Source organism: Antechinus flavipes, chromosome 5, assembly GCF_016432865.1.
Source record: "Antechinus flavipes isolate AdamAnt ecotype Samford, QLD, Australia chromosome 5, AdamAnt_v2, whole genome shotgun sequence".
Taxonomy (NCBI): Eukaryota; Metazoa; Chordata; class Mammalia; order Dasyuromorphia; family Dasyuridae; genus Antechinus; species Antechinus flavipes.
Window position 1 is genome coordinate 92,203,650 of NC_067402.1, and position 72,089 is coordinate 92,275,738.

At 39.6% G+C, this 72,089-nt stretch overlaps 2 protein-coding genes and 1 non-coding gene across 4 annotated transcripts in view; 2 read left to right on the forward strand and 1 right to left on the reverse strand.

Annotated features, from left to right (window-relative positions):
- The window catches only part of ZNF467 (zinc finger protein 467), a 10,808-nt gene extending 4,422 nt beyond the window's left edge, over positions 1–6,386 (forward strand). The window contains exons 2-4 of one of the 2 annotated variants that reach the window (XM_051963575.1): positions 8–112; positions 708–821; positions 4,170–6,386. In XM_051963575.1, the coding sequence (XP_051819535.1) occupies positions 8–112; positions 708–821; positions 4,170–5,719 (1,769 nt within the window). In that variant the 3' untranslated portion in view covers positions 5,720–6,386. Of the gene's footprint in view, positions 1–7; positions 113–707; positions 822–4,166 lie in introns of both variants that reach the window. The other variant, XM_051963574.1, reaches the window with a different exon arrangement.
- Positions 6,387–26,065: 19,679 nt separating this feature from the next.
- On the forward strand, positions 26,066–26,137 carry TRNAC-GCA (transfer RNA cysteine (anticodon GCA)). The gene has a single exon. It is a non-coding gene; the product is annotated as a tRNA-Cys (tRNA).
- Positions 26,138–39,681: 13,544 nt separating this feature from the next.
- Positions 39,682–48,703, reverse strand: LOC127538564 (zinc finger protein OZF-like). The gene is made up of 4 exons (XM_051962372.1): positions 48,680–48,703; positions 46,149–46,281; positions 45,525–45,635; positions 39,682–44,100 (listed from the first exon to the last, which is right to left on the reverse strand). Exons 1-4 carry the CDS (start codon positions 48,701–48,703, stop codon positions 42,947–42,949), a joined length of 1,422 nt encoding a protein of 473 aa, XP_051818332.1. The 3' UTR covers positions 39,682–42,946.
- Between the last annotated feature and the right edge of the window lie 23,386 nt (positions 48,704–72,089).

A 72,089-nucleotide genomic window follows, 5' to 3' on the forward strand; every position in this document is an offset into this window, starting at 1 on the left:
GTGACAGGTCAGCCAGAGATGGCCCCACAAATTGAATCAGGGGACAGGCCCCATGATGGCCAGGAACAGACAGCCCCTCCAGGGGGAGAAGGGCCCCCAGGTGCATACTCAGGTAAGAATAGCCAGGACGATAGGGCAGAGGGTGTGGGAATGAAGAATGGGTCAGGGAACACGGATTCTGCCCGGTGGTTTGCCTTAGAACTGGTTCCCCAGGGATTCTTGGCAGTCCCACAGCCCTCCCTTACCTGGCCTCCACTTAATCCCTAATGAACCCCCTACTCTCACTTCTTGAAACCAGTGGTTTAGTCGCCTAGATCTGGTCAGACAGATCGGGCTAAGGTTTATTGTATAGCATCCTATTAAAAGTCATGGCTGGACTGGAACTCGGGATGCAGTGGGAAGGGCACTGGATTGGATGGAGTTCAGAAGAACTGGATTTGAGGCCTGCCTTTCCAACCTCCCAGTCACTTGGCCTTTCTGGGCATCAGACAAATTTCCTCATCAATAAAATGATGGTGCTGGACCAGAACTTTAAGACCCCCTCCAGTTCTAGTCTATGAATCTATGCTCTTTCTCCTCCATGTTCCCCCTGCTACGAGATTGGGGGTGGGGAGGGGGGCAAAAGCTCCTACCCTAGTTCCATGCTTTGGTCACTGCAGAGCCACACCATTAATCTCTTTAATAAAATCAGACCTGTCTTCTTCCAGGGACCCTGATTCCCAAACCTGAAGATGTTTTCCAAAATGAACAAGGGGAAGAACAAAGCACTGCAGAACTAGGAGGTGGACTCCAAAAAACAGAGCCTGAGGGCTCCTGCCCAGGTGAGCTGAGACCCTGTCCCTTCTTTTTGGTAACTCAGAGCTCAATGAACCCTCCTCCCTCTACACATATTTAAATCTCTCTCTAAGAAAAATCACTGAAATTCCACTGCCTTAGAAAATAGTAAATAAAGGGCATTGCCTCTAAAGAAAAAAAGTAAGTAAACCCTGATGTTCCCCTAGGATACCCTCAGATCTTCCCTCACAGTGAAAATCTTCCTCTTTTCCTCTCTCAGTGCTTCATTCGATGCCCTACTCTCCAAGAGCTTACAATCTAGTTGGGTGGAAAGAGATGACAGCATGAATGCCAGATGCCAAAGAAAATAAATATGACAGGAATTCCAGGGGATATTACTTTATTTTGATGCCACTGAGCTTGTTTTTCGGTACTATTTTTCATTACACACTTGTTGAATATTTATTGCTAAGGCTCTCCACTCAGTGTGATCTCATGACCCTTATTTCACTGTTCCCAGATGAGATCCCTACACACACACACACACACACACACACACACACAGTCTGTCAGCAGCTATCATTGGTCCCTAAGTCTCATTCCTCAAGACTAGTCATTCCCTAAGCCCTTTATTCACATCCATCCCCTTTTCTCCCTTCCCACTGGGATCCCCCGTCTGTCTATCTGTCTGATGTCTGCTTTCATCCAACAAAGCTACAGCTGCCAAATACAGGGCCAGGCTGAGTGCCATACTAAGTAATGTGGGGGATCCATGAGGAGCAGCAGACACCATCTTTGCCCTCCAGAAGCTTGAAATGTAGTCTGAGTGAAAAGATAGAGATGCAGAAAAAGTTAATACAAGTCAACAGCATGCTAAATGACACACAAAATATGTAGGATGGGATTACAGAGGGAGATTATTTTCAATGTAATAGGAAGTCATTGAGTGTTTTTGAATAAATAAGTGACATAATTAAAAACAGCCTTTTAAGAAGAGTAATTCAGTGCTTCTTTTTTGGATGAATAGTCTATACATGCAACAGTGAATTCAATTCACTGACTATTTAGAAAAGGGAATAAGTATTTATATAGCTCCTACTGTGTGCCAGGCACTTTACAAATGTTATCTAATTTGATCCTTACAAGGTTGCAAGGTGGTTGCTATTATGATCCCCATTTAAAAAGAGAAACTGAGGCAGGCGTTAAGGGATTTATCTAGGGTCACACAGCCGGTAAGTATCTCAAGGAAGATTTGAATCCAGTTTTTACTGTCTCCAGGTCTAGTTCTGTAGACTTCTACATCTAATTGCCTTTAGTAAGTGTCTACTCTGTGCAAAGCACTGTTTGAAGCATGGGAATACAGAGATCAAACCCCCTCCTCCCAAAAAAAAACAGTAATTGTCTAATCTAGCTAAGTATAATAATTCAATAGAGATCAAATAGTACTTGGACTTCAAATTTGACTTTAAGGTTTGCGAAGCACTTTATATTTGAGCCTCACAACAATTCAGATGATGAAATAAAATCATAAAGTAGCTAAGTGATTTGCCCAAGCCATACATACAGCATTAGAGGCTGGTTTCAAATCCAGATCTCTTCTGCCTCCTAGGCTAGCAAACTATTGTACCAGGAGAGATGAGATAAAAAGCTCCAGGAATATTTACAGAGACAGAGAGCCTTAATAGCTGAAGGGATCACAAAAGGCTTCCTGGAGTAAGTACCACCTCAGTTGAGTTTGAAGATTAAGGTTCTGAAAGGCTGAGATGAAAAAGGTGATGATAAAATGTTTAGGCTTCCACTAGGATGGTAGCAGCAGGAATAGGAAGGACAAAGAGTAAGTTGAAGTAATATTTATTATAGTCTTACTATATGGCAGGCAATATGTTATAAATGAAAAATAATAACAGCTACTAAGCACTTAATGATTATTATTTCATTTGATCCTTGTGACAATTCTGGAACATAGGTTTTGCAGGGGTTTTTTGTTTTGTTTTTTTTTTTTTTTTTGCAGTTAAGGAAACTAAGGCAAACAGACGTTAGTAGCTTGCTCAGGGTCACACAGTCAATGTGTCTAAGGTTGAATTTTGAATTAAGGCCTGATGCTTTTTCTATTTTACTACCTAACTATCCCCAAAGTCAACGTGACTTAGTGAAAGGGAGACAAAGAAACAGGGAAAAGTCAAATTTGGCTCCAATGTTTCAAGCCTGAATAAGTGATAGAAAGATGATGCCTTTTGCAAAATTAAAGATTAGAAGGGGTTGAGCAGGTTTTTCAGTAAAGATGAATTTGAGGAAAGGACAGGTCATAACAGGTGGAAATGTCAGGAAGGCAACAGAAGCACAATGATATAGTGTCAGGGTGCCAAGGGAGAAGAGTTTCAAGAAGGGGAGGTTATCAATATCAGATGCTACAGATAGATCAAGGGAATGCAGTCTAAAAAAAGGATGCTGGATTTGTCGGTGACATCATGGATAACCATAGAGGGAATAGTTTTATTAGACAGGTAAGGAAGATAGAATAGGGTGGAGTTCAAAGAAAAACTAGTGATGAAGTAGAAACACATTGTTTAGACAAATCTAGAAAAATCTGTCTATTGCCTTTATTTACATAGCCAGTAAGTATCAAAACACTTAGAAATCTGGGTCTTCTGAGTCCAAATTCTGTTTTTACTACTTGAAATGGATCTTAGAAATCACTTAATCAAGTAGTATCCAACAGCAGGGCCACAGACAAATTAGGGAAGGGATATGAAATATACTATACATATACATACAATCTCATTAAATGACTCAGTATGATCAATAAGCAATTATATCTTCTATGGACAAAATGTCTTGTACATGTGTTGTTCTTTCCTAAATATATATAGATTTTGTTGTGTTTAATTAAATGCAAATTCATTTAAAAGCAAAACAAAAGTCTGTCAGCAGAACTCAAATTAACTGTCGACTCCTCTTGCTCCCACAGTGAGGAGACACTTTGAGGCAGCTGGATGGCCTAGTGACTAGAATATTAAACCTAGAGTCAGGAAAACCTGAGTTCAGATGTGATTCAGACATTTATGACCCTGGGCAAGTCATTTAATCTGTCTTTCAGTTTTTTCCATTTTAAAATAGAGATCATTTTAAGTAGCTTCTACTCTCACAGGGTTGTTGTGAAGATCAACTGAGGCAAAATCACCAGCACTACTGGTGAACTGAAGGTGAAGAATGAGGTTGTCACAGGTTGTCAAACATCAATGATTAGTTAAAACTCTCAGTACAAGAAATGGTTCGGCGAGCTGGGGGGTAGGGAAACGAGAACAATGTAAAAAGAAAATCAATAAAGCCTTCAAAAAGAAAGAAAAGTCTGTCTGGAAATCTCAGTACCATTCCTTGTCTTGTCTTTCCAGAAGACTGGATGATCCGAAAGGTGAAGGTGGAGGATGAGGACCCGGGAGAGGAAGAGGAGGTTGCATGGCCCCAACACCTCCCCCAGTTACTTCCAAGCGGCCCCTTCCTGCCCGCCGACCTCGGACCTCTGGCGGCCGTGGCCACAGCCTGTAAACTGGAGCCTGGCGCCCCAGGGCCTCTGAGTGGGCTGGCTCTAGCATCCTGGCCCCAGGTCCTGGAGAAACCCTACGGCTGCGGCGAGTGCGAGCGGCGCTTCCGGGACCAGCTGACGCTTCGGCTACACCAGAGGCTGCACCGGGGCGAAGGTCCGTGTGCCTGCCCAGACTGCGGCCGCAGCTTCTCGCAGCGCACCCACCTGCTGGCCCACCTGCGCAGCCACCGGGGCGAGCGTCCCTTTCCGTGCCCAGAATGTGGGAAGCGCTTTAGCAAGAAGGCCCACCTGACCCGCCATCTCCGCACGCATACCGGGGAGAGGCCTTACCCGTGCGAGGAGTGCGGGAAGCGCTTCAGCCAGAAGATTCACCTGGGCTCCCACCAGAAAACGCACACCGGAGAGAGGCCCTTCCCCTGCGCCGAGTGTGAAAAGCGTTTTCGCAAGAAAACGCACCTGATCCGTCACCAGCGCATCCACACGGGTGAGCGACCATACCAGTGCACCGAATGCGGCCGCAGCTTCACGCACAAGCAGCACCTGGTGCGCCACCGGCGCGTGCATGCGGCAGGCCCTGCCCCGCCGCCACCCCCGCAGCCGCCGAGCACGGATCCCCTGGGCCAGGAGGCGCCCGCAGACCCTTCGGGACCCAAGGCCTTCGCCTGCGCAGACTGTGGAAAGGACTTCGGCTGGAAGAAGAACCTGGCCTCGCACCAGCGGGTACACCGCGGGAGCCGCCCCTTCGGGTTCTCCGAGCGCGCGCGGGGCCAGGGAGAGCGGCGCCCGGCGGGAGCCGCGGCGGCGGCCCACGCAGCCGTCAAGGCCTTTGCCTGCACTCACTGCGGGAAAAGCTTCAGCCAGCGTACGGGGCTGGTGGCTCACCAGCGGACCCACGCCGGCGAGCGGCCCTTCCGCTGTCCAGACTGCGGGCGCGGCTTCTCCCACGGGCAGCACCTGACAAGGCACCGGCGCGTGCACACGGGCGAACGTCCCTTTGCCTGCACCCAGTGCGGCCGTCGCTTCGGCTCCCGGCCCAATCTCGCCGCTCACACCAAGGTGCACAGCGGCGCTCGGCCCTTTGCCTGCGCCCAGTGCGGTCGGGGCTTTAGCCGCAAGTCACATCTGGGCCGCCATCAGGCAGTGCACACTGGGAGCCGCCCCCACGCCTGCACCGTCTGCTCTCGCTGCTTCAGTTCTAAGACCAATCTGATCCGCCATCAGGCGGTCCACACGGGCTCCCGCCCCTTCCCCTGCTCGCAGTGCGGCAAGAGCTTCAGCCGCAAGACCCATCTGGCCCGGCACCAGCGCACCCACGGCGAAATCGCTCATCTGGACCCCAGCCTGTCAAGCCCAACCTGGCCTGTTCCTACAGTGCCTACCGCAACCTCACTTTTCCTCTAAATGGAATAGAGCCCGATCCCTCCCCACCCAGGTATCTGTCCAGCTCCTCAGCATCCTCTCTCACCTAACTGCTGGTCAGATCCCTTGTGGTTTTTACCTCCATTTTCCTTCACTGTGACTGCTCTCCTTTGCTATTGCTCATCGGCTCCTGTGCTGGCTCCCTCCTTCGGACTCTTTGCCCTTCGCTTTTTCTCTATTTCATCTCTGTTTTCCCAGTCAGCCTCCTGCAGGTGCCCTACTCCCCCACCACTCTCTTCCTTTCTCTCCCGAGCTGCCAGATGCTGGAAAGCTTGGAGAATACCCCCGTCTGAATAAGGATAATCGAGAGAGACCCTCTATCAGATTCAGGTCTGCATCTGTAAAGTGAGAGGGTTCGACTGAATGAACTTTAAGGTTCTTTTCTGCCTGGGACCTTCAATGTGGAGCTTTGGGTGTTGGGAGATGGAAGTGAGGTAACTGACTAAAGGAAAATAGAGGGCCAGACTGAAACACATGGGAAGACTGGGAAGGAACAATTCCCTTCTAGCTGCTCTTCCATGCCTTCTTCACCATCCTTCAAAGCTGTAGGACTCTCTACTCCTCCTCAAATGATGGGTGTTCCAAGATGAGGGGAGAATAGTCACCTATGTATTTGATGTGTTATTAAAGAGAAAATCTGAAAGCTTGAGGGCTGTGAGATTGGTGGGTGCTGGGGCTTTCTTGGCTAGTCAAAGAATAAGGGAAATTGAGCCTCATTGATAGCTAGCACCCTTGGGTTTCTCCTGACCTCCTCTGTGAGACTTCAAGTTCTCAGATAGTCTTTTTCTCACAAAATACTGAGTCAAACAGTAGGACAGTCCCCTCATTTAACACAGCATTTACTCTATTCATCTACATCTCAGCAGAAAGCAAGAATACCCCAGCTCCTAGCAAAACCATACAATTTTGAAATCTGCTCATTTACCAAGCTTGAGTAGTGGCCCCTGCCTCTTAGCTGAAGAGTTGTCCAGCTTTTCTTCCCACTTCTTTTAGCAGATGGTAAAGTTTAAAAGCTGGGGAATGCAAAGGGAGAGTTTCTATGATTCTAGGAGGCCCTTTCATCATTAACTGTGGTAGCATCAACCAGTTATCTGGGTCTCTATGCCCCCTCCTAGAACTCTTCCAAGGTCTCTCCCCTCCCAACCTCTGACCCATTTTGCCAGCTCCAACTCTAGCTCAGCACAGAAACCACCCCCTCATTTTGTAGATGAAGTTGAATTACTTGCCCCAGGTCAAACAGGTCAGAGGCAAGATTTGAACTTAGGTCTTCCAGAGCTAGTGCTTTTGCCCCTGCCTCCTACATAACCTCAGTGTTTGGAAATCTTCAGCCTTTGAGGATCGTGTTGGTGTATTTCTATCTTTAAACAATCAAAAAAAATCTTTTGGATTTTCATCTGATGAATAAAGTAAATGATAGAATTAGCTAATTTGGATTTTGGGTTGGGGAGGGAGTGTTGTTTGTTTGTTTGGGGTTTGGTTTGGTATCAACAAGATATAACCGTGAAGTAAAGATAATTTTTTCCCTGTGGCTCCTAAATTGGTAACTGAAAACAATTCTACAGAGACAGATTTTTAACTCAAAGGGGAGGCAAGTGTTGCTGGCATAGGAGTGTAATCTCTCAAGATAACAACCTCAATACTCAAATGTGCATTTATAAATTCTGGTATATTTGTTATTTAAAAAAAAAAAAACCACACCCAGTATAAGGGAGAGAAGAAGCCTTGGTATCAGGGTCACCATCTCTGCTACTCAGCAGTTGTGGAGTCATGGGCAAATCACTTTCTCTCTCTCAACCTAGGGCAATTCTCAAAGCCACAGGTATAGTGGTCAGTGCTTGGCTTGGAATTGGAAAGATCTGAGTTCAAATCCCATCCTCAGGCATGTAATAGTGTGTGATCTTGAGAAAATCACTTAATATCTCGGCACCTGCTTCATCTTCTGTAAAATGAGGAAAACAGACTCCTTATCCTGTATGGTCTCATATGGCCCTAATTCTGTGATGGTGTAAGAACTGTTATGCAGAGTTTCTATCCTCAAGAAGCCTACAACATAGGTGAAGAGACCAGACTAGCACACAGGTAGCAGTCAGAATAGATAGTTCAACATAATATTTGTGTATAATATATTTTTAAAATGTGTTGGGAAGTTAGAAAAGGGGGGAGTTGGTGAGATCAAGGAAGACATGATGAATGAGGAAAGCCTTGAGGAGCTTTTGGAAGGGTGATATAGGGATAGAGAATGATTTAAATCTCTTCCGCCTCTGGCTACTCCATCAGACTGCTTCATTTCTTCATTCCTCAGCTACTACTTGATCTTTCTTTGTCTTCAGGTTTATTCTCTTATAATCATGCACCCTAGTCTTTCCTAATAGTGCTGCCAAACTCTGTTTGCAAGTCTCCTTCCAATAGACAGGAAATCTTGCAAACAAACTAAATTCCTTTCCCATCCAGATTTATGCTGTGATGTCATCTTATAAGCCCAGTCATCACTAAATTATCATTTTTGTCAAGAATATGAAAAGTATATTATACTCAACTCCAAACCCTCTCACAAATTCAGTGATGATTCAGTTACTGCTTTCAACTCTTAAGAGAGGTTCCATAACTATGTTAACTTCTTTTCTCATCAATTTAAATAGCTTAGGAAGTGTGGTACAGTGGGCAAAATGCTAGTGTTGGAGTCAGGGGACATGAATCTCTTGGCCTCTGTTCCTTATCTATAAAATGAGGGTGTCAGGGACAAGATGGCTCCCAGAGTCCCTTCAAATTCTCTATGATCTTTCCATTTGCCCTGATTCTAGAGGTGCTCAATCCTGAATCGAAGGTGAATGAAAAAGTAAATGTCCAAATGTCAATAGTAGGGAGAACTTTTCCAGTACCCCACTGCTTGGATTTATGGGACTTGTCCATAACATGGCATCTGGTCTGTTGCTCATAAAAATTTAATTCGGTTCTAACCCCTCCAACACTTTGAACCACTCCCAACTTTCCCTGAGCCCAAGTGTTTTCCCTCCCCCAAGTTCTTGGAAGTCGATGTATATTCAACTCTTACAGCTCCTCCCAGGGCAAACCACCCACCCCTATTGTGGGGAAAGCAGTTGGAGAGAGTTAAAGAATATGTCTCCCACTTTCTCCCACAGACAAAGCCCCAGAAGTAGGCAGCAAGGTCACCATCAGTTGTCCACTTGAAAATCCTGTTTCTATGATAGAAACAGCCTATGGTAATATACTAAGATATGGGGAGCTAACCAGAAGGAAACAAAATTCCTAGAGTCACAGCCTGATGAATAAAACGGGAATCTTGCTCCTTTTGTACCACAAATCAAGAGTTTCAGCTGGCCACGGGATCAATGAATCAGGATCTATATCTTGTTCCACTTGGAGGAAGAATGAGAGAATGGTTATTTGATAAGTTTGTATAAAGGTCTTAGACAAATGAAAAACCAATAGCAAACAATAGGGCACGTTTTGGTGTCTTGTTTTCTCCACTCCAGCACTGGACAATGAGAGCTCATGTTCAGAATGTTCCTAATCCCACAAGATTTCTGCAATATTCCTAAAAAAAAAAAAAAAGGGCAAAATCATAAGAGTTTGCTAGATTCTAAAGACTAAAACCAGAAAAGGAGGTTCAATTAAAATGTCTGTCACTTAAGGAATTTTTACAAAGCATCTAGTACATATTCATCCCTGAATTAGGCCTCTAGAGGATACAGCAACTAACATCTACATAGCACCTTTTAAAATTTTATTTTTTTTTCCAATTAGCACAATTCTATTTTCTCTCTCCCATTGAAGAAAAAGAGAAACCAAACTCTAATGATAAAATGCATTTAAATAGCACTTTCAAGTTTGGGAAACATTGTATATGTATTTTATTTAGTCCATATTATTATATTTGTACACTATACATATTATCTTATTTGTACTTTTCATCCTTAGTTAACTTACAGTCCAGTTGGGGAGATATGGGAAACAAATGGAGTATTTTCCATTAGTGTCTATGTTTCTGTTGAGAGGCAACATGATAGAGAGGATGGAAGGTTGGCCTTGAGTCAGAAAGATCTGGGTGAATCTTTGATACATACTAGCTAAGCAACCAAACAAGTTACTTAACCTCTCCTTGACCCAGATAATTCTAGAAGAATGTTTCATAGGAGAGACTGATCCGTACTGGTGAACAGAGTTTCCTGACTGGGAGCTCCTTATATTAATGAAATCATAGACTCAGATCTAAAAACAATGTATCTCTTTCTAGTCTAAGCAATGAGGGGATTAAAAAAAAAAGACAATATGGTTCTTGTATGCAAAAAGTTTATAGAGTCCAGTTGGGGAAATGAACCTAGCAAGACATGAAACTGGGAAGTATGACATGATTAAGTTATAGTGCTGGAGCAGGAACATGTGGGTTTGAAGCCCATCTTAGACACTTTCTGGTTGTGTTAACCTTCCTAAGTCACTTAATCTCTCTGAGCTTCAATTTCCTCATTAGAAAAATGGAGATAATAATACCTCACAGGATTTTTTCGAGGATTATATGAGATAATGTTTGTACAGTGCTTTTCAAATTCTAAAAGCATTGTGTAAATCTGAGTTGTTATTACAGAATAATTTAAGGTGCACTATTCAATTCAACTAGTTCCTGATTTGTAGAAAAAAAAAAAAAACAGTGTTAGGTCTTGGGGATATGTTGTTGAAACTTATCATTCAGGGCCTTCAAGAAATTGGTAGTTTTAAAGGGATAATATGATATACACAAATATATATAATTAATCAATCAGTTAAAAACATTTATTAAGTAATTACTATATCCAGGCACATGGTAAATTCTGGGAATACAACAACAAAGTTAAAGAGCCTTCACCATCAAGGAGCTTACGTTCAAATACATGAGATAGTACACAACTGGTTGACAGAGATGTAGATAATAAATACCAAATGAATACCAGGCGATTCTGGGAGGAAGCGCACTGGCAGTTGGGGTAATAAAGAAAGGCTTTATTTAGAACACACTTGGTCTGGGTATTAAAGAAAAGTGGGGATTCTTTGAGGTGAAGATGAGGAAAGAATGTAACTCAAATATGAGGAAATCAATGCAAAAATTTGATAGAAAGTGGTAAGAACAGAGGACACAATGAAATAAACAAAGTACTCTGAGAAAATTTGAAGAAAATTTGGGCTAGGAGAACTGGGGAAGGTTTCATGAAAAAGCCAGCACTTGAATTAAATCTGAAAGGGAAGAGGTCATTACTCTGGTGACCAAATTGAAGAGACAGATTACAGGAGTTAGAAGATAGCTAGAAATCCATTGACTAAAATGGAGCACACAAGAGGGAAAAATATGAACTAAGACTTTAAAGTCAGATTTATTTACAATATTCACAGGGCTATTGATGTATCATCACACACTTATTAAATGATTTTTATGTCCAAACACTGTATTATTTGTTTTGGAAGGTAAAAAGAAATATAAACCAAAGTTCTTGCCTTCATAGAATTTATATGCCAGTTTAAGAGCTAAGACACAAATACCTACAAGAAACGTACCAAGGTAGTAGATGATAACATGTGAAGTGAAACTAGAATACTTCAGAGGAAAGAAAAATTAGGATGTAGTTGGGTGATTTGGGATGATCTCACAGAAGTGGTGGGAATTGAAATGGGCTTTTAAAAATAGATTGAGTTTCATCAGAAAGTGTAATCTCAGTCCCAAAATCCATTGGTATAAGACCTTCTCCTCATTGATGGAGATCAGTACCCTTCCTTATATGAAGGTTAAGGTAGAGTTGATGGGAAAGGTCAAATTTGGGGGGAACTTCTTTGACTTATTGAGTTTCTTCAAATTTTGAGTCATCTAGGGAATTTCTGGCTTCCAGCTTTTAGAAAAAAAAATGCTAATCCCACTTCAGACTGCTAAAAGAACAGACTCTGGAAAGACATGAGAGGAGCTAGTAGTCTCTATTATCTTCATCTACACTTGAGATTTAGAGAAACTTTCCCATGAGTGAAATCTGGGACTCTGTCTCTTGGTTGAGCTCCCAAAGGTAGATAGAGCTCCTTCATTTCTCTATAGTCTGGTATATATTCTCATGTGTATTCTTTTTTTTTGTTAGCTTCTACCTTGCCATCAATGTGGATAAATGGGTTTGTTATTTGTTGGAAGTGTTACGTGTGTTCATTGTGGAACTTTTATTTGGTGGGAAAAGGAATCAAGCCTTGGATATAAAACTTGGGATCCTTCTTCTTCCCAATAATGAAACAGTGGTCAAAAGTTAGACTGTCTAACCACTGATTAGCCAATTATATTGTTTTAGTCCCCTCTGCTAATAATATTTAAGCAAACAGATAGATATAATTCTGGCCTGGTGTCTCCTCTCTCTCAGGTGAGCAAAGTGACCAAACCATCTGGCTCCAACTTCCTGCTTCTTCCCACAACCCCCAGGAATTAAAGTGTAATTTAATTCTGGGAGAAGGATGGGGAGAGGGAGGAGAAATAAGCTAGAAATGTCTATTCTACTTTCCTTTGAGCCATACAAGGACACTCATATTCTGCATGGGGAATAGTCCTCAATACAGATAGGAAGTCATTCTACAAAGGAATGTTATAAGCAAAGGCATGGAGGCTAGAATTCAGAAGATGTATTTGAGAAATGATGAGTAGATCCATTTAGTTAAAAGGAAGCATCCTCTAAGAGAATAATAGTGAGAGAGAAAGTTGAAAAGGCAAATTAGAATCAGATTGTATTTAATCAATAAGCATTTATCAAGTGTCTATTTTGTGCTAAGCACTGGAAATACAAAGAATGGCAAACAATAGTCCCTACTCTGGAGGAGTTCACAATCTAATGATGGGGAGACAATGTGAAAATAACTATATACAAACAAAGATATATACAGGATAAATTAGAGATAATCACAAGAAGAAAGGCCCTAGCATTAAGAGAGGTCAGGAGAGGCTTCTAATTGAGGGAGGGATTTTAACTGGGACTTGAATAAAAAGCTATCTGAACCAGAAGTCAGAAATGAGGAAGGCAAAGTATTCCAGGCATGGAGAACAGCCAGTAAAAATGCCCAGAGTCTGCAGAGAGTCTTTGAGAGAAACAGCAAGGAGGCAAATGTCACTGGATCACAGAAAACATCCACGGAGAGGAGGAGGAATAGGATTAAGGTGCAAAATGACTGGAAAAGAGGCAGGTAGGTAGTAAAGGGAATAAACCATAGGCCCTGGAATCAGGAGGACCTGAGGTCAATATGACCTCAGATACTTATTTGCTGTGTCATTCTGGGCAAGTCACTTAACCTGATTGCTTCAAAAAAAAAAAAAATCTGGAAAGTAGGAGGGAACCAAATTATGAATGGCTTTGAATGCCAACTAGAGGATTTTATACTTAATCCTACCCGTTACTGAACAGGGGAGTAATATGGTCAGATAGTGCTTTAGGAAGATTAATTTGACAATTAAGTGGAGGATAGACTGAAGTAGAGAGAGACTTGAGTCAGGGAAACCAACCAAAAAGTTATTAAGAATAATTTTTAAAATTAAAAAAGAGAGGTGATAAAAAATGTGCATCAAGGCCATGACAGTGTCTTGGGAGAGAAGGAAACTTTATCTTCAAGATAAAAAAGGTTTTTGGATAAGGAATGATTTGATCAGTACATTGTTTTAGGAAGATGAATCTGATAGTAGTAATCAGGACAGATTGAGTTGAGAGACTGAAGACTGAGAGATCAGTTAGGAAACAGAACAAACCAGGATAAAGATCTGAATTATTATTGGGGTCTATGAAGATTAAATATAGTAACTGTCATGAAATATCTTGCAAAAGTAAAAGTTCTACATATTCAATTCAACAAACACCTTATTGCAAACATCCTATGTACTAACCCAAGCACTGAGTTACAGCACAGACACTTTTAGCCATTTTTATTAATAAAGATTCCCTCCTTAGAAATTCTACATACAAATGAATTCATAGGTGTGTTCCCCCTAAAATATTCGAGGCTCTAGCTTAGGTCCTGGATACAAAGATGAAAAATAACAGGTCTCTGCTCCTCTCAAAGAGCTTTCATCTTTGTTTTAGTCCCATCTGACTCTTCGTGGCCCCAATTTGGGGTTTTCTTGGCAAAGATATTAGAGTGGTTTCCCATTTCCTCTTCCAGCTTATTTTACAGATGAGGAACTGAGACAAACAGGCTTAAGAGATTTGCTTAGGACACCCTCTAGTTAGTATCCGAAGCTGGATTTGAACTCAAATTCTCCTGACTCCAAAGCCAGCATTCTAGCTACTGTACCGCCTAGGTACCCCTATAAGCCCAAAGAGTTTACAAACCTCTAAGGCAGATACAACCCTGGACACAGATCATCATGATTACTAGGGGAGTTTGAAGTGCCTGGGGAGCTTTAGCCTAGCGAGGAAGATATTGAGCCCGTGACAGTTGTCTTCCAATATCTGAAAGGTTAATCTGAAAAGGATTAAATTTAGACAGAACCAGAAGCAGTGGGTGGAAAAATGCAGAAGACAACTTGGGCTTGATTGTCAAGATAAGCTTCCTAATACTTACAGCTATCCAAAAGTAGAACAGGCTGCTTAAGAGGAGCTGGGTTCAAGAGGAGACTGAATTACCATTGGTTAGCTATGTTCATGTGAAAGATTCCTGTCACGTGTGAAGTAGCTGAGGTTCTTCTGACTCTCAAATTCTAGGATTCTGTGGGAGGATCAGGAGCTAGCTGGGTAGCTCAGGACCATCGCCCACTCACATGGGGACCAGCATTGCCTTGAAGAGAACACAGCCCTTCTTAAGGAAGCTAGTTGGGCACAGCCAAGTGAGGCTCCTGGAAGTGCACAAAGAACCTAATGACTCTTGAAAAGGGTAGGATCCTCCCTCCGCTGCCCTCTCCCCCCCAAAATGCCCACCTTCCTACAGTCAGGGAGGTGTCTTAGGGTTAAGGAACCCAATTCTTTTCCTGAAGACCCAAGAAAAGTCTCAGTCAGGTCTGGCTTCTGTACAGCCTGGAGGAGATTCTAATTTGTCCTGACTGTGATGATGTTACATAATGATATTACATAACTACATTACATAAATCACAGCTCTGCATATTGAAGGAGACCCTTGCTGCCTCGCTGCCTCGTCTGGCACTAGATGCCCAGTGAGAGGGTCAGGAAATGCTGCTAGGCAAAGCAATTGAGATTTCCCAGACCTAAAACTGAGCTGCAATGATTCTGGGCCTTAGGAAAGACTGTTTGTTAAAGTCTCTTGTGACTTCAGGTCAAACTTTCCATCAGTATCCCCAACTTTTCTTTTCTGTCCCCTAATTTAGCTCTCTGTTCCCTCCCTGAGATTACTATTGCCTGTTTCAGTGTCCATCTTTCTTCCATAGCAACACTTGCTGCTCTTAAAAGAGTTACTAACTGGAAGTGGAGTCCTTCAGTGTGAACTCAGGTTTCTGCCCCTAAGCTCAAAGAAGAAATATGTGTGAGTGTGTATCTGAGTGTGTGTGGGTGTGTGTATATATATAATATAAACACAGACATGTAAATATATAATATTCATATACATATACACACATGTACATACATGTACACATGTCTACACACATACCTATATTAATCAAATGTGGGTTTATACATGTACATACATACCCTGCATATACATGTGTACATGTATGTAAATATATATATACGCACAATTTTTCTTTCTATTTTATGAATTAGGAGCTTTGCCATTCTAATGTGAATTTAAAATTGCCACCATCCTTTCCACTTGTCCTGCTCCTCCCCCTCTTTGAACCTCTCTGACTCCCAGCTGTTCACCTTCCACACTGTGCCTAACAGGACTTCCCTCTCTCTGCATCTGACTCCAATTCACACTCCCCGGCTATCCTGCCATAGACTGCCTGCCCTGCCTAGCTCTACTCACTTGAGTATTCCCTTAAGCCCACTCCAGACTGATTTCTCCTCCTTTCACCCACTGATTTCATCCCCCTCCCTTTGAGTTTAGTTTAAGGGTGTGGTTTCTCTCCTCTCCTTGAACTCTCTAGGATAGTCTTAAATGGCTCTCATTTCCTTCCTAGGAGAAGCAACCTGGCTCTCCACTCCTCCATTCCCTTCAGGTCACTTCAAAGGAGGGATTTTCATTGGTGAAGAGGTAGAGGACTAACAGGGAGGGGCTGGAAGAGATGTTAATGTTTTGTTAAGTTCAGTAACTTTTCACTTACTGTTCCAGTCTAAACTCTGAATTCCTTCATGCTATAATAAAGAAGACTTGCATAAATTGAACGAAATCTTCATGTACTGCTAAGGACAGGATTGAAAAGGGGTATTACTTGACAAGAAAAAAAAAAAAAGAACAACTAGAGAAAAACCAGGAATCCTATAAGCTCAGTTTTTGTAAGAGAAAAAACCACCAAGGTTCTAATGTTTGAAAGTTTTGAGCTGATTTCCATGTTGCACAAGCAACATGCCATGATGACTCAGCATGCAGAAACAGAATTTGATGTCTTAGTTAAATACAGCTTACAACAAAGTTAATCCAGGGCATACTTAACAGTATGCTACCTTTTTATTCAACAAATATTTATTAAGTTCTCTTTATTCATCAGGGGATGTAATAACCAAAATGAAGAGGCAGTTAGGTGTGAAGTGGATAATAAGCAAGAAGTCAGAAAGAACTGACTTCAGATCTAGCCCCAGACCCTTACTCACTCTGTGACCCTAGGAAATTTGATTGACCTCCGTTTGCCTCAGTTTCCCGGACTATATAAAATGGGGATAATAATAGCACCTACTTCCCAAGGTTGTGCTGAGGAACAAATGAGATAACACTTAGCAGTGCCTGGCACACTGTGGTCCTATTAAATGTCAGCTCTTATTACTATCGTTATTAAATAGCAACTGAGCTTCCAGAAGCTTTCATTATGAAGGGGAAGGGGATACAACATGTCCACAAATAATGTATAATACAAGATAATTTGAAAAGGGAGAGTCGAACATTAGGAACTGGTAGGATTATGGAAGATATATTAGAGGAGGTAACATCTAAGCTGAGTCTTAAAGAAATACAAAGATTCTGAAAGGCAAAATGAGGAAAGATGAATTCAAAGCATTTAGCCTGCAACAATATGCTTAGTAGGAGATGGAGTATTAGATGGAGGGAATGGCTAATTGTTCATTTTGTCTGGAACGTAGAACTTGTGAAGCGGTGTGAAATAGACTAGCATCAGAGTGAAGACCCTTAAATTATAGACAAAGAGTTTATATTTTATCCTGAAGGCAATAGGGAATCTTGGTTTTTCAGAGTCTTTGGAGTGACAAAATCAGACATTTGACTTCATGTGACATCCCCAGAGGGCTCCTCCTTTACTTGGCACTTATACTTACTAGGTAAGCACCCTGCTGATAGGCTGACACTTGAATTTCTAAAAGGTTATTGTTCAATAGAAAAACAACAAACCCAACTGGCTTCCCAACAATAATCAGCCAGGCAATATAATTAGCTATTAGTAAAGGTGTTTACTCAAAGAGCAAAGAAAAATGGATAGAGAATATTCCAACCTTCTCCCTCATAAATCTGGACTGCATTGTCTCAATAAGACATACAACTAGAGGGAGAGTCAGAACCCCAAAAACGATGGTAGTCACTCATATGCTAGGCTAAACATGTAGCAAATGCACCTCACAACTCCCAGTGGTACAGTGCCTGGAAGTCTTTTCTCCCTATAGTTTGTGCCAGCATTTGGGAGGGCACTGACTCTACAAGACGCCACATCCCAAGGCTCTCTTCTCTGCTGCCAGGGTCATGCTCTATGAAAATTCCTCCCTCTGATAACCCTATCTCTGAAGCTATGCTTATTTGGAGTGCCTTGTGTCTGCTTCCTGCTGGATGCAGTGTCTCCCATTGGTATAATCTACAACAGCTGATGGAGAGTTGGAGTTACAGATTTTCCCTCTTCCCACTGCAGGAGTCTCCTCTTTAGCCAGTTCAAGCTGGCTACAATAACTTCTACAATTCCTCTAGGGCTTGGCTATTCAAAACCCTTAAAGGTTTAGGTCATTTGTTTGTTCAACCAATCACTGTTAGGACCTTCTTAACATTTCACTTTATGAAAATGTAGAGATGTTTTATAGTTGAGTTGGCTTAATACCCCATGACCACCTTATGGTTACATTCTGGGTTTTCTGTGATTACATCCCTTGAAGCATCTAGGCAAGTAACTCCCCAAATCCTCTGGTAGTAAGTAGCAGAGCTAGGATTTAAACCCAGGCCATCAATCACCTATCTCCTGCTCCTTTTCCAGCATAACAGAACAACAGTCTATTGATCCTTACTTATAAGCATTTCTATTAAAAACCCTACTAGGATATAGCAGTTGGGGAAAAGTAGAACTAGGCTATTCAGATAGAGCTTGATTCCTTAAGGGTAAGGAGCATGTCTTCTACTTTTCTGGCATATGAAGCCCACTCTTAGGAGTATATGCATAATAGGTGCTGCCTTAAAGCCCTAATGGAGACCTGATGGACCTGCTTGCAGGAAAGCCTCCAGATAAGGAAGCTCCTCTCTTATCAACCTCCCCTCGTGGCCATGAAACCTTGGGGTTACTGTTTCTTCTGTCTCAGCAGTATCTATTCTTTCCTATCTTTGGCAAATCATGATTAGAGGCATAATGGACCAGATTATGACCTTATGAGCTTCAAAAGTTTGGCGCAGCCTCCAGAGATTCATAGCAGAGTCAGAGGTAGGAATCAAACTCAATGGGTGCTAGAACTGTTGAGCAACCCATTTGTCCATCAGGCAATTGCCCCCAACAATTGAGACATAGACATGAGGTTCTGCAAATAAGGGAGCAACTCCTCTCAGCCATACCAACATATTAACTCAGGGAGGAAATATTTTTGTAGCAACATTTTATATTATAATCCATGTTTTTGGAGACCAAGGGAGTGCATGATGGGGAATTGTGCTCCAGATTTATCTGGGTTTGAGCTGGGGGTTTGGGTTTTTGGCTTTGTTTCTTGCTATATATCTTCTTAGTAAATATCTTTTTTTTAATTAAAGTTTTTTTTTTGTTTTCAAAACATATACATGGATAATTTTTGAACAATGACCCTTGAAAAACCTTGTGTTCCAAATATTCCCCGCCTTCCCCCCCACCCTCTCCCCTGGGTGACAAGCTTTGAAAAAGCTAATTGATGTTAAATTTGTTCAAATGGTATTAAGGAGAAATCAACTTTTCAATGGGTTATATGATATTCCGGAAATGTTAAATTGGCTAAATGATACTGAAGGAAACACAATCCCCACAATCCTTCAGTATTACCCTCCCCAGAACCTTTCAGGGAGAAGCAGGAGCAGCATTCTAGGGATCCGACATTTCTGTTAGGAGAATAAGACCCAGAATCTCTGTGTACTACAACTGGGTCCTCCAGTCTTCTGCACATTGATTACATAGTAAGAAGAAGGGCTGAGGCAGCAGGGCAAGTGTATATTTCAGCTTTGGGAAGACTGAAGGAAACAGCTGGTGCTTGGGGATCCCCTTGAGACTGGTAGCTGATTCCCTTAGGTTATTCTGGCAACCTCACGGACAATGGATGGGAGAAGAAAGGCTGGAAGTCCGGGCAATGAAACTGAGAAATGGAATGAAGCTGGTGGCACCTAGTGGCTCAGTGGATAGAGCATGGGGCTCAGTCAGGAAGAGTTCAAATTCAGCCTCAGACACTTCCCAGATCTTCAAATGTGGACAAGTCAGGTCAGCTCTGACTGCCTGGCAAAATGTCTCCCTGGAGAAGGAGATGGCAAATCACTCCACTATCCTTGCCAAGAAAACCCCAAGTGAGATTGCAAAGGGTCTGACACTAACAATGTGAAATGACCAAATAACATATGGATGAAGCAGAGGGTGTGGAAATTGTGCAGGCAGAATTGACAAGACTTGGCAAGATTCATTTCCTTCTCTAAACTTCTCTATTTTTTTAGAGGGTACCATTCTCCACCTTTCTTTCTCCCTCACCCCCCACCCTGATCAATAAATTACCAAAACTCTTCCTTTCCAAACTGTCTTCCACAGGGTGCCAAAATCCTGTTCCTGAATCACAGACTTGATCGTGCTGCTCCCCTCCTCAAGGATTGTAAGTGGCTCTCCATTACCTCAAGAATAAATGGTAAGTTTCTCTCTTTGGCACTCAAAGCCCCAGCAATCTGGCTCAGCCTACCTTTCCAGACTTTTTTCACACTCCTCCCCCTCACGTAGCTGTATTCCTGCCAGACTAGCTACTTACTATTCTCAGAACTCGGCATAACAAGTCTCTCCTGTGTGTGCCCACTCCCACAGTTCTCCCTTCTCCTCTTCCCTTTCCTTCAAGGCTGAGCTTGGGGCCCAGCTGCTTCAGGAACCTCTTCCTTATTTCTATACTCCCTGACCATGGAGGTCCCAGTACTCCCACTTTCAAGGGGTCTATTCACAGGTTGTATTTCCCAGTAGAATGTAAGCTCCCTGAAGAAAGGGATTCCTTGTTTTGTTTTTGTTTGCCTTGCACTTACTATAATGCCTTATGCTTAGAAAGTGCTTAATGCTTACTAGATTTAATTAAGCATGGGAGAGATAGAGAGACAGACAGAAGCAAAGAGACAGGGAGAGCTAATGAGCTGAAGTTGACTGAGGATAATGGAATGGCAGTGACTGGAATGGTAGTGCTCTGAAAGAACTAGAATAATGGAGGGAAATAGTCTATTCCATTTTGGACATAGTGAGATGTAAAGGTTGCAGAAGGAACATTAAGGAGTAGCGTTCAATAGGCTGTTTGCAATGCAGGAAATACACGATTTAGACATTTAGTTTTAAGTGGCAAGTCATCCATAAAATCTTTTTTGTTTTTGTCTGTTCATACCCAGAAACTAGCACATAGTATGTGATGAGTAAGTTTATTCAAGAGAACTATTTTTATACAGCCAAACTATGCATTTGTGGAGTCACCGGGGAGATAAAATGGCATTAGGGGTGTAAACGTGGGCAACCCAAGTTTTTCTGGACCACTTTCCATCCTTCCTTCACCTTAAACCTACTACCTTATAGCATAGTTATATGTTGTCCACGTCTGGTACATATGCAGGCCTTTAATAAATGTTTCTGTCATAATTCCTCCATTGAATTGAAAGTGCCTTGAGGGCAATTTTTTTTTAATATTTGTATCTCCAATGCCTAGCACAAAGCTAAGGGATCATAGAACTGAAAAAAAAAATCTCAGAGACCTTGTAGTCCATCTCCTTCAATTTCTAAGTAAGAAGCCCAAGGCCCAGAGAGATAAAATATATTCACCCAAGAGAACCTAAATAGCAAGTGTCAGAACTCAGATGATCTGATTCCAAATCTCTTGCCCTTTCCAGTGCAACACACTACTTTTTTTAAGCCCTTAATAATTGTTTTCTGGTTTCCAGCCTCAGAAGGGTCAAGCCTCTGTTATCTTCACTCTTCTTTCTTAGATCTGATGTTAAAATATATATTCCCAAACCTCAGAGAGCCCTCTTTGTCCTTTCTCCAGTACCTGGAGGTAGACAAACTTGTCAGGTATTCCTAGGGTGACTGGGCTATAAATCACCTCTTATTTAGGACCACAAAAATAAAAATTAAAAAAAAATAGCTATTCCAGGGAGTTGATTCTAGGTCTCATTGAGAGGTGGAGTTTGAGATTTGAGGGTAAGGTGACAGGTGACTGCCTCCCTGTGAAAAGACAAGCAGGAAGAAAAAAGCCCAATTATAGGGGATTTCAGACACCCAGAAGTGATTGGAACCAGCTGGTGAGGAGAGGGAAGGGGGAGGGGAGAAGCTGGGGCAAGATACAAAAACAGCTGTGTTTTAATTCATCGTACATTATTGTGTTTGCCTTTCTTAACCCAGTACTAAGGGAATAAGAGTTTTGATTGGGAGAAATGAGAATCTGGTGAAATGCAGCAGGGGGGCATCTTTGATAAACAGCAGAGGGCAACATGAATACACAACTCCTAGGGAGAAGAGCAAAGAAGGATAACAGGAAGTGGGCGAGGATTACAATAGAAGGAAGGAGCCAACATTTGATCCTACTTTGCAGTCTGCCCTGTCCAAACTCATCAATTCAATTCAACAAACAATGTGCTTCCCATGGTACTAGGCTCCAGATATAAAGGCTTCAGAACCTAAAGTAGTTCCTGTCCTCCAGGGAGCTTACTTTCTACCTGGGAAAGACCACTCCAAGGAAGGTATTTTGTACACAAAATACACAGAATAAAAAAAGTAACATGGGAGTGGGCTGGAGCTAGAGAAGACAGATAACTTGGAGAGGTGGGAGGTTCTATAAGAAATAGCACCTTAACAATGCATTGGGGGAAAAACCTAGGGATTTGGGGAGGCAGAGGTGAAAAGGGAGAACATTTCAGACATGGGAAATGGGCTATACAAAGGTATGGAGACAGGAGACAGGAGACAGAATGTTTCATATGATAAACAAGAAGTAGGGAAACTGGCTTAAACAGTGTGTAAAGGGATCAGTCTGGAAAGACAAGTTGAAGCCAGATGCAAAAGGCTTTATATTTCAGACAGAGGAGTTCATATTTGCTTATAAAGGGTAGTCACTTGTGCTTCTTCTTCTTTTTTTTTTTTTGCTGAGGCAATTGGGGTTAAGTGACTTGCCCAGGGTCACTCAGCTAGGAAATGCTAAGTGTCTTGAGATCAGATTTGAACTCAGGTCCTGCCTTCAGAGCTGGTGCACCACTTAGCTTCCCCAAATTGCACTTTCAGATTTTTAATTCCCCTTCGAGATCAGGAAAGGTCTTCTTAAAAACAAAATAAACAAAACCCAAACATTTCTCTCCTTTCCCAGACTGGGTTTACCAAAGCCCCCTAAACAAGAATATCTTTATATTGTTAACCTTCTTCCCCAATGCTACTGTCTAGCCAAAGTCATTTCCACTCCCTCCCTCACATACACACTCCATCTCACTGTCTTTCCTCTATGTACCTTTGCCATGGCCATTCCATATACCTGGGGTGCACTCCCTTGTTCCCTCCAGTATCTATAAAAGGCAGCTCTGCTTGGGAGGTCTGAGCTGCAGTTGCCTAAGTCTATTAGATGTCTGAACTAGCTATCACCAATATGGTGAACCTCTCGTAAGAGGGGCTTAACTACCAAGCAACCCTCTGAGGAGCCAACCAGTCCAAGCCAGAAACAGAGAAGTCCAGAGTCTCAGAATCAGGCCTAAGAGAGCCTGCCAGTGAGGAACGACCCAGTCTCAAAAAAGAGGCAGCTCAAGTACCATCTTCTTAGAACCTTTCCTGATCCACCCAATCGTCAATGCCCTCTCTCCCTCCCAAGAAACTCCTGGGTATGTGTTTATACTTATTAACTTTATATTTATGCTATATGTATTTATGTATAGGGCATCTAGATGGCAAAGTGGATAATGTGCCGGGCCTAGAATTAGGAAGACTCCTCTCCTTGAGTTCAAATCTGGCCTGAAACATTTACCTGCTATGTGACCCTAGGTATGTCACTTAGTTTCATTTGCCTCAGTTTCCTCCTCCGTAAAATGAGTTGGAGTAGGAAATGGCAAACTGCTCCAGTATCTCTGCTAAGAAAATCACAAATGAGGCCACAAAGTCAGATATGACTGAAAAACTTCCTCATCTCTGTCCCCCTCTGTCCCCCACTTCTGTCTCTGTGTGTGTGTATAATATATATATATAAATATATAATATATATATAATACACACACACACACACTCACACACACTTATCTGCCCCATTATAATGTAAGCTCCTTATGAGTAGATTTTGGTTCATTCTTTATTCTTGTATCCCTTACATGGCATTTAGTAGGTGTTTAACAAATGTTTAGCATTTAACAAATTGTTTAACAATATGTCTGTTGCCTAATAATCAGTCTAGTAAAATGTAAAGAGGATAATCACTAGAAGATTAGCTACCAAGTAGTGAGGTTTTGGGGGATTTTTGGCCAAAGCAACTCATTAACTCTCTATTAGACACAAACACACACACACACATAGAGAGAGAGAGAGAGAGAGAGAGAGAGAGAGAGAGAGAGAGAGAGAGAGAGAGTGAGTTTGCTATCTACCTTGGTGGAAAGTATTTACCCAAGAAATCACCTCTAAGTCAGTAAGCATTTAGTCTGAATCAGGCACTGTGGAAGACTGTAAAGACAAATGAAACAATGGCATTGTAATATAGTTAAAATACTACATATTTTTAATGAAAAAAAGATTAGAAAAACACCTACTTCAACACTAATCATTAAAATTTTTAAAAGTAATATAATGCTAAATAAAATTTAAAACGTAATATGCTATTAAATAGAATTTTGAAATTGAATATATATCATTTAATAGCATCTTGAATTCTGGTTCTCAGGAAAAATAAATTCAATTAAAGAAAAATCAGGAGGTAGATGGAAAAGTCTATGGAGATTCCAAAACAGAAAACTGGACACTTTCCAGGAGGATGTTAACCAATTCATAACACTGATTCTTTATTATGTCTAATTTCTTTTCAGAACAATGTCTTTCCTTTTCCTTGATTCAGATATATTGTTAATATATGAATAGACTCATAGCTTGGTGGGGGGAAGGGAAAAGGACTCAAAGGAAATTAAAGGGAGGAAAAGGGAGAGCAGAGAAAGGAGAAGCACTTGAAATAACTGAACCACTTTGAAGAGAGGAAGAGGACAATTAGAGGGGATGTGTAAAGTCGAGATAAAGAGATTACCTGAACTGTGAGACCTGTGGAAAACAAAAGGAGGTACCACAGCGTGTGACGCGATACCTTTGAAGGAAAAGAAAGGAAGTGGTAGGGAAGGCATTGTTAACCACCAGGTGGCGATGTCTGCCCAAAATAGATATCTGGAAAGGCATCCCTGATTTTTATTTTATTTTATTTTGTGCTGATGAAAATACAAGGTAGGGGAAAGAGAAAATCCCATACACATGTTTCCGGATTTGCTGTTAGGTTGTTTTTAGCAACTGCTGACCAAAGCTGCTTCCTTCCTTTCCATTGGCTTTTCCCCTAAATCTTATCTACTACTTGATCTCTAAAGCAGTTTTAGAGAAGGACCCCTCCTAAACACTTGACAATTCTCACCACTTTCTGTGGCAGAGTGAAGACAGAAAACCTGCCTAAGAAACACCTGAGACTCTCCACATTCTCACTAACCTTCTTTTCTAGCCTTTTCTCACAGAATTCTCCTTCAGGTATCCCTTAGAACTGCCAGAGTTGATTTCCTGCCATTTCCCAAACACACCTTTTCACCTCCTTGACTTTGTTCCAGTGATTTCCATAGCCTGGAATTCCCTCTCCCCCACATCTGCACCAGATGAAACCTCACCTAGCCTTCAGGATTCGGTTCAAAAGCCACCTCTTCAACGAAGACTTTCCAGATCCCTTAAGTTGAAAATGATCCCATTCTCCGGATTTCCTAGTAACTCATACTTTTACAATCTTATGGAATTTGTTTGTGAACATATCTGTCTTATGTTTCTTATGAGTTTGTAAAATGATAGCGGGCAGAAACTATGTCAAGTTCATCCTTGTCCACAGCAGTAAATCAACAAAAGTAGGGGATTTTTTCCCCTGAAAGTCAATTGACTTATACTTACTGTCTCAATTAAGGAAGGAAATAGCAGTGTTAAATGCAAGGGAAATTGCCTATAGAATATCTGAGTCTAGTTACTTGGCAGCTCAGACAGTGCCTGGCTCAGTTTCTGATTTATCCCCCAAGTGGAAGAATCTTTTCATTTAATTGATCACCGACCCATCTGTTTACAGCCCGCAATGATTAAACAAATTCTAATAATTCTCCAGAATTAAAGTTGGGGGGAGGGAGGGAATGATTTTTATATAATGCAAAATGGAAACCTGCATCGAGGACGACAGCCCCCTCCATCCTGCAACAAGAAACCAAGTGCTAGTCCTTTAAATCAGCAGGGCAGGAGAGCAGCTGAGAACTCCCGGAGAGGAATCCCCGCCTCAGCGCCCTCGCGGTAGCGAGACCGGAGGAAATCGTTTGCGGCTGACCTCGCGGCGGCGGCGGCAGTCACGTGATCTGCTTGCTAGGGAAAGAGCCACGGTAGTCCAGCTAGACAGACACCTATGGTAAAGACGCACTCGGGAAGCCCAACACATTCACTTATTCCGTAAGCCGAGCTAAATGATGGAAATTGGCTCTGGACACTCCTTCCCAAGCATCCCAGTTAGTTCCAATAGCTTGAATAAAATAGCTTCTCGTTTCTGGCTGTGATGTAGTGCAGTGACCAGAATAAAACATATAAATGAGAAGAAAGCAACGTTAACAGAAGGGGGTATAGCTCAGTGGTAGAGCATTTGACTGCAGATCAAGAGGTCCCTGGTTCAAATCCAGGTGCCCCCTGTCACATGACTTTTACCATCAGAGCAGCTTGCAGCTCAAATGGGTGGAGTCATGTTTACTCCCTCTTTCACCAACATTTTTCCCTCTCCCAGAAGTTTTAATACTAAAATAGAAGGAAACATGAAAACGGAGGGGAGTTGCTATGGTGCTTATTAAAGAACCAGAACATTTGTTTGCTAGGACAAAAGGTCTCTGGTTCAAATCCCAGTGCTCCAAAAATATTCACCTCTAATTAACTTCAGATTAATCTTTTATTAGGTCCTTTGCCTTTACAATTCAATCTTACCCCCTCTTTTTTTTTTTTAACCCCAATCTCTGTCCTCACTGATGGAACAAAAACCGACAGCATACAAGATAAATCTCACCTTCACGATAAACAGCTAGGAAAGTCCTGGAGTCAGAAGCAGCAATCCTTAGACATTTATTAGTTTTGCCACCAATCTCTGAACTTTGATTTTCTCATCCGTAAGATGGGGTTCCTGCCTACATCATAGGGTTACTATTAGAAACAGTTCTTTAGCTGAAAAAAAAACCTTCATTGTCACCTCACCTAAGTATCTAATTTTACAGATTGTACAGTGATAGATTCTAATTTACAGAATCTGAAGCCTAGAGGAGTTAGAGATTTGCTCCCCATTCCCAACACAAAAGCAATTAAGTGGCAAAAGCAAGGTGTGATCCCTGGTTTTCTGATCCCCAAGGTCAGAAATTTTCCCACTTTAACGCTGCAAATGAGATGTTTAAAATTTGCAAAAGGATATTTATATGTTAGCTGTTATTATCTAATAACTAGCATTTACATCGTTTGAATGTTTGCAAAGGATAGGTTATCTAACTTCTCATATGATCCTAACAACAGCCCCTCAGTCAACAAGCATTTATTATGCAACTACTATATGCCATTAACATATCTAAAGGAGGTCCTTGATAAAAATAGAGGTTCCATATTAACCAAAATATTTGCATTAATATTTTGGTATCTTCTCTCTTTTGTATGTATATCTCATGTTATCTTTACCCTGCCTGTCCAAATGTGAAAAGGGATGGCTCAGGGAGGAGCAAGTTCCTTATAACCCAAAGTGAGTAACCACTGGTCATGGATTAAAACATTTATTAAGGACCATATTATTAAAACATATTATTAAAGCGCCAAGCACCAAACTGGATGTTGGGAATATAAAACCCAAGAATGAAACAATCTTTACTCTCAAGGAATTTAAATTTGATGAAGAAAATGTATTCTGCCCTCAAGGATCTGACCTTCAAGTTGGGAAGAAAAAAACTTTTTGGGAAAAATAACACATACACATACACACAAAGTACACACAAAATGAATATGAGAGATGTATGGGCTAGAATAAATAACAGATTTGGAATTATGGGGTGAAGATTTAAATAAATAAAAGTATTTCTGCTACTTAGTAGTTCTGTGACTTTGGGTATCATTTAATATCTCTGGGCCTTAATTGCCTCATCTTTTAAACGAGGGAATTGAACTAGATGACCTCTGAGATCGTTTCCAATTATAAATTGATATTCCAGTGTTTCTGAGGTCCCATCTTGGTTCTGAGTCTATGATTTTTTTGACATACTGTTCCCCTCAAACCACTAGCTGTCCCATGAATATAAACACACAAGCCATTTTTCTTTAAAGGTTTTTGTCTTACCCAAATAGAAGAAAACAAAGCAGAAACCATAATTTCCAAATTTACAGCAGCAGTATGCACAAAAGCTGCCTTTGGCCTAGATTGTTTGATGACAAGGAGGCACAATAGTGACTCCTATTGATTTTTCTTTGACTTTTGCATATACTTCACCCATCCCCATCCCCCATACATCAATTAATTTATCCTGGAAGTAATCCTCCAGTCTCCCTCCCTTTTGGAAGAAGGATCTTACTCTGGGCTCTCTACTTGATTCTAATTTCACCTTGGGATGAGATCAGATGTGGCAACATCAGATTATTACTTAGAGAAAGTGCTAAGGTAGAATTCCACCAGTCAAAGCATCCCTTAAGAATGCTTTGTTCTTCCATAAAGTTTATCCCAAGTGACTTGCCATCATTGATCTTAAATCAAAGTAATAAGTAACATATCAAAAAATTTTTTCACATTTTTTCTGCCTTTCCTGACAACTGGTAGTTTTAAATTGTCAATATTATCTGGATATTAGCATCCCACCTTTTGCATAAAAGTCTGCCTCACAAATTCTAATCAGCATTTCTCTCCCATTTCTGAGTGCTCTGAATACTTAGAAAGTTAATGTGGTATATGACAAAGAAGCTAGACCTGGGACTAAGGCCTGATTCAATACAATTGACAAGCTCTGTGACCTTGAGTCATTTAGCTCTGGACATATTCTTATGTCACAAGTTCTTGACAATAAGATTTTGACATCTATTCTATCATATATTGCCTTCTTTTGGTTCTCAGGTTCTTCATATAAATCTTTCATCAGTTAAGTTCTCTAGGGCAAGGATTGGGATTTTGCTTGTATTTCTGACAAAGGATTGATCATGTAGTATACTTTGACATTTTGATAGATTCATGGCTGATTCCAACAAATTCAAATCCTTCAAAATTCATGAAGCAAACACACAAGAGAGACTTGAAAAAGACCTCTTGAATTGAGTCTCCTGACTATATTAATTTTTCTTTTTCCATTCTCATTCTTCCTAATGCCTGCTACTTATTTCATTCTAACAGTGGAAAGATTCCTAACCTGGGAATCAAAAATTCTAATACTCTGTCACAAATTGTGTGACTTGGGGCAAATTACTTCATCTCTGTCTCATTTCTTCATCTATCATCAAGGAAATAAATCCCTTTCCTACATAATGATAAATACCTTCAAATACTTGAAGACTTGTCATAAAGAAAAGTAATTTATTCTGTGTGGGTCCAGAATGGATAGAATGGATGCAACTTATAAGGAAAGAGATTTCTACTCCAATTTGTAGTAAAACTATTAGAAGTTTTGAAACATGACGTATTGCCTTTTAAGTAGAAACCATCCCTAAGTGTTCAAGCAAATGTTAACTGGGTGACCTTCTATCAGAGAGATTGAATCACAGATTAAGAGATAGAAAGAATTTTAGAGGGCATCTTGGATCATCCCCCCTTCCTGCCCTCTCATTTTATATATGGGAAGACTGAAGAGTTGGGGAAGATGACAAATTAAAAAAAAAATAATAAGAGGCAGGATTTGATTCTAGGTCTGCCACTACTTTCTTTCCCTCACTAGTACATGTGTAACGATTTGAACTAAGTTTCCAAGTCACTGGAAAGATCAATGAATGGATTAGGAGAGGGAAGAGTCCACACAATAAATTGGGTGGCCACATGAAACTCACTTAACCTCTCTGAGACTCATTTCCCAAATATGCAAAATAAGGAGGTTGGACTAAGTCGTGAGTTCTTTACGTAAGGTACATGGAAAGATTTCAGCAGGTCCATAAACTTGGATAGAAAAAAAATGCATCTTTATTTTTACTAACTTCTAACTGAACTTCAGCATTTCCTTCAATTATTTAAGAACATTATTGTGAAAAGAGATCCACAGGCTTTTCAAGAATGCCAAAAAGGTCCTCGATATAAATAGTTAAGAAACCTCGGACTATGTGATCCTTTAGAGTTCGGACAAGTCTAGGACGTAATTTACATTTCAATTGCGCAGTGCTGCAAAATTAAATCCTTGCATCCGGAAACAAGAGCGATGCAGCCTGGGAGATGTAGTCTCCTGAGGAAGAGCATCCGAATGCAACCACGGGTTAAGTTGTCCCGGAGGCAAAACAGGGAACTAACTCTTGAGTTCCTATGGTCCCCCAGCAGAGTGGGCTCGAGCCTGTGATCACAACTGCGGCCAAAACTCTGATCTAAAGGGGAGTGGGAAAAGGCGGGGGAGAAAAAGGCGGCCTTGGTCCTAACGGAAGACGAATCTGCAAAGAGAAAGGCGAGAGAGAGCAGGGTGCCGGGTGCCAGGCCTGGAGTTAATCAGACTTGAATTAAAGTTCGGCCTCAGGCACCAACTGTGTGATTCTGCTGTTTACCTCAGTTTCCTCATCTGTATAATAAATTGGAGAAAAAAATGGCAAAGTCCTCCAGTATCTTTTCCAATAAAACCCTAAATGGGTCAGGTAAAGTAAGATAAGACTGAATGCACTGAACAGCACACCTCAGAAAGCTAGAGTGAAGTCACTTCCTCTGAGTGGAAACGGAAGTGTTCTACCGGAAGGAACGGTTACTAGGAGCCGGTTGCTTAGGCAACAACGGTCGAACCTTTGTCAGAGGCTGCTGGTGGAAAAGGAGGCCTAGTTGTTTTGTTCTTGGGGCCCCAGTAAAGGCGGCGTCCTCTCTCTGCTTGTGACCGAGCCCGTCTGAAGCCCCCAGCGCGTCCTCCCGGAGAGGGGCGGTGGCGGTGCCCTCTGCTCGGCCAGCGCTTGTAGGTGGCCCTGGATGGAGGCCAAAAACATGGCCGCCGCTGCGTGACCTTGAGCTGGGCGCTTCATCTCCCCGGGGCGGCTCTCTCTGAAATGCGGCTGGCCTCTCTCCTCTCGGGCCCCTCTGACTTGGGCAGCTCCCAGCCAGCGCCTCCTCGGAAGAGGCCGCTCGGGATAACGAGAGCGCGTCGGGAGAACGAAGGGCTTCCGTGCCCACCGACCGCTAGTGTCTGCGTGGCCTTGGGACCTTGGGGCGCTCGAGGCCTGCCCCTGCCTCAGCGAGTCCCCGGGTCATTGTTATCTCCTTTCACAGAGGCGGGATCGAGAGGTTGGTTAAAACCTCGTGTCTGGGAAGAGAGGGAAGCTTAGGCGTCAATATCTAAGTTTGATAAAATGTTAAATGCATTTTTAAATGGGAGAGTTAAATTTAAGGCAGAGTGAATTAGTTCACACAGTGGCTAGTTGATAAGGGTTAAACATAAATGTATCTAGATTTAGATAAGTACTTTGAAGACAGACAGACCTATAATCTACCATTGTATTAAGCACCAATTACTATGTGCTGTCAACTGGGCTAGGCAAAGATTTTTTATTTAAATGAAACAACTTTTATCATTCCATTGTAATGCAACATGTACAGAAATAAGCATATACAAAAGGAATACAGATTTTGTCAGGAGAGATTAATAGCATTTGGGAATATCAGGAAAATGTTAGTATAGGTCACCCCCATTGAGGGAAAATAGGATATGTGGTAGAGGATCATTTGCTGTTCTTGTTCAATCATGTCTGAGTCTTAACAACCCCATTTGGGGATTTTTTGGCAGAAATACGAGTGATTTGCCATTTCCATCCCCAGCTTTTTTTTTTTTTAACAAGTGAGGAAACTGAGGTCAATAGGATTAGATGATTTAGGGTCAGGCAGCTAGCAGGTATCTGAATTTAGGTCTTCCTAACTCCAGGAGGGACACTATCCATCGCACTACCTATTTGCCCAAGAGGATAATAGTTACATATAATCTAAAACTGGAATGATTCTGAATATCTACTCATATTCAGACGAAACAAATACAGGACACTTATGTCATTTCCCCAAAGTCAAAAGATCCTTAATGTTTGAGTTTTCTATCAGAACAACTACACCCAACAACAATGCATTCCAGGATATATGTATCAAAGAAAATTACTTAAATACATACACACACGACATTGATATTTTTCACCTTTCTCTCCTGATCATCATATATATATCCAATAAATTTGTTTTTATTTTGGAACTTTGATGAATCTTAGATCTCTTGTCTGCAATATCCTTTTCATTAGTTTCCTTGTCTCCAGTGTCTTCTCTTTCAAAGTGATAATCCTAAAACACAGGTCTGACCATGTTAAATTGTACATTTCAGTAGCTTACTATTGTCTTACACATAAAAGTATAAATTTTTCCTTTAAACACTTAATATCCACCACAGTCAACTCCATCCTAACTTTACATACTTACTTTGTTACATAACATTCTATAGATCAGCCAAATTGTCCTTCACAGAAGACATCCCATCTTCTATCTCTATACCTATGTATTCCCACCATCACAAGAATATACTTCCTCACTGCCACCACTAAGAATTTCTACCTTTCTTCAAGTGCCACCTTTTTTATGAAATAATTTCTCGATCACTCTGTGTGCTAAAACCTTTCCTTCCCCCTAAAATAACCTTGTATTTGCTTTGCATTATATGTGTACATGTTGTCCTTCGATAGAACTTAAACTTTTTGAAGGCAGGGATTGTTTTGATTTCTCTTTGTATTCCCTTGTGCCCAGCTGGCTATTAATAAGTTTGTGAATTGCTTGCTAAATCTCATCAATATTTGTAGTTGTTCCAGTGCTGTAGATCATAACCCAGTGCTGTGGATTTTAAACTAAGTGCTGAGTGAATAGTTTGTAGTTACTGATTTAATATTAAGCTTCTAAAGTCTACCCCACCTTGTTCAAGGCAGCAGCAGCAGCAGCAGTACTCATCTTTATATAACATTTTGTGATTTACAAGCCATTTTTCTTCACAATTCTATAAAATAGAAACAGCATAAATAAGTACTCTTTTTATGTTACCATACACTCAAGGGATGAGTAATAATGTAAAACTGTAGGAATGTTTTTTTCCTGAATGTCCTTACAAATTGCATAGGGAAGTGTAGTTCTGCTTGAAAGTAGGGAACTGGACTAAGTGACTTTTCAAGGTATCTATCAATATTTATATAGTTTTAACTGAGTTTTAGTTGTTTTCCCTTCCCTGCAGATGGCAGTGCTGCTCTGGAAGGGATATTCTTATAATTCCTTTTTCCCTCTTAATTTCATCCTTCATTCTTTGGCTTAATCTTTTCCCTCTTCTACAATCTTCCTGCCATTAACAGCTGCTACATTTCATTCTACAGCTAGAAAAGTAGATGGTTTTATTCCAGAAAATGTAAAACTTATTCTTCTCCAATAATCATCTACCTTCTAGTACTATGACTGAAATTATCCTATTAGATGTAATTGCTTTTTCAAACACTGAAGATTCCTATCTAAAGGGAAATATGTTTAACTCATCAGCACAAGCCATTAATCATTACCTTGAGTTCATTTCTCAGTTTCTTAGCTGAGTGTATTCTTTAATACAGGACATAAGATGGAAGTTTTAATACATAAAATGTAGTCAGGTAAAGGTCTAGAATATAAATGGTGACCTAAGTGGGGAGAGCCAGATGGGTGAAAATAGTATACAAAAATAAATTCACAAATCATCAGCATTTATATATATTAATAAAAAACAGGAAAAAAGAAAAATAACATCTGAAAAATAACAAAATAAAATCCTTGAGTTAATCTAGCAATACACACAGAGAACACATATAAATATAATTGCAAACTCAGTTTTCACTTTAATAAATGAGAATCTAAATAAGAGAAGAAATATTCAATAGTCTTGGCTATTCAGGATCATAGTGTTGATAGTTCCTAACTTAATTCTAGGTCAAATAAATAGCAAAATACTTTATAGAATTAGAAAAAAGGCCAAAAACATTTAAGAAAATAAATGAAGATAAGAGTAGGAATAAAGGGGAGTTGATACACAAAATAATTATTTTTTTAAACTATTTTTTTAAATGGAGACAATATGTCTATGCTGAAATAAGAGGAAAGGGCAAAAAGTGCAACTTTCACATCAAAATATGGAAAATCTTTGTAACTACTAAAGCTAGCAGAAAGTAAACCAGGCAAAGCCAGAGGTATCAGTTTTTCACCAGATATCTCCAAAGACTTTTCAGTTATGTTGGGAGAGGGGATTATTAATAGTTAAAAGTTGAATTAGGTAGCCTTTGAGATCCCTTCTAGCATTAATATGATGTATCCATGACTCTATATTCATAGATTTTGTGGTTTGTTAGAAGGAATCTTAGAGATGATCTACTTTCCTCCCTCCCAAAATTACTCTGTAAATATTCTGCATTTACTCATTTGTGTGAAGCAAGATTCTATTCTCTTTTAAAGATACAGTAACTTAAAAAAATTAAATATCTCATCTATAGGCTCCATGGAAAAAGGTTATTGAAGTGGGTAGTTTGTTTTGTTATTGTTTGTTGTTTTTCCTCAATGAAATTTGTTTTTCAAGTCAGAATGATTGTCATTTTTCCTTCATTACCCTGGGACCCAATACTGTACACTAAATGAAGAGAAATTTGAAGTTCAGGATAATTAAGCAGCCTTAGCCTTAACTGATTGTTAATTAACAACCAGTAAGCATCAGGGAAAAGATTCAACTATAGAGGACCTGGATCAGGGCTTTTTCCTTATCTCCATGCTTTTTTCCATCATTTCCACTTAATACAGGTTAAGTACCTCATAGTAAAAAAAATAATAATAGTAAATGTTAAATCCTCAGCTATATAACAGAATCATTAATTTCTTATTTCACTGAGTATCTTAGTTGTTTGGTTTTTGTTTCTTTAATTAGCTCAGTCAATTCCCTGGAGTAGATAAGGAGAGCCAGGGTCTGGAGGGGAAAGAAAGTATGCCTAAATTCTAAAGGAATGTTTTTAGGGCCCATATGAATCCAGGAACTACAATTCCCAATATGCATTGCTGCCAGACTTATTCAGTCCTTTAAATTATGTCTTGACTTTTTTTTTAATTGTGTGTGTGTGTGTGTGTGTGTGTGTGCTTTTTGTGACCCTATTTGGGCAAAGACTGAAGTGGCTTGCCATTTCCTTCTACATTTTATAGATGAGGAAATTAAGCCAAACAGTTGGCTTACCCAGAGCCACACTCTTCCTGACTCCAGACCTTCCCCTCAATCCATTGAATCACCTAGCTGCCTAAATTAATCAATAATTAAAGAAAAAACACCCCTCTAGGTAATTTGGGCCTTCTCCATAATCAATGAGCTGGAAGGAAGCCTGGGAATGCCTGCTGGGAATTGTAGCCCATGACACCTTGTAGAAGCAGGCCACCCAGGCCCTAACCCTGTGGTCAAACATAGGACTCCTGGCCTGTTTTAGGGATAGCAAGGACCAGGAAACTCCTGTCTCCATGGGAGGGAAGAGAAACCTAGCATGAACAGACTTGTCCATCGCAGAAGAAAGCTTTTCCAGGACAGCAGTGACCACGCATTGGTAGAGTTCTTTGTTCTTTGGGAGGCAATAGGGAGTATTTTCTGACTGGGACCTAACCTCAAGTTCCTGCCTCCCCAGCATTTTCCGCTTTTCATCCAAAGCATGCACAAGTAGATCGAGTCTCATTTGGACTAAGCAATTTTACACTGATAAGACTGGGAACTAGGAGTGACTTTGAGGGATCATCAATTCCAACCCTGTTATCTTAGAAATGAGCACAGACAATTGTTATGGCAACCACAATCTTTTCAATTAAAAGTATTACATTTGTTCCTTGAAACAAACACAGCTTGTGAGACAGCTTGGAGCAGATTAATGTCTTCATTTAAAAGAGGAGGAAATGTGCAGGGGAAAGTGTAATAAAAACCCCCTCAATAGAGGAAGATTGAGATCATAGATTTTTATAGTTGGAAGGTTTCTCAAAGGCCATCTAGTCCAAACAACAGCTAAAAGAAAATCCCATAACACACAACTGTCAAGAGGTAATCCATCCCACCTTTGTTTGAAGAATAGGAGAAAAAGGGAAAGTATCCATCTCCCTGAAATAACTATTCAACTTTTGGATCTCTGAAATGGTTAGAAAGTTTGTTTTTTTTTTACATCAATCTTGAATCTGCCTCACAGATATTAAAGTAACTATGATCAAACACTACATATTCATAAAGGGGAAAAAGAACTGAGCCAGGCCCCTGTATAACAAATTTCCATTATAAGATCATAGTTGTTCATAATTACTTTCATTATGAGGTATTGCTGCCAGAAAGTGTGTTCATAAGCCATCTCATTTAGTCCAACCTCATTCAAAACGATGAGGAAACATTTACAGAGAAGTCACTTGTGCACAGTCACAGAAGTGGAAAATGGCAGAGCAAGGATTTAAACTGAGGTTCTTTGATTCCAGGTCTGGGGAACATCATTCCACAATATTGTTCCATGTAATGGGGCACTGATGAGATCTTTAGTGAACTTGATGAGCTCATAAGATGGTAAACCTTTATCTGAGGCTTTTTGAAATCTCTTAAGAATATTGGATGTGAGGGAGGGAGGGGGAAAAAAAATCGGAAAAGAAACGAGTGCAAGGAATAATGTTGTCATTATAAAGTAATCATTAAATAAAAAAAAAAAAAAAGAATATTGGATGTGCTTTTTACCATCTCATGAAGACAAACCATCTGGAATTCCAGTATCTCAAATCAGTCTCTCAACCAAGGCTATCACCATTGCTCTTGATTTTGCTTTCTTTATTAAGACTTTATAGTTTAAGCAATGCAGATTATATCATCATCTACTCTTGTCCTATTCTTTACCCCTCCCATCTCTAATCATGTGAGAGTTGTCTCACATGCAGCTCAGTGATGCTGAAGGAACTTTTACAATCATGCAAAAAGTAATCACTAGAGATTTGTCACTCAAAAGTATTTTATTTTTTCCAATTATGTGTATAGTTTTCAACATTCGTTTAAGATTTTGAGTTCCAAATTTTCCCTCCCCTCTCCCTTACCTTGTGGTGAATTATCCTGGGCATGCCCACAGATGTTAAATGTGCTCATGTATGACCAGAGAGAGGAGTCCAAGGACAGTGTCATTTCTGAATTCCCTCTACTCTGGAATTAGAAGAGAGTAATTGATTTTATGGGTAATGTCAGTCTTGAGGATATTCAAAAGATATAACTATTATTCTCCTTGGGACCCATACTACTTTCCCTCTCTTCACAGCTCATCAGCCATTACAACTATATATTTTTTAATGTTTTAATGTTTGATCATGCTGATTGACACTTTTTTAATAAGAGGGATGACCTTTACCTTCACCAAGCCCAGTGATGATTGCTCAGGTTTGTTTTTTTTTTTTTTTCCTGAAAGAACAAGCATCTTTTCTCCCTAACCTTTCTTTTTTTTATTTAATTTTTTTTCTTGAGGCAATTAGAGTTAAATGACTTGGCCAGGGTCACAAAGCTAGGAAGTGTTAGGTACCTGAGATCAGATTTAAACTCAGGTCCTCCTGACTTCAAAGCTGGTGCTCTATCCACTGTGCCACCTAGCTGCCCCTCCTATCCTTTTCTTTCAAAGCAAAAACAGTGGTAAGGAGAGAGATCTAAGTGATCTCTTACTGAAACAACTCTAAAATTTTAAGAAAGATTGAAAAATAAGAGGACTGGGAAGGACAGGATTTCTTTCCTTAAATACATTATTTTCCCCTCTCATTCTTTTTCATAATTTGTATAATGTCAACAGAACAATAAATGTTAGACTGAAAAAGAAAAAGTCTTGTCTTTTAAAGGAACAGTTCCTCCAGATCTCAGGCTTGCAAATGTTTGTGGATGTAGAGAAAAAAAGTCAGCATTTTCACAATCAGCACACTTTAATATCAGATTTTTTTTTTTACTTAAAGAGATAGGAGAATGTGTGAAGATTAAAACTGCCCAATCTATAATAAAAGAGACTGAGGCAGAGCTCTGAGTCAATGACACTTTATTAAAGGGTCAGTGGTCCTTTGTAATGGAGCGGACCTCAGATCTTCCTCACAATATGAGATGCATTTCTTCTTCCAGGGCCTTGTATTTATAAAGTTTGATTCCCAAATATGTAAATAAGGCATAGTGAAATACAAAATCTCACTGGTTGTTAGACTTTGCTCTTTGGGGCCAAAAATAACTATCAGCAGGGAAATCATAGGTTGGGTGAAGCATGGGATTTCTTCACTGACTAAGTGGTCATAAAATGGTCACCTGCTGTGCTGGACAAGAGAGAATGGTCCAGAGGTACAAAAATATACTGGAAGACTTTCCATGTAGTTGAGTCACTTCTGCCACACTGGGATTGGTCCTCATGACAAAGAAAAACAAGGATGAAGGGCCTCTAGTCAGCTTTCTATAATTAAGTGAATTTACAATCTGCATCTCAGAGCTCTGGGGCCTAATATACAGAATTTATAATCACAGTATTAATCAATTTGATATGTCTGACTGGAATTGAGTAGGGTTCCAAATGAATTACTTCTCACAAATGCATCCTGCCCAATGAATGAGTCCAGAGATTATTTTCCTGTCCCACTCCCACTTCAAAACATCCGGGTCCTCATGGGCAGGATCATATGAGTCTAGTAACAACAGACAATTACATAGCACTCTAAAATTAGGCAAAGCGATTTTATATACATTATCTCATATGATCCTCAACCTGTGAAAGTGCTTCAGATATTTTATTATCCTTATATATTTTCAATATATATTGACAATGTGTAGAATGTAAACATAGGTCATCTTGACTCCCAAAATTTGCTCACTCTTCATCATGCCATATTCCATTTTATCTGAGAGGAAACATATGTAGTTTAAGAGACTAGAATCCAGTGGTTCTGAAACCCAGCCATACCTTCCATTCATACCATCCATGACCCTGTGGTGTATTATTATTGACTGCTCTGTCACACTCTCCCTAATCCACCTTCACAATGATTCTCAGGCAGCAGGTATAGAGTCTTCAGGAATTTCTCCCAGCCATCTCACTATCCCTCACCTCACTCTTAACCTCTCAGTCAGCAACAGACATTAAATCTTGTGGGAACATTGATAAGATATAATAGAAACTATTAAAGAGAGACAAGATCCTACAGCAGGAAGAGAAAAAATATATATAGATGTTCTCTGGAGTTAGTCCTTCATTTGGGAAAAAAAAATGATTTTGCTTTAATATACAAGAGTTTACAAGATAACTCCTCAACCCCACTATTATTTCAAGTTTGGGAAAAATCAAACTATTTCTTCTATGAACTTTTTTTTCCTGGTAGTTAGTTCCCCAAATCATCTGCCTTGCTTTATTTCAGAAATCTATCCAATATACTGATATTTAATGAATGTTCAGTAATAGTTATCAGGGAAAATGGTCAATGACTAAGCAAAACTTTTGGTTTTCTAACATTCTAGCTTACAGATTTAAATTAATGTGGAAAAGCCAAATAATGCCCTATTAAGTGGAAGCTTATTTCACTAAGTGGTATATCTTGGCACTATTGTTTTTCTAAAGGTGTCATCTCTTGTCTATTTATGGATGATTTTTTGCTGGTTTGGTTCACAGTTTCTTAGGTAAGATTCTTTCATGCAAATTGTAAAATTTTTAAAGTTTGAATTTTTAAAAAGTTCTCAGTTTTCTCTGATACTCCCTTTCTACATTTCAAGCCTCTTACTTCCCTGTCATGGGCATCAAGCCAGAGAACTGTTTTTCTTCCGCAAATATAAAACTTTTAAAGAGAGAATACATTCATTATATGAGAAAACTCCACAAAATGATTTAAGAAGTGACTCACACATGGCTAGAATGTAGAGAAAGTCAATCAGGGTTTAAACAATTTTCAATGTAACTAAGTCATTTATTGAGCACTTACTATGTGCAGGGCACTGTGTTAGCATATTATCAGCATTCATATTAATAATTAGCATTCAATTCAAGCAAATAATTAGCATTCAATAAAACTTTATTCAGTTGAATATTGATGCAAAAATGAACAGAACCAGAGATCATTATACACTTCAACAACAATACTCTATGAGGATGTATTCTGATGGAAGTGGATTTCTTCGACAAAGAGAAGATCGAAGATCTAACTTGGTTTCAATTGGACAGAAATAGCTACATCCAGAGAAAGAACACTGGAAAATGAGTGTAAACTGCTTGAATTTTTGTTTTTCTTCCCAGGTTATTTTTTACCTTCTGAATCCAATTCTTCCTGTGCAACAAGAGAACTGTTCGGTTCTGCATACATATAGTGTATCTAGGGCATACTGTGACATATTTAACATGTATAGGACTGCTTGCCATCTGGGGGAGGGGGTGGAGTGAGGGAGGGGAAGAGTCGGAACAGAAGTGAGTGCAAGGGATAATGTTGTAAAAAAATTACCCAGGCATGGGTTCTGTCAATAAAAAGTTATAATTATTTTTTTTAAAAATGATGAGCAGCCAGATTTCAGAAAAGTCTGGAAAGACTTAATTGGACTGATGATGAATGAAATGAGCAGGACCAGAATATTATACATGTTAACAATATTGTTTGATGATCTACTATGATAGACTTAGCTCTTCTTAGCAATGCAATGATCAGAGACAATCTCATGGGACTCATAATGAAAAATGCTGACCATGTCCAATGAAAGAACTATATTAATTCAGATCGAAATATACTATTTTCACTTAAAAAAAAAATATTGAAGCAACGTGGATGGTAGTAGGCCTAATGTCAGGAAGATCTGAATTCAAATCCAGCCTCAGATACTAGCTATGTGACCCTGGACAAGTCTTAACTGCAGTAGGCCTTAGTTTCCTCAACTGCAAAAGGGGGATGAATAGGACCTACCTCCCAGAGTTGTTGGGAAGATCAAATGAAATCATATTTGTCACTGTACTTTTGATCCAGTGTTACTACTGGGCTTATATCCTAAAGAGATCTTAAAGAAGGGAAAGGAACTTGTATATGCCAAAATGTTTGTGGCAGCCCTGTTTGTAGTGGCCAGAAACTGGAAACTGAGTAGATGCCCATCAAGTGAAAAATGGCTGAATAAATTATGGTATATGAATGTTATGGAATATTATTGTTCTGTAAGAAACGACCAACAGGATGATTTCAAAAAGGCCTGGAGAGACTTAGATGAACTGATGCTGAGTGAAATGAGCAGGCCAGGAGATCATTATATACTTCAACAACAATACCATATGATGATCAATTCTGATGGACATGCCTCTCTTCAAGAATGAGATGAACCAAATCAGTTCCGTTTGTTTAATAATGAATATAAGCAGCTACACCCAGCGAAAGAACTCTGGGAGATGACTATGAACCACTACATAGAATTCCCAATCCCTCTATTTTTGTCCACCTGCATTTTTGATTTCCTTCACAGGCTAATTGTACACCATTTCAAAGTCCGATTCTTTTTGTACAGCAAAATAATTGTATGGACACGTATACATATATTGTATTTAACTTAAACTTTAACATATTTAACATATATTGGTCAACCTGCCATTTGGGGGGACGAAGGAGGAAGGAGGGGAAATATTGGAACAAAAGGTTTTCCAATTGTCAATGCTGAAAAATTACCCATGCATATGTCTTGCAAATAAAAAGCTATAATAAAAAAAATCATATTTATCAAGGGCTGGCATAGTAGGCGCTATATAAAAGCTCATTTCCCTTCTTTCCTCCACTTTGTTCAACGAAATCATCTAAATGTGATTATTGGAGAATTAATTGTATTACTAAGTATAGATTTCTGCATCTTCCATTGTGAAGCCTCCCAGGAAGGAATTAACAGAAACACTTAACAGTGGTATGCTAGTCAATGTAGTCCTTAGGGAGATAATGGAGAATTTGTTTTTTGATGGAACTGGGGAGCCTCAGCTGGTGTTTTTTCATGGATTCATAAGCTTTGTATGATCATTATATCCCAAAATGTTTTCCCTAGAGTCTTGAAACCCTGAAATACTTAGATTTTTGACTTTCACTTTTTGACTCAAGACCAAGGTCAGCTAACTATGATACTCAAGCTAAAGTGGCATATGACATGATTTTTAAGAGTATAGTCAGACATATATTGGATTACTTGCTATCTAGGGAAGGGAAGTGAGGGAAAGGAAGGAAGAAACATTTGGAACACAAGGTTTTTGCAAGGGTGAATATTGAAAATGATCTTTGCATATATTTTGAAAATAAAAAGCTATTGTTAAAAAAGAAGTTAGTTAAAGCCAGTTATATAAAAAATTAAATATATTTTTCCCTACAGCTTCTTTACCTCCTTTTCCCTGAGAATAATCTACTTCCTCCAATGTCAGATTTTTATTCTAAAGCTGGTTGTTAATTACTTCTAAGGTATGTACTAAGAACACCTTTGAAGCTAAAAAGGAACTTCAACAAGAGAAAAGCCTTCCGTTTTATGTAACAAACCCTAATTCTGCCAAACAGACAAGGAGGAATTGGCCGAAACCAGTTGCTATTAGCTGTGACCTCTGGCACACTCTGCCCTTCCCTCATCTTGGAGTGAAGAAGAAGAATTTGCAAAACTTTATGATAGGTTCCCAACACTTGAGTTAAGGTAAGGAAGACTTTTGTTCAAATTGAAATACATTTTTTAATTAAACCATTATAAGTCTATAAGATCTTAGTTGGAATAGTAAACACAATCGCAGAATTTCAAATTTGAAAGTGAGATGAGAAGACACCCCGTTTAACCCAAAAAGGAATCCTCTCTGTAGCATCCTGACCAAATAATCAAGATTCTGCCTGAAGACCTTCCCAAATAGAATTAACTCCTGAGATAGCCAATCCACTTTGGGAATGGTCTGCTAGGAAGTCCTCACTGTACATGGAACCCAATCTACTTCCCTACAAATGTCTGTTCCTATCTTTGTCCTCTGGCGCCAAGCTCTCTTCTACATAATAATAATTGAAGTACTTGACAGTAGCTCTTAAGTCTCCTCAAATATTCTCTTCTTCAGGCCAAACACCCGCGATAATCTGGCCGATCTTTCTATTGTACGGTAAGGTGACCAGTTCCCTTACTGTCCTGGTCATCCGCTGCCGAACATGCTCCAGTATCACAACATCCTTACCACTTTCACCATCTCCAGATGAGAAAAATATGGATCAGTAAAGAGGAACAGAAGGGGGTCCCCTAGTGTGGTGTGCCCCTGAGGGCAGTCTTGGAGAAGGCATCAAAGGATGACCTGGCTCACCAGTCCAGTGGGCCGAGTTTGATCAACTCCAAGCTGATGGAATTATTGGCCATATTGCTGAACTGCTGATCCCAACCGGGACAAGCAAAAAAGTGTTCGCTGCTGTGGATGCTTCTTTGGTGCTTTTTTAAGTCGTGCACCCGGGTGAAGGAGCGCCCACACTCAGGGCAGGGAAAGGGCCGTTTACCACCTGGTGCCCGCTGGTGCACTCGCAGGTGCTTCTTCAAACCCTGTTTTTGGGCAAAGTGGTGCCCACACTGCGGGCAAAGGAAAGGGTGCTCTCCGGTGTGCACACGCTGGTGCTTCTTCAAGTCTTGCTTCTGAGAGAAGTGATGCCCACATTCAGCACAAGGAAACGGACGCTCCCCACTATGCACACGCTGGTGCCTTTTGAGATCTTGCTTTTGGGCAAACTGGCGCCCACACTCAGGGCAGGGAAAAGGGCGCTCCCCGCTGTGCACATGCTGGTGTTTCTTGAGGTCTTGCTTCTGGGCAAAGTGGCGCCCACATTCTGAGCAGGCAAAGGGGCGCTCCCCACTGTGTAAATGCTGGTGCTTTTTCAGGTATTGTTTCTGGGTAAAGCAGCGTCCACACTCCACGCAGTGAAAGGGGCGCTCATTTCTATGTACCCACTGGTGTTTCCTCAGGTATTGTTTCTGGGCAAAGCAGCGCCCACACTCGGGGCAGGTGAAGGGGCGCTCCTTGCTATGCACCCACTGGTGGGTCATCAGGGCTGACTTCTGCCGGAAGCACTTCCCACATTCTGGGCAGGGGAAAGGCCGCTCCTTTGTGTGGACGCGCTTGTGCACCTTAAGCTCATGCCGTCTCTTGAAGTGCTTTCCACACTCAGGACAATGGTGAGGTTTCAGGGAAAGCTCATTCTCCGAAGCTAACTCCTGGTTTTGTATCTTCTCCATGAGGGCTCTCTCACCTGGAGAAAGGCTATGCAAGAGTCCATTCTCTCGCCTACTGCCAGTGGGTTCAGTCCTCACCAAATTATCCATCTGTCCAGGAGACAGAAGATTTGTTTCTTGAGACTTTTTGTGGCTGGGAGTATGAGAACCTGTTTTACCTTGTTCCCCTGGGAAATTCCCACTCAATTGCTGTTTCCTATTATTTTCTTTCTTAGGAGGCTTCCTGACCCCAACACCTATGTGAGAGAGAGAGAGAGAGAGAGAGAGAGAGAGAGAGAGAGAGAGAGAGAGAGAGAGAATCAATATTCCCAAAGGGCTTCTGTGGAACCATGTCATAGGAATTGCTCATAGGACATAGCATAGAACAGGAAGGGATCTTAAAAGTCATTCAGTCTGAGCCCTTCATGTTATCAAAAAGTCAGGCTTAAAGCAATTAAGGTACTTGACCAAAGTCATACAGAAGTGGCACAAGCAGGACCCAGCGGGATACTGAAGGTCATCTGAATTGGAGCCAACTGTTACATTTTCATTGTGAGCACTGACACTTCCAAAAATGACACTACTGCTAGGCATGAATCCCAAAAGAGACTTTTTTAAAAAGGAAAAGAAGATAGATAGATAGATTGGTAGGTAAGTAGACAGACAGATAAGGAGAGAGACAGAGACAGAGAAACACAGGGGGAGAGAGAGAGAGAGAGAGAGAGAGAGAGAAAGACACACACACACACACACACACAGAGGAAGATTTATAGCAGATCTTTTCTTAGGGCAAAGAATTGGAAATCAAAGGGATACCCATTAATTGGGGAATGGCTAAATAAACTGTGATATGGGGTTATGAAAGAATGTTATTGTTCTATAAGAAATGATGAACGGGACGCTAATAAAAAAATCTGGAAAGTCCTCCATGAATTCAAGCAAAGTGAAATATACCACATCTGAATAATAAGAATGTTTTGGGGAAACCAGTTGTAAATGACTGCTACTCTCAGCAATACAATGATCCCAGACTACTCTGAAGGTCTTATGATGAAAAATATTATCCACATCCAGAGAAAGATCTGATTGTATCTGAATACAAACTGAGCATACTTTTTTTTAAACCTTTTTTTCTTGAGGGTTTTTTTTTGGGGGGGGGGAAATCTATGTTTTCTTTTGCAACATGACTTTAATAGAAATGTTTTATACAACTTCACATGGGCTTCTTCGATGTGGAGGGAGGAAGGGGAAGAATCTAGAATTCAAAATTTTAAAAACAAATGTAAAAAACTGTCTTACACATAACTGTATATTAAAGACACTTCCAAAATTAGCAAGTGCTAAAAATCAAGCAAGGCTTGAGTTTTTGTTTTGTTTTAATTGTCAAGATTTAACAAAGTGATAAAGAAAATATTAATGATGCAGATTAAACTTAAAAGTGTTTCATAGGTATAACCATGGAGACCTGGTTGTTAAACTTTACCAGCATACCACTGGATCCCAGTCTTGCCATCTCCAACCAATACAAGTACTTATGTACAGAAAAAAAAGAGTAAGTCTCCCTAACAACTAGTATTAAATAAATGTGGGTACTCAATCCATGGTACTTGCTGGTTGACAGAGCCAGAGATCTGGCCAAAATGAATTACCTTAAAAAAAAAAAATAGAGGAAAATACTCACCCAAGCATGTGTTTTCCAGGTTATCTCTTCTCACCAAGTTCTGCTGATCTTCCCAGGTTTCAAAGACTTGTCCCAATGTAGCCAATAATTCTGCCAGGGTTCCCAATCTGCCTGGTGGAAGCAAAGTTCACAAAATTCTCAGTATGTGGTCCTATTATGCCAAGGCTAATTTCCCACAATCATCTGTTCTGTTACCTAGCTATGCTGAAGCAACCATTGCCCACCTCAGCCATAACTGATGTCAGGTTATGAGAATAAGAGGTGATCCAATGCTTTGTGCATATGCATCCACCTTGACATCCTCTAGTACCTTGGTTTCTAAGTGTTCATACTAATCTGGTTCTTCCATTTCACCTTTTAGAATCTTTCTCTACAGCCCTTCCATCACCTAAAATCTATTCCTTTAATTCATCCTCTTGGAGACCTTACACAGATTTTCTTGGCTCCTAAATTGATGAGTCGAAATGAATCTCTTCAGTAAGAGCCTCTTACCAGCTTATCAAATCTATTTCTTACATTGCCTCCAATTCAGACACTAGATAAAAATAAGTGAAAGAAACTTTCTCTATCTTATCTAAAATTGGATCTTTCCCATATGTAAATGCATGAAAAATCAAAACTCACCAGCACTCAAAGAGCTCAAAGTTTCATAGTTTTCCTTCATCACATTCCAGTACAACTGTTGTTGCCAGGGAGCCAACATCCCCCACTCTTCCCGAGAGAAAGTGATGGCCACATCCTCAAACGTTAGGAATACCTGAAATCCCCATTCACACAATGTCTTATTCCAGTCTTTCCAGGGTTTCCCTGAATACCCATTAACAGTGTTCATTCACAGTTTGTTTTAGGATAAATAACCTATATAAACAAATCATAAATATAATTCTTTTCCCACATCAGAACTCTTTGTTTTTCTCTCCTTTCTCCACTAAACTACAGTCTGTGGCAGAGAATCTTGACAAAGGTCACTGTTTGAATATACTGTTTATCTGGGAAGGTCCTGATCTGGAGGAATAAAAAACAGCCCTCTGCTTTTTTCACTAACACACAAATATGGACTAGTTTACTTATTTATATAATTGTCAATTCTATAAAACTGACAGCTTTAGGTGATGATACAGGACAGATATTTTTCAATATGAAATAATAGATGGGACACCTTATAAACAATTCACCAGCATAGTAACATGAAGAAGAACTAGTCCAAAGTCTTAATATCTAGCATTTATGGAGGGCTTTAAGGTTGGTAAAGCACTGTACAGAGAGACTATCTTATTTTATCCTCATAACCTGGGAGATAGCTGTTATTATCCTCATTTTATAGATGAGTAAACTGAGGCACAAAGAGGTCAAGAGCTGTCCCAAGGCCACACGGCTATTAAGCCTCTGAGGTTGAATTTAAACTCCTATCTTCCTGATTCCAGAGCTAGAGTTCTATCCCATCGTGGCACCAGCTGCCTCAAGAAATGGAGCACCACTGGTCACTAATTTCCCTAGCAGGTTAGGACTCCGTTAGCCACATAATGGATTGAGCTGTCAACCCTGTCCAGAAAGAAGGCTTCTTATTCAGCCCCCAAGTCTTGGGAAGAGTTTTCACTAACATGCTGAGTCCCCAACAGGGGACTTTACCATGTCTGAGGTGGCCCAGTGGGGAAAGTTCTGGAGTCAGGAAGAACTGACTTCAAATTTGACTTCAGCTACTTACTAGCTGTGTGACCCTGGAGTAAATCACCTGGCTGCTCTCTACCTCAGTTTCCTCATTTGTAAAATGGGGATGAATAATATTAGGACCTAATTCTCAGAGTTGTGAGGATCAAATAAGATAACTTCCATCAAATTCTTTTCAAACCTTAGAGCATCCTGTAAATGCTAGCTACTGTAAGAATTTCAATTACTGCCTGACATAATGGGTATTCCTGCTTCCTACCTCTCCATTCCCTAATTCACCCTTCATACTGTCACCCAAGTGAGCTTCTTTCCTGATCAAGTTATGCTACCCCAAAACTTTCCATGGCTTCTCTTTTGTGTCCTACATCAAATATAAAATCCTAAATTCTGGCATTCAAGTGGTCTTGCCCTTCACATGCTTATATAGCACTCCAACCTGTACACTCACTCACCCCTGTTTTATCCTGCCTTCTACCTCTACATCTTTGCTCACAATAACCCCCTCACTTACAAAGGGCTCCTGGCTCCCTAGCCCTATCTCTGCCTCACTTCAGACCCAATTCACCCATCTGTCCCTGTCCCTGCCCCCCAAACTGGAAATCTCTCCCCTTCCTCAAATCTCTCAAAACTTTATTTTGGCCTCCACTTTTTTCACCTATTTTTTCGTGCTCTGAATTATGTGTGTATGTATGTATGTATGTGTGTGCATGTACACATACATACACACACACAATTATGTACATATCTTTCCCTTTCCCATATCAGACCATATGTTCTTTGAGGATAAAGACCATGTCTTATTTTGTCTTTTTAGCTTCAGCACCATAGTGCCTTTAGTTATATGCACAATCCCTCTTCTTTCTCAACATAGAAGCACAAATAAATACAAAGGGATCTCCTCAGAGACCCCCAGATAAATGGGGTATAGGTTAAATCACATGATCCTCCATCTCCCTATTCTGGAAAAATATTCATAAAGATGAAATCTCATTAATACAAACTTTAAAGTCAGCCTTTATGGGAAAAAAATGAATCACCAAGCCCAACCAGAGCATGAATAGGAGTACCACTCCTTTGTTTTGGGTCACAGTAGTGTGGGAAAGGGGCATGGGGGAGGAACGTGAAAGAACAGAGGTTCGTGGTGTCTTTTTTTGTAAGTACTCTTCCACTACCTTTTCCAAATCTCTGAGTCATCACCTAAATAGCCTCTTTGCAGCAGTGGGCAATTGGAGTGGCTGACTCTCTAAAGCACAAGGGACAGGGAGATGCCCCCAATATCCTGTCCCTGGGGAAAGCCCCCCCTTCTGGTCACACTCATGCACACCTGGAAAACCAGCTAAACCCACTCATTCATTAGACATTCGACAGAGAGCCAGGTGTTTAGGCCGCATCTCTCCCAGAGCCCCAGCCACTCAGTGGGTTCTGCAGAGCCCTCCACGAGGGTCTTCTCCACCCCTCAGTGCCCCCGTGGAAGTCGAGGGGCCTACCTGAGCTGCCTCGACCTTGGCCATGGCCCAGGCTGGAGCTGCCTCCTCCTGTTGCTCCTAAACGGGCAGAACTACACTTGGGCGATAATGACTCCTAAGAACCCTGCCTAAAGGAGATCCAAGAACTCCCCTCCCCTCCTCCTTCCTGGGCTCTGATAGAGTAGGGATAAAGAGAAAGGAAGCTGAAAATGGAGAAGGGAGGGGCGGGGGGCAGTTCCTGGGACTGCTGCGCATGCCTACATCTACTTTTCCATTTCACTGGGGCTGGAGAGGGGAGGGAGACCGTTAGAAGGGACGAGGCTGGGGAGCCCAAGGGAAAGGGGGGAGAAGGGGCGAGCTGGAGAGCCCCCCTTACACTACAAATGGCCTTTGGACCTCCGAAAGGGGCTGCTCCCCCGTCCTCCTTTCCCCTGGGCACCCTGCACCTAATAAAATGCTCTAGAAACATCCGATCATGTTAATCATCTGTTCCCTGCAAGGTCATGTGACTGAATCACGCCGCTCCGTGCCTCGTCCTGAAGAGGAGCCTGGGGTTGCTCTGAGTAACAGGAGCAGCAGCAGAGATTTGCCGAAGGGGCGCGGGGGGACAGAAAGGAGGAAAATCACTCAGGGCTTCGGAAACAGATAGGAAACAGAAATAGGCTTTCACAAAAATTGGAATATATATATATATTTATATTATATCTCTTTAGAATGTACTGTGGTGTGTGATGTAAAGATGTTAGTTTAAGCCCAATTTTTGTGAAAGCCTATTTTTTTCCAGACTGTTTTCCATTTTCCAGTACTTTTTAAATCAAATAATGAGGTTTTCTATTGATAATTTATATTTTCCACTTTATGAAATAATGGCTTATTGAATTCTTTTATTTCTAAATCTCCCTTATCTAATCTGTTCCATTGCACTTTTATTTTTTAATTAATATTAGATGGTTCTGATGACTGCTGCTTTAAAATATAGTTTTAGATCTGGAAGTACTGTTTCCTCTTCATTCTTACGTTTTTTTTTTTTTTTCACAATTTCCCTTGATATTCTAGCTCTTTTTTTTTCCAAATGAGTTATTTTATTTAGTCCCGTAAAACATCCCCTTGATAATTTGATTGAAAAAGCATTAAAAACATGAATTGATTTTTGTAGGATTAAACAGGAGGAGGAGGAGGAGGAGAAAAAGGAGGAGGAGGAGGAGAAAGAAGAGGAGAAGGAGAAGGAGGAGGAAAGAAGGAAGGAAGGGAAATTAACTATGTCATAATAGTTAGGGAACTTGCAATTATTGATAAAGGAATCAATTTAAAACCAGATGTCAATATTCAGTCAAGAATTTAGAGCAAAGATCAAAATAGAACTAAATGAGAAGGATAGAAATTAAATGAAAATTCTCTGTGGACAATTTTAAAAGCTCCATCCTTCTCTATTTAAACAAAAATGGGAAAAAGAAAAGATTATTGTTTTTATTATCATTAATTCTTATCTAAATGTATTTGATATAACTGAGTCTCCAAGAGAAAGGGGCCAATTCTCCAATTGATTAATGGTCAAAGGATATGAACAGACAATTTTCAGATGATAAAATTGAAACTATTTCCACTCATATGAAAGTGTTCCAAATCACTATTGATCAGAGAAATGCAAATTAAAACAACTCTGAGATACCATTACACACCTCTCAGATTGGCTATGACAGGAAAAAATAATGATGAATGTTGGAGGGGATGCGGGAAAACTGGGACACTGATGCATTGTTGGTGGAGTTGTGAATGAATCCAACCATTCTGGAGAGCAATCTGGAATTATGCCCCAAAAGTTATCAAACTGTGCATATCCTTTGATCCAGCAGTGTTTCTATTGGGCTTATATCCCAAAGAAATACTAAAGAAAGGAAAGGGACTGGTATGTGCCAAAATGTTTGTGGCAGCATCTTTTGTAATGGAAACTGGAAAATGAATGGATGCCCATCCTTGGAGAATGGTTGGGTAAATTGTGGTACATGAATGTTATGGAATATTATTGTTTTGTAAGAAATGGCCAGCAGGATGAATACAGAGAGGACTGGCGAGACTTACATGAACTGATGCTAAGTGAAATGAGCAGAACCAGGAGATCATTATATACTTCAACAACGATACTGTATGAAGATGTTTTCTGATGGAAGTGGATTTCTTCAACGAAGAAAAGATCTAACTCAGTTCCAATTGATCAATGATGGACAGACGCAGCTACACCCAGAGAAGGAACACTGGGAAATGAATGTAAACTGTTTGTATTTTTGTTTTTCTTCCCGGGTTATTTTTACCTTCTGAATCCATTTCTCCCTGTGCAACAAGAGAACTGTTTGGTTCTGCACACATATATTGTATTTAGGATATTCTATAACATATTTAATATGTATAAGACTGCTTGCCATCTGGGGTGGAGGGAAGGAAGGGAAAAATCAGAACAGAAGTGAGTACAAGGGATAATGTTGTAAAAAAAAAAAAAATTACCCAGGCATATGTTCTGTCAATAAAAAGTTATAATAAAAAAAGGAAAAAAAGAGAAAGAGGCCAAAAAAATGAACAAACTGATATAGCCAACAGATATTTGTCCATTTTGCCAAGCAAAGAAAGGTGCAAAGGCAACATAGATTTAGAGTAAAATTTCAGTTGAAAAACATTACAGAGTAGGATGGCACTTATAAACTCAGAGAAAAATAATATTAAGTCTGGAAGACATGAATTTGCAAGAAACCCAAATAAGCTTAATCATCCCTAGAATACTTTTTAGGTAAAATTGGATGAAAGACAACAAACCAACAGAAAATAGAACAGGTTGCTACATTAACTTGGTGTCATATTATACTTCTTTCTTAAAGAGTCAGGCCCTCTTGTTTGGAAAACTGCCTTAGGAGAGGAGGGAAGGAACTGTTTTCCCTGTGACAAGAGATTCTTCACAGTGGATGTTCAGACCACATCATGGGCAGATGGTTCTAATTTTAAAAAAAAAAGTACTTTGGATCCTCTACTCACCCTCCCGCTTTTTCTCTTTCTCCTCCTCTGAGCCTTTGCTCTCTGGGATCTCAGGGACCTCTGTGATCAAAGGAGACACCCAGAATTTCCTTCACTAGCTAAAGGAGGGTATTCAGGTCCAGATCACCATGACTAGATTCAAAGATCAGCAGCAGCAGCATTACATTATAATAATGATATATTATAAGCCACAGAACTTGATACTTTTAAAGTCCCCATCTATGATTTCATTTACTCCCCACACAAACCGGCAGTCGGCAGGGCAGAAATTTACAAATAAACCCCAAGGATGTACAATGTCTTGCCAAAAGTCTTGCCTTAATTCAACAAACATGAAGCAACTACCAGGTGGAAGAAAGACATGACGATCAGAACAAGGGAGTCTTGCAAGTAGAATAAGCAGAATGTGAACCCTGCCCCACCTTGCAGCGGGGGTTCCTGCTTGGAGGAAAGGTGGACCCAGGTCACCTCCCAGATGCGGGAAGGCTCAGTACCGAACTCTGAAGACCTAGGGCTGTAGACCTACTTGGGCCATTTGGCGGCTGTATGATTACGGGGAGCTCCTAACTTCTCTACTTGTCAGGTCTTCATCTGTTGAGTGAGAAAAGTGGGCAGGGGGGAGGGGTCGCTAAAGTTCCTTTCAATCCGGGACCTATACTAAATCTATATAGCTCTACAGATCACGTGCCAAACAACTGCTGTCTTGAAGACTTCTAACAGTTGAGGAAATGGACTAAGTGACTTGTGGATCTCCTTCGGTGATATTGACACAGGCCTATGTGTAGGGAGGGGGGAGGAGTAAGGGACGTGGGCAGTCCGCCCACATCTACAGTGGTCTGTTAATGGAGCGCGGCAGGCTGGGAAATTTGAGGCTGCACTTTTCCTCCTTGAGAGCCAAAGGTTACAGCGGCGCTGCATGCTGGGAGACTGGGGGCCTTTCTGTAATCCCCGGGAGGCCATCAGTGAGCTAAACAGTGAGTGCATCCTGAGAGAAGTAACTTTGTGAGAAAGTGGTCCGAGCCCGAGATCATACTAAGACCCTTCTACAGGGGAAAAAAGAGGGTAAAGTTGAAGGGGGGAAAAAAAAAGAGGCCCTAGTTAGGGTAGATGACCCAGAGAAGAGGCCGTCCTGTGACGTCACTTTCTCTGAAGTGGAAACGGAAGTGCTCCATCAGAAGGAGCCGTTGCTAGGGGCCGATTGCTTAGGCAACAACGGTCGAGCCTTTGTGAGAAACTGCTGGCGGAGGGGGAGAAGGGAGGAGGTCTAGTTGTTTTGTTCTTGGGGCCCCAGTAAAGGCGGCGTCCTCTCTCTGCTTGTGAGCGAGCCCGTCTGAAGCCCCCAGCACGTCCTCCCGGAGAGGGGCGGTGGCGGTGCCCTCTGCTGGGCCAGCGCTTGTAGGTGGCCCTGGATGGAGGCCAAAGACGTGGTTCTCGCTGCGTGACCTTGAGCTGGGCGCTTCATCTCCCCGGGGCGGCTCTCTCTGAAATGCGGCTGGCCTCTCTCCTCTCGGGCCCCTCTGACTTGGACAGCTCCCAGCCAGCGCCTCCTCGGAAGAGGCCGCTCGGGATAACGAGAGCGCGTCGGGAGAACGAAGGGCTTCCGTGCCCACCGACCGCTAGTGTCTGCGTGGCCTTGGGACCTTGGGGCGCTCGAGGCCTGCCCCTGCCTCAGCGAGTCCCCGGGTCATTGTTATCTCCCTTTCACAGAGGCGGGATGGAGAGGTTGGTTAAAACCTCGTGTCTGGGAAGAGAGGGAAGCTTAGGCGTCAATATCTAAGTTTGGAAGTACCCACCCCTTTATTTCCCAAAGAGTAAAAGGGCAGACTCTGGTTGTGCTATTTGCCAAATAGTGTTCCAGTTCACTAGTTAGTCCATAATAATAGCTAGAATTTATATAGCACTTACTGTGTGCCAGGAACTGTGCTAAGGCTTTATAATTATCTCCTGTGATCTTCACAACAACCTTGAGAGAGAGGCAGTATTATCCCCATTTTATAGTTGAGGAAGGAGAGTCAAATTAAGTGACTTGTGGACCTCCTTACAGCGATATATTGGCACAGAGTAAAACACATACCTAAATAGATTTTGATGAATATAAAAAGCTTAGAAAGGAATGATTAGGGTGTTTGGGATATAGCTTTACAGTGAGTTTTCTGACAAGGAGGACAACCAAGCCCAGCCACAAAACATCCCAGAATGCTTGTATATCTTGTATATGATGATGATGATGACAAATGTTCTAAAGCACCTACATCAATGATTTTGAGTTTTATTTCAGTACCTGGATTGATTTATGATTTCATCGATGTGGATATCTCCCTGGGCATTTAACTTCTTTGGGGAACAATTGGTTGGACTTGCAGATTTTTGTCTCTTGCAGCTCTAAATCCTTGATCCTGTAATACTTTCATTGCTATATATTACAATTCATCCACTTTTAAACTGTTGGATGAATAGCTTGTAGAGATAATCTTTATTACAAGTGCCATGTAAAACATAACTCAAATTTTCTCAAAATCCTGTGAGGCAGTAATAATAAAAACTTTTCTTCTCCCTAAAATTATGGATTCAAATAACAGTTCTAGTGGAAGGTTAGAGAATCTCTTCTAAAAATCCTTACAAATTATATGGTGAGATGTAGGTCCCCTTGAAGGCAGGCAACTGGACTAGATTTCTCAAAATACCTAGCCTCTTTTAAGGACTTTTGATAACTTTTGAATTTTAATTGCTTTCCCTTCCCTGCAGATGGCACTGCTGCCCTGAGACTAATTTCCCCATACATTTCTTCTTCCTGTTCATCATTCTCTTTTGAATCTTTGTCTTGTACTTATTTTTTCCAGTTCATTAATGCAATTGCTTTACCTACTAAAGCTAACTTAACAGCCATTCTCTACAAAGTATGATTTCAGAGGATCTAAAAGTCAACCTTACCATCTCACCTCCCCCAAAATCTTAAGATTTCACCATCATGACTAAAATCACATTATTTGGTATAATTCCTGTGACATCAGATACTGATGATCTCTATTAAAAATGAAAATGTATTATTCAGGAGGGATACAAAATATAAGCAGAAGCCATTAAACTGTAAGTAGGTGGTTGTATTGCTTGAACCCTGGGTTACATAAGTGATAAATATAAAGAATTCAAAGAAAAAGAAACAGAGCCAAAATTGGGGAGAGAAGTCAGGAAGTTGCCTGAGCTCTTAACAGTTTCCCTTTAATAATGTTAAATTTTTAAACAGGTTCTGGAATGACAGAATCCACAAAAAGCCTGAGTGAAACAATTTTCCAGCTTAAAATAACTTAGAACTTAAGGAAAGTCTGTCTCACTTGGGTAAATAGGGAGCACAGCCCAACAAAGATACCATGTAAAGAAGGCGGAGGGAGGCTCTTACATGGAGCATTGATTAGCAGTGGAAGCCCCTTGGTCCTGGCTCAACAGGCCAGTGACACAGAAGGCCAACTGTGAGGCCCCCAGCCACAGCTCAGAAGGTAAATGGGGAGCCTCAAAACTCTGGCACAACAGGTACCCTGATCATAGAAGAGCCCTGACCATAGAAAGCTGCTGTGGTGACAGAAGCAAAGCAAACATAGAACAGCAATGGCAAAATGTGTAAATGTGAAGCCTCAAAGAGGAATATAAATTAGATTCAAGCTCAAAAAGTTCTCTTGGAAGAGCTCAAAAGGATTTTTAAAAAGAAAATTTTAAAAATTGAGTTATTCTTCAGAATTGTGAGTCAATAACTTGGAAAAGGAAGCACAGAAATTGACTAACTTTAAAAACAGAATTTGCCAAAAGGGGAAAAAATCCACTGAAAATTCATTTAAAAGAATTGACCAAATGCAACTAAACTGAAGAAAACAATTCCTTAAAAATTAGAATTTAAAGAAATAGAAGATACAGAAGGCAAGATGAAAAAACAAAAGAGTAGTACACACTAAGATACCAAACAAAACTGCTAGCAAATTCAACAAAATGTGTTATATTATTAGAGCTAATATTTATAGTCTTCATTTCCTTTACCAATTAATAACAAGGGTTTGGTTTCTTGCATAATCTAAACCATTTTTAATATACTTATTTATGAAGTTTGTATTTTCATTAATTCTATTATGTTTTAATTGGGAAAAAATTATGTACTTAAAAGTTTAAACATTGATCTTTAAATGAGATAGCTTTATTATAAATCCTATTATTGCATGTGTTATATAATAAAAGGTCCATTGATCTCTAGCAATGCCTCTTTCTAGATTAGCTTTTCAGTGTCCATTTTCACATCCTCAGCTCAATTTTTCATGTCTTCCAGCTCCTCATAGTGAATTTTCATGTATGTGACCTTTCTAGCTTTTTCCCCCTTCTCTAACCTGTACCAGGGAGATACTATTTGAAATATCAAAGGAATTAGAGGTCATTATAGATTGTCAAAAATGTGAAATTTAGAGACAGCCATATTGGGGACTCTCAAGGTACAAGTTATTTGTGCAACCAAGTTAATTCCATGTTTCAGACCATAATTTAGTGTTTAGCATGTATATGGTGCCTGCTTCCTATGTGCCAAGTACTCTGCTAAACACCTAATTTGTCTTTTTGATTTAATAATAAACCAGATTAGATTGCCTGAATCAAAAAGTACCAAGAAGAAAAAAACCCTCTGATTTCTTACATAATTGAAACTTTTTTATTGATAGGTCATATCAAATTTTTTTTTCATTTCAAAACAAAACATCAAAGTACTGATAAATGTTTAACTTGTCAATGGCCAAGAAAGACTGTACCATCTCTCAATGCCAGCATAGCTAAGGCAAGTTTCTTTGCTTTTTCAGTCCCCATTAAGCAAATATGTTGCCATTCCTACATTTCACCTAGTGAAAATGCATTTTTCCCCTCAACAGAAAAAGGGGGAAAGGCTAGCAATTGAAGTCCATAGGAGTATAGGTTGGTGGGAAATGAGATGGCTGCCCTTGGCACTCTGCTTTTATGAAAGGTCTGGGAACAGTGCTCCATCATCCACCCTTCTCCTTTCCAGTCAAAGGGGGAGGGAGAGGAGCCCAGGGGATGCTACTGAGATGTGAGTTTCAGAGTAGATGTGATCTTTCAGGATGATGAGATTCCTGAGGGCATGATGGAAATCAGAAGAGTGCAGCCAGGTGGGAAATGAAGAGATGCCTTTTCTGGGTACTCTTTTTAAATAGAGGATCAAACTGTGAATGGCTTGGCTATTCAAAGCAATAATGATCCAGTTCCCAAGGACTTATAAAAATGACCTTGAACTGATGGAGTCTGAACATAGTTTGAAGCATACTTTTTTCCTTATGGTTTTTTCTATATTTTCTTACACAATATGGCTTAATATAGAAATATGTTTTGCATATTTGCAAATTTATAGCATATCAAATTGCTTGCCTTCTAAATAGGGGAGGGAGGGAGAAAAGAAAATTTGGAACTCAAAATTTTTTAAAATGTTAAATTTTTTCACATGTAATTGGGGAAAATGTGAAATAAAAAATAGGGGATCAGCCAATCAGAAAATTACTGAATCACAGGCTACCCTAATCTAAAATTCCTTTCCCAGTTACTCGTTTCACTACAGGTTTCAGATGGGATTAAAGGCCAAAACTCAGACCACAGTCCATTCCTGGAGTCACAAGCAAATAGGGACTGCTTGCTTTTGAACCTCTCTTGTTTGATATATAACCCAGGGCCTACACTCTTTATCCAGGAAAACCAATCTTGGCCAAAGGCACCTCCTCATTCAACCTTGTAACTGAGTAGTGAGAAACAGAGTTACTACTTATTCCTACATCCAGAACAAGTTTAGGCTCCCCTACTATAGTTATTGGACCTCTTCTACTCCCAGTATCCAGCCTCTATAATATTTATTGCAGGTGTAGCTGATTCAATCCCATCACAGTATCCTCAGACCTTAGTTAGAAAAAACTTCCCATGATTATGTGCTTCCTAGATCTGTTTGGAAAAGTTATAGGATAGAGTTTGGCTATGTTTCTTCTTACCCTTCCACCATCTTGATCCCTATTTGAATCTCAGATCGTGCTAGAGCAGTTGAGAGGCCTAAGGCCACAGAGGGGAAAGAACTTCATATTTTTAAAATTTTTATTTTCCCAGTTACATGTAAAAATAATTTTAACATTTGTTTTTAAAACTTTTAAGTTCTGTCTTCCTCCCTTACCATCCCCTTTATTGAGAAAGTAAGCCATTCAATATAGGTTAGACATGTGTAGTCATGAAAAACATATCTTTATATTAGTCATGTTATAAAAGAAAATACAAACCAAAAGAAAAATTCAAGAAAAAAATTTTAAATGCTTCAATTTGTATTCAGACATCATCAATTCGTTCTTTGGGGATGGATAGCATTTTTCCTTTTAAGTCCTTTTGAGTTGTCTTGGATCATACTTCTAAAAATAGCTAACTCATTCACAGATGATCATCTTACATTATTGCTATTACTTTGTAGACAGCACATTTTACTTTGTATCAGCTTATGTCTTTCCAAGTTTTAATCCTATCATTCCAAATTGTTCTTGCAGAATGGTAAATCAGTTCATAACTCCAACGGTGCATTAATGTTTCATTTTTCCTACTATACCATTGGTCATTTTTTTTCTGTCCTAATAGTCAATGCTTAGTAGGTATGTCGTAGTACCTCAGAATTATTTTACTTTGTATTTCTCAATGATTTAGAGAATTGTTTTCATATGTATATAGCTTTGATTACTTCATCTGACAACTTCATATATTTTGATTATTTATGAATTGATGAATGGCTCTTATTTTTATAAATTTGATTTAGTTCTCTATATTTGAGAAATGAGGCCTTTAGCAGAGAAACTTGCTTCAAACTTTTTCATTACAATTGCTAAATGTATTTCCTCCATTCTGTTTCCTACACCATTTATACTATTCTCTCTCCTTTCATCGTGGTCTTTTTCAAGTGTTTTGTTTCTGACTACCACCTCCCCCAGTCTGGCCTCCTTTTTATCACTGTTTCCCCTTCTCTTATCCTCTTTCCCCTCTTACTTTCCTGTAGGGTAAGATAAATTTCTATACCCAGTTGTGTATGTTATTTCTTTGACCCAATTCTGATGAGAGGTTCACTCCCCTCATCCCCTCCACTGTAAAACTTTTTCTTACCTCTTTTATATGAGAGAATTTACCCCATTCTACTCTCTCCCTTTCCCTTTATTCCACTGCATTCCTTTCTTACCCCTTAATTTTATTTTTGTAGATATCATTCCTTTATATTCAACTCACATCTGTTCCCTCTGTCTATATATACTCCTAATTGCTCTAATAATGAGAAAGTTCTTAGGAGTTACAAGTATCATCTTCCAATGTAGGAATATTAAATTTAACCTTATTAAGTCCATTATGATTTCCCTTTCATGTTTATCTTTTTATGGTTCTCTTGTATTTTAAGGTCAAATTTTCTATTTAGCTCTGGTATTTTCATTAAGAATACTTGAAAGTTTTTTATCTTATTAAATGTCCATTTCATCCCTCCCCCTAAAATAATCTTAATACTCAATTTTGCTGGGTAGGAGATTCTTGGTTGTAATCCTAGTTCTTTTGCCCTCTGGAATATCATATTCTGAGATCCTTTAAGGTAGAAGCTGCTAAATCTTGCATTATCCTGATTTCCTGATACTTGAATTGTTTCTGGATGATTATAATATTTTTTCCTTGACCTAGGAGCTCTGGAATTTTTCTGTATTATTCCTGGGAGTTTTCACTTTGGGATCTCTTTTAGGAGATGATTGGATTCTTTCCAGTTCTATTTTACCCTCTTCTTCTAGAATATCAGGACAATTTTTTGAAAGATGATCTAGTGAATATAAACTGCTTGCATTTTTGTTTTTCCTCCCGGATTATTTCTACCTTCTGAATTCAATTCTCCCTGTGCAACAAGAAAACTGTTCAGTTCTGCACACATATATTGTATCCAAGATATACTGTAATCTATTCAACATGTAAAGGATTGCTTGCCATCTGGGGGAGAGGGTGGAGGGAGGAAGGGGAAAAATTGGAACAGAAGTGAATACAAGGGATAATGCTGTAAAAAATTACCCTGGCATGAGTTCTATCAATAAAAAGTTATTTAAAAAAAAAAGATGATCTAGGTTCTTTTTATCATAGATTTTAGGAAGTCCAATTTTTAAATTCTCTCTCCTGGTTCTATTTTTCAGATCAGTTGTTTTTCCAATGAGATATTTTACATTATCTTCTATTTTTTCATTCTTTTGGTTTTGTTTTATTGTTTTTTTTCATCAAGTCACTATCTTCCCTTTGCTCAGTTCTAATTTTTAAGGAATTATCTTCTTCATTGAGCTTTTGTATTTCCTTTTCCATTTGGTCAATTCCCCCTATTTTATTTTTTAAGGTGCTGAATATATATTTATTTTTTATTAATTTCTTTTTTCTATTTTATTTTTTAAAAATAAGAAAAACAGAAAAGGAATACAAAATAAAAAAGTGTATTGTCTTTTGCCCAGCAGGACATCAGGACAGATTTAAAATATGTAACAAATTATCAGAACAAGAAATCATATTCATGAATGTCCATTTTTTCTTTACTTCCTTATAAAATGTTTTGTTCTCTGCTGTGTATCTTTATTCTTTTTTCCTCTTTTATCCTCCCTACAGGGCCAAACAAGCTATAGTTAAGAAAAAATGTTTATGTATACCTATATACATATGTGTACATACACATACCATGTACACACAGACATATCTTTCCTATCCCTGCTGACTTTGCTTTAATTCTGCTCCTTAACTTACCTTGTTACTTAACTTTCTCCCATCGATTCCTCCATCTTCCTCCCACACCCTTTGCTTCCCCATCTGCCCATTCCTCCCCCTTCATTTCTTTATAGATTTTAGAGGATGCTATAGATTTTATGGTATATACGTAGTGTTGCCTATTAAACCCATTCTTGATGTAAGTTTTAAGAACTACAAGCTCTCCTCCCCACTGTAATGCCTCTGTGTCTATTCTTCCTCTGTACTTCATTTGTATAATATAATTACTATTTTTACCTTAACTCTGCCAATCTTTCTTTTGAGGTACCCTATTGCTGATATGAATTTTAAACAAATAGTATACATTTCCCATGTTAAAAAAAAAAAAAAAAAAAACATTTGTCCACAATTCTAATTGTAGCCCCAGCATATTTGAATTTTTTTCTTGTTTCTTACAAAATTTTTTCTTTGATCTGGAAGTTTCAAAATTTGGCAATAATAGTCTTGTGTGAGGTCATTATACATGGCAACAAGATTATATGATGATCAATTCTAATGGACATGGCTCTCTTCAATAATGAGATAATTCAAATCAGTTCCAATTGTTCAGTGATGAAGAGAGCTATCTACACCCAGAGAGGACTGTGGGAACTGAATGTGATTCACAACAGAACATTTTCACTCTTTTTGTTGTTGCTTGCATTTTATTTTGCCTTTTTTTTTTTTTTACTGGTTTGATTTTATTTTTCTTGTGCAGCACAATAATTGTATAAATATGTATGCATACATTAGATTTAACATATATTTCTACCATGTTTAACATATATTGGATTACTTGCCATCTAGGAGAGGGCTCAGGGGAAGGAAAGGAAAATTGGAACACAAAATTTTGCAAGGGCTAATGTTGAATTGTCCATGCATATGTTTTGAAAAATAAAAAGTTTTAATAAAAAAAATGTTAAAAGCAAAAAAAAAAAAATAGTCCTGCATGTTTTCCACAAAGGATCTCTTTAAAGTAGTGATTGATAGATTTTTTTCTGTTTCTACTTTCCCCTCAAGTTCTATTATTCTGTGACAATTTTCTTGGACTTTTTCCTGCATTATGTCAAGCAAGGTTCTTTTTTTGGTTACAACTTTCAGGCAGTCCAATTATTATATTTTCTCTTCTTGATCTGTTCTCCAGATCTGTCATTTTTCTTATGCTTCACATTATGTACTATTTTCTCATTCTTTATGTTTTGTTATTTCTTGGTGTCTCATAGCTTCACTGATTTTCTTCTTTCCCAATTCTAATTTTCAAAGAATTATTTTCATCTTTGAGACTCTATCTCCTTTTTTTTTATAATCTTGTTTTTCTTGAATTTTTTTTTTAAGTTTTCCCTAAATGTTTCTCATTTGATTTTAAAATTCTTTAAGTTCCATAAATTCTCTCTGGACAGGGAGTCATTTCACGGTATTCTTTAAGATAAGGTGGCTTTTTTACTTCAATGTCCTCCTCTGAAGATGAACCCCAGTCTTCTGTTGTTTTTAAATTTTTTTTTAAATAAGAGATATTAGTGTAAGCACTTCTAACTGTGGGGTAGGGGGATAATGCCTTGTTTCCCCTTCAGTCTCTCCTCTGACCAGGAACTCCAAACCAAGAGGAGCTCGACCCTCCTGCAAGTGTCCACAGCCAGCAGCATCCCTGCCCGGCTGCTTCTGCACTCACTGGGTGCTAGTTTCTTCTTGCCCAGGGTCACAGTTCAATATCACAGCTGACCCTGGTATTCCTAATCAGCTGAGGTTCCCTCAATCTTCCTGAATTCAGACTTAGACTCACAAATAGTCCAGGAGGTGAAAGTTTCTGTGGTTCCTACTGAGGCTTCAGCCACCCCCAGTTAGTCCCAGAGGTCCCCAATTGGTGTTTCTATGGAGCTAGCTTGAAGGTATTTGCACTTCACATGGGTTAAGCCCCACCCCCTGGACTTTCTTCAGGTCTTGTTGGGTTGTACCAGGAAGACCCCTGTTCTGCCCCAGATTTTGATTTTTCACCAATCCATATTCATCCTTAGGTGCAAATTTGTTGTATTTCTGGAGTAAATCTGGAAAGCTTAAAATGTACTGACCTACTCTGCCATCTTCCCAGAATCCTCCTTCCTCCAATTCTTTTTAATGAGTTTTTTTCTTCAGTAGATTTTTACGCCCCTTTTTCCATTTGGCCAATTTTGTTTTTCAGTACATTCTTGTCACTGATTTTTTGTACCTCTTTTACCATTTGGGACATTCTGTTGTTGTTTTTTTTAATTATAGCTTTTTATTTACAAGTTATATGCATGGGTAATTTTACAGCATTGACAATTGCCAAACCTTTTGTTCCAATTTTTCCCCTCCTTCCTCCCATTCCCTCCCCCAGATGGCAGGTTAACCAATACATGTTAAATATGTTAAAGTATAAATTAAATACAATATAAGTAACATGTCTAAACAGTTATTTTGCTATACAAAAAGAATCAGACTTTGAAATAGTGTACAATTAGTCTGTGAAGGAAATCAAAAATGCAGGTGAACAAAAATAATAGGGATTAGTAATTCTATGTAATGGTTCATAGTCATCTCTCAGAGTTCTTTGCGCTGGGTGTAGCTGGTTCAATTCATTACTGCTCTGTTGGAACTGATTTGGTTCATCTCATTGCTAGAGATGGCCATGTCCCCCAGAATTGATCATTTCATATAGTATTGTTAAAGTATATAATGATCTCCTGGTCCTGCTCATTTCACTCAGCATCAGTTCATGTCTCTTCAGGCCTTTCTGAAATCATCCTGCTGGTCATTTCTTATCAAACAATAATATTCCATAACATTCATATACCACAATTTATTCAGCCATTCTCCAATTGATGGGCATCCACTCAGTTTCCAGTTTCTGACCAGGCCATTCTGTTTTTTAAGGTATTCAGTATTTTTTTATATTTTGTTTTTCCTTTACCAAGCTGTTGATTCTCTTCCCAATTTTTCCTCTCATTTGATTTTCAAAATCTTTTTTGAGCTCTTCCATGCCCTGAAACCAATTCATATTTCTCTTAAAGGCTTTGGATGTTGGAGCTTTGACTTTGTTTTCTTCAGAATGTGTGTTTTAATCTTATCACCACAGTAACTTTCTATGGTCAGAATTTTTTTTTCTGTTGCTCATTTTCCCAGTGTACTTATTATCTGTGGGCTGAGAGCTCCAAAATAGCAGCTGCCCTTGCTGATTCAATGGCTCCCAGGGTCTGCTCTTAGTTTGCTGGGGCCTGGTCTGCATTTGCATGGCCTCTGCTGGATTGCACTTCACTTTTACCCTGGTGAGACACAGCTTTCCTGCCAACCTTAGTTGTCTGTGGCTAGAAAATTATTTTGCTTTGTCCTTTTGTGGTTTCTTTTACTCCAGGAATTGTTTTATAGCATTATTTAAAGTTGCTCAGAGTGGTTTGGAGCAGGATGGGGGGGAGGGGGCAGGGAATATCAGTTGAGTTGCTGCCTTTTCTCTGCCAACTTGGTTTGCCCCAGATTTCAAAAGGACTAAATCAAAAATCTTGCTAGTATATATTCATCCATTTAACCATACAGGTTCCATATGAGACTGGCTATCAAATGCCTCCATTGTTAAAGGCCAGTCTTTTATAATATAGGGATAATGTTTTTTTGGTAAGGAATACTTTGGATCCATATTGTTACTTTGAGGAGGAGTCTTAGTGGGAAAGTTTATATAGGCTGGAGATAGAACCAGGATCGAACTGTGGTACACTTGAAAGAACACGGGACTGAATCAGAATACCAAGTTTTGATCCAGAAGACTCTTTAGAACTTTAGCACTAACTAGCACTTTTAGCTTTGAGGCTCAAAGGCAAGGTCATAAGCATCATAATGCTGATATCTACCATAGTACTAATATCCCTCAACATGAGGTAGTTTCAAGCCCTTATGACTTCGTTCCTCCAACAGAGATTCTCTAAAAAGGGATAAAGCTTCTTCTCTACCATCCTACCCTTACCTGATTGGAGCATAGGTATCCAAGGAGGGTATGATGGTGAAATCTGAAAAGTCAGAAGCACAGCTAAGAGGGAAATAAAAGTTTGCTGGCCTGGATTCTTCTCCATTCTGGAGACCCCAGATTGGAGACCCTGTCACAACATAACATTCTCATTCTTTTTGTTGTTCATTTGCATTTTGTTTTCTTACTCATTTGATTTCTTTTTTATTTTGATTTTTTTTATGCGGCAAGATAATTGTATAAATATGTTTACATATATTGGATTTAAAATATATTTTAACATGTATAACATATATTGGGTTGCTTGCCATCTAGGGAAGGGGGTGAGGGGAAGGAGGGGAAAATCTGAAACACAAGGCAATGTTGAAAAATTATCTGTGCATATGTTTTGAAAAAAAAGTTTCCAAAAAAAAAAAAAAAAAACCAGAATGGAGGCCCCTGGCAGAATTCACCTATGGAAGGAGATTTATCAAGTAAAAAAGGCCCCAGGAATTGAAGGGAAATTCCAGAAAGAGCATGAAACAGATATATGGTGTTTAAAGTCTGGAAAGCCAGAAGCACAGCCAAAAGGGAATAAATATACTTCATAAACCTTAGAACAAAACATGGGATATTACTAAATACTTGTGGGCAACCTGTTGGTTATCTTTCTCTAAAAGATATCTGTGAACTTGAGATAAGGATTGGCAAGGGTGTGTTTTAGGACTTGAGTTGTATGATTTGAGGAAGTTCTTTCAGGAGGGTGAGCTGACCCTTCAACTCAATAGAAGCATCTTTGTGGAGAAGGGAAAAAAACACATAGACAATTAAGATTATGAATTGGTGTTCATATTCTGAGTCAAGAATCCATGCATAAGAATCCATCATCACTCCCTCTTATTTCCAAACTTTTTGAACAATTAGAAGGAAAATGTAACTTCACACAACTACAATTCAGGAAGTTATGCAACTGGTGAAAGTTCTGGCATAAGATAAATGGAAAATCACTTTCCATACTATATGTGGTCACTCTGGCCATTGTTTTTGTACAATTACTCTCCCACTAGATTGTGATATTGAACTGTTGTGATATTGCTTGGTCATCACATCTTATACCTTGAAAGTATTTCCTCTCCTAGAGACACAGTAATAATGTATATACAGTAATTTGCTGGGCAGAATCTTAGCACCTTTATGTGAAAATCACCTTCAACCAAGAGGATATCAAGTTCCTTAGTTGTATTTTTTTCCCCTTCCACCTCATGAGGAAGGGATAGTTATAAATGAATCTCTGCCAAATGGCAGCAGTTACAGACTAGCTCTCAGAGACACTATAGATTTCTACTTTTGAGGGAAATTTAGACTGGAAAACCTTCAAGTTCCCTTCCAACCCTAAGATTCTAAGACTGATTCTTTGGAACTGCCAAGAATTACCTGGAAATGAAGGCAGAGAGGAAGAAGACTCAATGCTGCCTAAATCTTGGGAACTCTGACTCACATTTTGTACAGGAATTCTTGCATTTTATGGAGTCCCCTACTATGTACTTAAAAAAAAAGTTCAGTCCTTGGGAGTAGGCTCAGTTGAAGCCTTCAGTCAGTTAAAAATAGCATTTGTTGATCTTTGTCTAACCTGATTTAATGCTGCCCTTCACAACAGAAGTGAACATTCTTAGCCATACCACTTTTCTGTTGGCCTTCAGTCTGGCAAAATGTCAAGAACTATGTAAGCTCTTGTGACATCTGCAGCTGAAACAAGATCCACAACAGCTCCAGGGACTACTATTTCAGTCTGTGACAGGCCTCAGAACCCAGAGGCTTGTCTATCGGTTTCATTGTCTCACCCACAAAATCCTTGTACAGCACAAAGCATTCAAACCCAGCCTGCTCATAGATCTGAGGCAGCTTGGAGTAGTACAAAAAAAACTGGACAAAGAACTTTTCTCAAAATCCCAGATCTGCCTGTTGCTCAGTCAATCAGTAAATAAATATTTCGTCAGCAATTCCTATGTACCAGGCACTGTGCTAAGCGCCAAGGATATAAAGTAAAGCAAAAAATGTCCCTGCCCTCAAGGAGTTCATCAAGTGGAGGAGACAAAAGACTGTGTACAAATAAAATACAGGATAAATTGGAAATAATAAAAGGAAGACACTAGGATTAAGAGGGACTGGAAAAACTACCCATATTTTAACTGGGACCTGAAGGAAACCAGGGAAGTCAGGCAGGAAACCCAGGGAAGAAGGAGTATTCCAGACTATGAAAAAAGTTAGGGAAAACACCTGGAGTTGGGAGACAGTATTTTAAGAAATGGGTTCACAGATTATATAGAGAGCAGGGTAAGAAGACTGGAAAGTTGTCTGGGAATGGGTTGGGGGTAGGGTTAAGCAGAGGAATTTTTATTTGATGCTGGAGACAGAAGGAAAACATTGAAGTTTATTGAGTGAGGGAAGAGAGGATTTAGGAAACTCACTTTGACAGGAATGCATGATGGACCAAAGTGGGAAAAGACTTTTAACAAGGGACATCAAAGGCAAAGTTTGCCCTATTCCTCTCATGGCCATCCATTCTCAGAGGAATTCAGGCAAAGGAGTTAAGGCTCACTTTATTCATTCAGACTTGTAGGAGGAATAACACAGTCCCAGGTATTATAGTTATTAGCCTTCCCTAGGACGCAAGATGTAACAAAACACATCTCACACAGACTTGCCCCCCAGGGCTGAAGGACACAAACACAGAAACACAAACTTAGCTGTCATGGTCACACCGTGGAGACATACTCATCTCCATCCAACCAATCAGTGATAAACTTTTAAGCACTCTACTAAGCAGGACACAAAAGCAAAAGACTCTCAAGGTGTTCTCAACAAGCAAACAATCTATAAAGTATATAGAATGGAAGACATGGAGAAAAGCAGAGGGGAGGCCCTAGGATGAAGAGAAATTGGCAAAGGCTTCCTTATAGAACACAGAATTTTAGATAGTAATTGAATGACGTGAGGAAGCAGAAAGGAGGCAGTGAGGAGAGAATCAGTGAAAATGCCCAGAGCCCTGAGATGGAACAGCAAGGAGGCAAATGTCACTGGACTGAAGAGGAGTCTGTGTGTTGTGAACAAGTAATGGTAGGTCTCCCCTGACATCGCCCCATTACTGTCATCACCCACCCATAGACATACATAAATCTGTTACACAGATCTCATTCTATATGGTGGGCAGTATAAGGAGTCTCAAGAGTTGTGGGGAGGGATGAGGTTATGAAGGGCCCTTAATGCCAAACAACATTCTGTGGTTGAAGGATCTAGACATGAGAGAGGGGCCTTGGAGCTGATTGAGTTTGGGGGAGGGGAGGGCTCTCTCAAGAAGATTCCTTGGGGATCTTAAAGGGAAAATATATGCAAAATGTTTGTGGCAGCCCTTTTTGTAGTGGCTAGAAAATGGAAACTGAGTGGGTGCCCATCAATGGGAGAATGGCTGAATAAATTGTGGTATATGAAGCTATGGAGCATTATTGTAAGAAATAACCAACAGGAGGATTTCAGAGAGGCCTGGAGAGACTTAAATGAGCTGATACTGAGTGAAATGAGCAGAACCAGATTATACACAGCAACAAGAAGACTAATGATCAATTCTGATGGACATGGGTCTCTTCAACAATGAGATGAACCAAATCAGTTAAAAGTGTTCAATAATGAAGACGACCAGCTACACCCAGCGAAAGAACTATGGCAAATGAGTGTGGACCACAATATAGCACATTTCCACTCCTTCTGTTTTTGTCCGCTTGCATTTTTGTTTTTCTTCTTAGGTTATTTTACCACCTTGTGCAGCAAAATAACTATAACTATGTATACATATATTGTATTTAACATATACTTTAACATTTAATATGTATTGGTCTACCTGCCATCTAGGGAAGGGGGTGGGGGGAAGGAGGGGAAAGTTGGAACAGAAGACTTTGCAAGGGTCAATGCTGAAAAATTACCCATGCATATGTCTTGTAAATAAAAAACTATAATAATAATTTTTAAAAAAGATCTCTTTGATAGTGATATTGGAGTGGGGAGAGACTTGTGGCAAGCAGACCAAGCAGCAGGCCATCATAAGAAGCCAGATATAAAGTGATAAGGGCCCGAATGAGTATGATGAGAAGAAAAAGGGGCTTATAGGAAAGATGTTCTGAAAGTAGGAACAAAAGTTACACAGAAAACACTACCGTGCCAAAAAGATAGCTGCTTGTGTCATCCACATTCAGAGAAATAAAAACAGCTTTTTCCTCGTTGAAATTGAAAACCCAAAATTTTACAAAAATGAATGTACATGAAATTGGAAAAAAATAAAATGTTAAGATTGAAAAAAAAAAAAAGATGGAATCAGTATGGTTCACTTAAATCCTATTTCCACTTGCTGCGCCAATCTCTCACTTCCCCCAAAGCTTAATATAGTTTGGCATTAGAGATGGATGACATGATGTAGCAGCTAAGAAAAATTAATTGCAATCTTAGCTGCATTAAGAGAGTCATAGTATCCAGAAAGGGAAAGGGGAAAAGCTCTGTGAATGGATAGGTCACAGCTCAATTCTGGCCATAGAACTGGACAGAGGCTGTACTATCTCATATCCTTCCTCCTTTGAAATTCTGGGCCCAAATCATTGTCTAATGTCTAAGATAGGAATATTGATGTACATGTAGATTGTCCAACTGCTAAGTTCCTTAAGCATAGAGGGGAAAGCATGTGACTTCACTAATTAGCTAGGGAGGAATTTTAATTTAATTGAGCATATTATCCGAACTTCTCATTAAGCAGGCAGAGGATAAGTAAGCTCATAAACATCAGAAAGTAGGATCTGAACTCAGGTCTTCCTTACTCAAAGTCCAATCCTTTGTCGGATGAACCACCTAACTATAAAATACACTTATAAGCAGCAAACTGCTGCTGAGATAACCTCATTCCAGGGAGTCCCTTTTCCCTACAATTTACAGAGACTCACAAGCCTCATAGTGCCACCCTGTGGTTCAGACTCCTACCAAAAGGTAAACCTACTTTGGGTCTTGATGAACAAGCAAAATCCTCATTTGGTATAAATGGCTGATTAACTGGCTGGCTTTGCTTTCCAGAGAGGGCACATCATAAGAATCATGTAGATAAACTCGTCTTCCAAGAAGCCTATTACACCGAGAAATTCTCTCTCCCCCTCCAGCAAGTTTGGTGCCTGAACTCTTCCTTTAACTCTCAAGTTTGGATGATCCTCAAAGTTGGTTAGGCCCCTTAAGGGTCGCTTAGGACTGTGGAATCGGGGGCTTAGCCTGCTCCTCTCCTTCTTCTATGCAGGATTTGGGAGCTCCCTTTTTGGGCCACATGCAAGTACAAGCTTCCCACTGCCACGAGTTCCTGTTCTAAGTGGCCGCTGCTACTTCTGGGCAACAAGTGCGAGAAGAGATGATAAAGCTTCATTAATTCACTCTCTTACAAGATTTTGGAATAAGTTTAAAAGTTGAGTTCTCAAGATCTGAGAGCCCAGAGGGTGGGTCTTACTTGTTTTTAAAGAAAGGCAGATTCTGAGTAAGTCATTTCCTAAGAGTTTTCTGTATCCCATCTGTTGCCTTCAGATAATACCCAGAAAACTGCTCACCATTCTCACCAATGAACTCTTCAGTTTGGTCAGGGACTCTCTGATCTGCTCCCTTTATACTGGAATTTAGAATGACATCTTTATTTTTCAACATGATTTTCTAAAGGGAACTAACAGTATCTGAGCAAACACGCCTCTGCCTATTAAATTATTTCTGTGGAGTATGGTGGATGGGGGGGGGGGGGATGTGGGAGGAGGAGGAAGAATGGGAAGAATAAGATTTCCATGACTATTGAAAAAAAAGATATTAATATTGTACTCTTTGACTTTGGCTGAGTGAGCCAGAAACAATTTTACTTATTATTAATCTATATCCAAGTCATTTCTAGCTTGGAGAGATAGATTTCCATAATGGCATAATTTCTTCATCCCCTCTGCTATGACTGTCTGACCCAAGACAATGACAGGGAATATTTATAAGAATTTTGAACCAGGAAACTATATTTAAATTATGTTTGGGTTAACATTGCAGAATCTGAGAAGCCAAGTCACTATTCCATTCCTCCTGGACCACTCCCCCTGGAGGAATCAATGGTGAGATGGGTTTTCAGTTTGTTTATTCTGAGAATCCATCCTGATTAAATATTTTACTGTTTAAAAGACTCTTTCTTTCCTGGTCTGTTAGCATGGTAAATTTTGGCTTTGGTTTACTTTGAATATTTCCAGTGGGGATAAGAGGAGAACTATTTGAAACAAGACCTAGAAGTATTTGTAATGAAAAAAACACTATCAGGTTTGTAATGAAAAAACACTATCAGCTTCATGATTCAAATCAGGAGTCAATTAAAGATGACCAGTGCTGTCACAATTATTTAATACTAGAAATGCTATCTATGGCAATAAGCAGAAAAATAAAATAAAGGATAAGTAGAGGCAAAATGGAGACAATTATAGTTTACTTAGAAAATCCTAAGGAATCAACAAAAAATTTAATCGAGATGAGCAAGTAATTAAGACAAGTAAAGTGATAGGATACAAAGCAAATAGCATTATTATTATAAATTAGCTTTTCTATGTGGTAATATGCCACATATAATACAAAATAAAAAGGCAAAAAGAGAAAGTTTAAAATAGCAAAATGTAATAAATATCTGGGAACAAACATAACAGGAAACATATAAGATTTACATAAATATAACTATAGAACAATTTTCATTATCATAAAGGAAGACCTAAATAAGTGGGAAAATATCCACTGCTCTTGGTTAGAACAGGTCAGGTAAAAATCATTTAAAATATCAATTAAAAAAATGTCACTTTTTAAATTAATCTACAAATTAAATTTTGTTAATCAAATTATCAAGAGGATACTATATAAAATTAGACAAAATAATAGCAAAATATATATAAAAGAAAATCAAAAGTCAAAAATAGTTAAGAAAAATTTTAAAGAAGGAATAATAGGGAAGCAGCATTACAAAGCAGTAATTATCAGAACTATCTGGTACAAAGATAAAAGTTAAAAAAAAAAAAAAAGAAATAAAGAAACGTAAAAAAAAAAAAAAATTAACCAATGGTCTACATATATGTAAAACTTAAGAGGAAATGTATATTAAAGTCTAGTAAACCAAGAATACTAAGTTTTGGAGAAAGAACTTGTTATTTAACAAGAACAGCTGGGAAAGCTGGATAATGGTCTTTTAAAAAATAATAAATTTAGACTAGCATCTTATATTACATACCACAATTAACTTCAAATAACTCATTTAAGCTAAATATTAAAAGTTGTGAAGAGTTTAGAGGAGAATAGAAGATCTCATGACTGTGGACAGTAATTATCAGCAACACAGGGATTATAAAATACAAAATAAACCACTGTGATCACATAAAAATATAGATTTTATACAAATAAAACAATGTCTAGAAAAAAGACAAAAGATATAAATGCAACATCAATCTTTGCATAAAAAAAATCTGTGAAAATCCTTGACATCAAATGTTTATAGGGGAATCAATGAAATCCATAAGGGAATCAACACAAACCTATAAAATCAAAACCTATTCCCCAGTAGGCAAATAGTCAAATAATTTTAATAAC

Coding starts and splice junctions, on each gene's coding strand:
- LOC127538564 (XM_051962372.1), bottom strand. CDS start 48,703: ATGGCCAAGGTCGAGGCAGCTCAG. Junction 46,282..48,679: donor CCAAGGTCGAGGCAGCTCAG/GTAGGCCCCTCG, acceptor TGGGGATTTCAG/GTATTCCTAACGTTTGAGGA. Junction 44,101..45,524: donor CCTGGAAAACACATGCTTGG/GTGAGTATTTTC, acceptor TCTCTCACATAG/GTGTTGGGGTCAGGAAGCCT.